The following is a 72,089-nucleotide window of genomic DNA, read 5'->3' on the forward strand; positions in this document are numbered from 1 at the left end:
TAAAAAGGAAAAGTGTTGATGTTGGAATAAAACTTTTTTTCTCTAGGGTAAAATTTCAACGTGTTTTAAAAATGGTGGTGAAAACCAATTTTTTGTGCAAAAATTGTCCAAAACACACCCTCAAAATGAAAAGTGTTGATGTTCGAATAACATTTTTTTTTTCAATGGTAAATTTTGTGCAAGAAACACCCTCAAAACAAAAAGTGTTGATGCTCAAATAACACCTTTTTTTTCACGGGAAAATTTTCAACATTTCAAAATAATGTCGTAATTTTTTTTATCATGATTGCGAAAAACATTAAAATTTCAAAAGAATAATGAAAACATTAAAAAAATTAAAAATTAAAACAATGATAAAACACACAACATTTTTTTAAATAACAAAAAGTAAATTAACATATATATTAATAAGAAAACCTAATACATATATATATATATATATATATATATATATATATATACAAAAAAAAAATCAATTATAACACAAACAAACAAACAAACAAAAACCAATCATAAAAATGTAAAATAAAAACCAAAATTAACATATAAAAAGATAAGAATTAAAAAACTAAAAAAGAATTTAAGAAACATAAACAAATAAATAATAAGAAAAACATATTTAAAAAAAAATATGTAAAAAAAATAAATAAATCTTGCAAACCATAAAAAAAACATATGAAAAAAATAAAAATAAAACTATAAAATTAAGTAAAAATAAGAAAATTAAAAAAAACATTAACAAAAAACTAAAATAAAAGGAAAATTAAAAACAAACTAGATTTAATAGATTTGAGACTTTTGCGATCTGCATTTTGTGTAGTTTTATCTCCCGGATTCATCGCATTTTACTATTTTGTGTATCGATGTTTTGAACCATCCTCTGTGGTTCATTATCAGGATTAGATATGTGAAGAAGTCAGAGAATGATGTGTAATAAATAGAGGATATGGTAGGGATGGTAGTGTGAAGAGCCAAAAGGTTTGATAGAAAAATTAATTAAAACCACACCATTATCAAACCTGTCAGCTCTTCACACTACCATCCCTACCATATCCTCTATTTATTACACATCATTCTCTGACTTCTTCACATATCTAATCTTGATGATGAACCACGGAGGATGGTTCGAAACGTCGATACACAAAACAGTAAAATGCGATGAATCTGGAAGATAAAACCACACAAAACTAGATTTAATTTTTTTTTGAAAATTAACAAAAAAAAATACTAAAATTAAGATTAAAAACATTTAAAAAAAATCCTAAAAAAACAAAAATACACTCAAATTAAAAAAAAAAAAAAAAAAAGAAAAAGAAGAAGAAGAAAGAAGAGCAATTAAAATTTCATATATATATATATATATATATATATATATATATATATTCAAATTAAAAAATAAATAAATAAATAAATTTAAAACAAAATATATATTTTTTGTTTAAAAAAACAAAAACATTTCAAAACCATTTAAAAAAAATTTATTTAAAATAAAATAAACAAATTATTAATTTTTTTTTAAAGAAACTTTAAAATTAATTTTTTAACAATTTTATTTTTATTTAACAAACAAACAAAAAATCGACTCTCTTGGCCGCCCGTGGTGGTGCGGCCATGGGTGGAGGGGCTGCATGCAACCTCCTTCACCTATGGGCGTGCCACCATGGGCGCCGGGGCGACAGGCCTTGAAAAAAATTATTAATTTTTTAAATGGTTTTGAAATGTTTTTGTTTTTCTAAATAAAATTTCTAAATAGTTTTATTTTGTTTTAAACAAAACAATATATATTTTGTTTTAAATTTAAATGTTTTGTTGTTGTTGTTGTTGTTTTTTTTCTTTTGAATATATATATATATATATATATATCTATTAAATTTTCCTTTTTTTTAAATGTTTTTAATCTTAATTTTAGCCGTTTTTTTATTTTTTATTTTAATCTATTTTGTTTTTAATTTTAATTTTTAATTTTTTATTTGATTTTATTTGATTTTAATTTTTTTTCTAATTTTTGTTAATGTTATTTTAAAAATTTCTATTATTACTTATTGAATTTTATTTTTTTTTTTCCAATTTTTTTATGGTATATATATATATATAATCTTTTTTTATATATATTTTTATATTTGTTTTTCTAAATAATCAACATTTAAAAAGAGAAAAATAAAACAACTTGAAATTTTATTAAGTAATCATGGTTTCAAAAAAAAATTGGACATAATAAATTTTAAAATGTCAAAAATAAGCTCTCTAAAAAAAAATATGCTGCATCAACACGTTTCAAAATCAGCATGAAAATCAATAACATTTAAAAACAAATATTTATATTTGATACATAAGAAAATTTAACGTGTCAAAAATATGCTCTGAAAAAAAAGAAGTGTATTCTGCATCTCCACTTTTCAAAAGCAGGTTACTTTTTTGCTATCTCTACGAAATGGGTAATTGTATCGGTTATTTAAAGTGCCAAAAACTTTGCTCTAAAAAAGTATGTTTGTTCTGCATCGCCCCTTTTCAAAATCGGGTCACTTTTTTGCTATATTTATGAAATGGGTAACAGTACTAGTTCCCATTTCAAAGTTTACGTTGTTGAAACCAGTGCGGGTATTATTTGAACATCCCGATGTTGTTATTTTTTAAGCGGATTGGTGTGCTTTGTTCTGATAAGCACACCGGTTGGGTTTAAAAGCTATCTGAATTTTTTTTCATATAAAATGACATATTAATCTCAAATTATCCTTTAGGATGCATCCACATGAATTACAATAGTTCATAGTATATGTTTTCTTCTTAAAGTCGCCTTATTCCTGAAAAATGATTTGAAAACTATATTGAAATTCAAATTGTGGTTATATGGTTTTCGAGATTAATTTTAGATATGCACACAAAATTTTATTTCTGATTTTTCTCAAATGCAGGGACAAAATCTCAATAATATCAAATGGCTAATTTCTTCAAATTCCAGCTTGTTCCATACTGTTTATCAAAGTCCTTCACGGAATTCTCCCTTTCCATCTCTAGTAATCATATTTTATTTATATTTTTATTATCTAATTGATTTTATTTTTTGAATCTGTGTCAATTTGAATAAAAATGTATCCAAATTTACAGGATCCTGATTCATAATTGAGTCATTAGGGGAATATTGATGTCTAAAATGGGCCTCCTAAGAAAAATGTATAACCAGAATAAACTTTATAAGAACCAATATAATTCAAGATGATGATGTCAACCATGGGGGATGATTCAACATTTTTGGAGTAAAAATGTAAAAAGATTAAAAAATAATAAAATAATAAAACTACTTTTCCAACTTGTATTTTCAACTTATCTCCCTACATTTTTACACGAATTTCGAGTGGGAGTACTTGTTGGATGCAAAATTTAATTCCTCATCCAAGAAATACCCATGTTGCAAACAATCGATGGACACTACTACATGAAAAATGAGAATACATGAAAAAACGTGATTGCAATCATGTTTTTCATGTATTTCTCATTTTTCATGTAGCAGGATCCATCAAAATTATGCAACATGGGTACTCCTTGCATGAGGAATCAAATTCTGTATTCAATAAGTGTTGCCGCTTGAAATTTGAGAAAACCCGTAGGGAGATAAGTTGAAAATATGAGTTGAAAAATAGTTTTTTATTTTTTCCCTCTAAAAGTTGATGTTGTAATCTAATCTTATTTGATTATTTCCACAATTATTTTATAATTTCCTTAGGAATTCCATTTTAGAACTCAAAATTACCCTAATGTGAGATGCATAAAATATTCCTCCATTTCAAAAACGTTGGAAGGAACAACATATCGAAAGCAGTTGGTATATGAAAATGAACAACCTCTTCACCCTACAAATTGGAACATGACATCTTCCAGCAGAAATCCTCGATCAAAGATGGTAATAATTTTTGGTATAATTTAATTTCAATAAACCAATTGCATTGACGTGCTTACTAATATCATTGATATTGTATTAATGATGTTCAATATTTTTTGAAATTAGGATTCTAGTGATGATGAGCGACTCATCTACCATCTTCCGGTGCACCCCACTATAATGTCAACTCAAGAGAATGTTGCACTAAGAGAAAGATTGAGAGAGGAAGCATACAAAGAATGGTTGAATCAACCACCTATTCAATTCCCACTACGTCTAGATTCATCAATTAGGAATGAATACAACAATAGTAGTTCTTCATCACAAGTAGGCAACGGAGGCAATCAAATAAACATTGGTATGGATGATTACTTATAGGATACGACTGTCATGGAGGCAATGTATGCATTCTGGAATGATGAGCTAGGGGATGGTGTTCATATCATTGATACCTTATTCGAAAGCCTAAGATATGTTTCCATCAGTCTTCTCTTTGGACCTGGCGGCAAGTCAAAGTCTACTCAGTTCGGGACAATGATGTTGCCATACAACGTGAAAGCAAAGTTTGGCATGTCAAATGCATGTTTCTCGACAATATTGAAGTAATTGACTTGCATGATCGATCAAGTTCCTTATATTTTGTCACACAATCAAAATTAAAAATGGTCGATTTTATGAATGTTAGATATTGACATTGTAGAATTATATTTGCCACCAACTGTAGGATATTAAAAGATAAGGTTCTTTTGAGTGATAATGTCTTTCCATGTAGGTGTGAAGTGGTAAAGTAGTTTTTGAAAATGTTGGGTGTTGAGTACATATCATATCATGCATGTTTGAATGATTGTATTCCATATAGAGGAGAATATGTAGATAAAGAGATATGTCTGAAATGTGGGCATGACAGGTATCATAATAAAAAAAGGGTAAATCACATGCTCCTGCTCTTAAGATATCGAAGCACATGCCTATAATCCCAATGATTCAAATACTCTTTCGTTGCAAATAATTAGCTATGTTACAGGGGTGACATGCTTCACACATAATTGACTTAGGAGATATGTGAATCCCAACATATTCAATATCCATGAAGCATATAAAGGATTCATGGCTTGAAAAATTAAAAGATGAAGGAAAAAGTCTACGAATCAGCATATCCATGGATGGCGTCAACCCATATTCCCTCCAAAACACCAACTATTATGTTTGGCCTGTAGTAGTGATCAATAACAATATCCCCCCATGGTTGTTTGTGAAGAATGAACATCTTATGTTAGCTCTCATAGCCCCTGGTAGAAGACAAGTGAAGAATATGCATGTCTACTTACAACAATTATTAGATGAATTGAAGGAATTATGGGAGGGATACATGTGTACGATGTATCAAGACCCATCGCAATAAAGAGGAGTTTGTATGACATATGTTCTTACACCATACATGATTATAAAAGCTTAGGAGTTTGCTCTGGTAAATTACATTTTTATTGATTTGTTTATATACACAACAATATTGTTTCACATATTAATTTAATTCATTGCAATTTTTCATATCTTTATGGTCGCTAACGTGTTAGCTTGTATACAATAATTTCGCAAGTCTTGTAACAAAAGGGTATCATGGATGTAAATGTTGTGGACCTTCTTTGAAGGCTAGGTGGTTTGAACACCTACGAAATCCAGTGTATGATTACTCTAGGGTATTCCTCCTAGAAGAACACCCTTACAAAAGAGAAACACCCACTTTCAATGGTAAACCAAAGAGAACCCAATTAAGACTTGCAATAATGACACCAACTGAATGGCTTAGAGCATATGAGAGAGAAGGAGAGGGATTTTGTAGAACAATTCGATTCAAATGCAAAGCCTATGTTCGTTGATCTAGAATTCTTCGACACCTATGTTGAGAAATTTCCCATTGGGATGAAAAACTATCTTTTATGAGCTCCCATATTGGGAGAATCTTAAGATTACCCACTTACTAGATCCCATGCATATATTTAAGAATGTTTCATCTTCTTTATGGAGGCACATATCATCAAAATAAATTGACACATTGGTTGTTAGGAGAGATCTTATTTCTTCAAAAACTAAAAGAAACATTGGCCAAGACAAAAAACTCGAGGAGAGGTTGGTCCCTCTTGGTCTTTCAAAGAAGGTGATGTCCCATGGATTTTAAAGAAAGATGATATTTCTTTGGCAAAGGAAGTTATAATGAGTGTGAGGGTGCCTTCTTTATATGGATCTTCACTATGACACTGCTTCACTGTGGAAGGTTGTTTGTCGGGGTTTAAATCGCATGACCATTTGAACCTTCTAAGAGTACGTACGTCAAAAACATGATTTATTATTATTATTATTATTATTATTATGTAATGGGATATTTTATAATTAATTTTTGTATAATGTACTATTTACTGTGACATGTCATTATCCTTTGCTCCTGCGGGGGTGTGTGAACCCTAACTTCCTCCAAGATCTACGATGTGTTATATCTGAATTATCTGTATTTATACGTTGGATCACATCAAAGGAGATTCATATGGCTAGAATTCGATGGTGGCGTCAAGAGATAACTGAGATTGTTTGTACGTTTGAGAAGGAATTGCCAACGAGTTTCATGGACTTGCAGGTTCATCTTCTAATTCATCTAGTAGATGAGGTTGAATTAGTTAGGGTTGTTTCTTGTCATTGGATGTTCTTCTTAGAGAAGTGCATGAAGAAATTGAAATGTTTTGTTCGACAAATGGAAAAACCTAAGGGGCCTATGGCAGAGGGGTATATATCATATGAGTATTTCTATTATTCCAGTGAGTACATCAAGCAGATCAAAAACTCACTAGGTCTAAGGATTTGGAACAAGGAAAGGTATGGAGACAAAAGAGAAGGGGAGCTTCTCAAAACGAATGGAATGAGGTGCATGATAAAGAGTAAGTGCATGCTTATCATTTGTCAAATTAATACACAATAAATATTCACACTGAACTTCATATTAATGCATATTTTGATATCACACGTAATATATATATATATATATATATATATATATATATATATATATATATATATATAGATAAGTTGGTTTAATTTCATCAACGAATTTAGAATTTGAATCCATCAACAAATTCATTTTTTACAATTTGGAAGTGACACGACTGTGGGTTGCATTGTACGAAGAGAAGAGGAGGAAATGGGATAGTGACATGAAATAATTCAAATGGATGAATGGCAAAAGCATGCCTTATCCTGATAATTTAAAAGAAAATATGCCAATGACGTGCCCTAACAGTTGGGTTTTTTATCAAGTCAAAGAGAAATACAGTGCATCTGGCCATTACCTGAGTGCTGAAGAGGATGCTCTAAACATAGGGATTGGGTGCAGTAACTCAGTAATTATAATCTCTTTTTGTACAATTTTAACTTCATACTACACCTTTGAATTGTAATATATATATATATATATATATATATATATATATATATATATATATATATATATATATATATATATATATATATATATATATATATATATATATATATATATGATTTTTAATTATGTTCAGGTTATTAAACACATGACACTGTGATTTTTTCACTTTTTTATTAGTGCATTTGTTCCCATCCAAGTTTACATATGGATGTAATTTTTTCATGGAGGATGTTGATGATGGATGCATGACACAAGATTGTGGAGTGGAAGTTGAGTTCAACCAATCTGGTCGCGCTATCCGCCGTGATCAAAGCCTAATGTAGGGGATATTACATTACATTGGATAGATACAAGAGATCATTCAAGTGGACTTCTCTTCGTTCTAATGTTATATTTTTAGATGTAAGTGGTGGGTAACCTTTGATTGGAATAATGTAAAGGAAGATCACGATAGTGGGCTAATATTTGTCAACTCTAGAAATACGTGGCATGAAGCTATGGAGCCTTATGTTTTCCCAAAAGACTATAACCAAGTGTTTTTTACCCAAATGTGTTGGATATGTATCGGTGGTTCGTATTAAGACATGACCCTAGTGATGAGGCTCATCAATAGGTATATCATAAGGGTCACAATGCCATCCTCCAACTTTAAAGCATCTCTTTCTCACATTTATTTACAAATTTTGTTATATTATGCTTAGTGTGATGAGTAAAATATGTGTTGCTATGTCATGTGGCCTAATATGTCTTAAATGTAGGAATTGGAGCAATTTTGAGATAATTTGAGTGCAGGAGCTTGGAGTAGATAGCAAGGAGAGATTTTAGGAGGTTTTCCACCTCCTTAACTCCTCCAATCAGTCAAATATCACCACTCTATCTCTCATCATCTCGAGGTCATTGGTAACCAAGTAGGCCAAGGTCATTGGCAGCAAGCGAGTGCAGTTCAAGGAAGATATAGATCCACCTTTCTTGATTTTGGGAGACAAACATATCTATTTTCTAGGGAGTTGTTGGTAGCTACCCTTTCGTATAAATAAACATGCTAAGGAACTCATTAGGATTCAAATTTTTATTGTAGCTAAGAGGTTATTGAGCTCAAGCACTTGTGTTGCTATTTTTGATGATGTATTTGACATTTCTGGAATGATAATGAGAAGTTTCGTTTTGATCCGTCATTGTGATAGTCCAGAGGGCTGACGTTCTTAGATTTTGGCCTAACCAAGGTAGCCTAGGTCCCTCTTATGTATTTATACTTCTTTTAGCTTAGAATGTTTAATTAGTTGTTGCATTTCAGTAGAGTATAGTTCCTCAAAAAGTCTGTCACTGTGGCCTCTATCTCATCTCTCTCATGGGAGCATGATTAAAGGACTCCACCATAACAACCTAAAAACATTGTGTGATTTCCTAGCATCTCCATTAGTTTCTCTAGTGATACACATTAGTTTCCTAGCCATTGTGATGATGTTAATGTTTATCACTTTAATATATAATTAGATAAAAATTATATATTAAATTTTAGAAAAAATATGACATGAAATTGAATTTAAATTGACATGTTTTGTCTTCTTTTACCACCACCTAGTTTTTGATGATTTTGTAAATTTAAGAGTAAACATTCCAACTCCATTTATTTTTGTAAAACTTCTTTGCCAAAAAAGGGAAAAAGTGATACACATTAACATCACACAATGGCTAGGAAACACTAGCCGATTGCGACATGAGTATTGCGGACCCAATAGACCATTATAATACACCTTAATGAAACATCGCATCCACCGCATCAGAAGTTTGTATCAAAAAGTCTTAAAGATATGTCACACAAAAAAAACCGTCGATTGCGATATAATATTGCAGACCCGCTGCACCCTTATAATACGTTGTAAAAGAAATATCGCATCCATCGCATATCGCAAGCCATAAAAGGATGCTACATTCAAAATCGCCGATTGTGATAGAGTCGTGGACTCAACAGATTTATTAACAACTATTCAATATCATATCGAATCTGCTCCATCAGTAGGAGGGGATTGGAAATGTTATGTGCAGACATCCGAAGTTGCGATTGCGGGAGTTTTATGAAGTTGTGACTGCGATTTATGCAGTGATGTGGCATGTGGGACCGCCAGACATCTATTATAATATGGATTTTCGTAAATAAACAGGTTTATGATATAATTGTAATGTGCGACCCCATACACAAGTCGAGCTCTCCTCTAATGATCATGTATTTTCGGTATTGATGAGATTCAGATATATATAAAGTTAAATGCTTCACCTCGAGTATGGAATTGAATCTTAGACATCCATTACAGAGCAAAAGGACAATTCAAAACTCGTGAACGTGAAGGATCAAAAGAAAGAAAAGCCAAAGTTTGAGCGAGCAAAAGAGGAAGCTGAAGGATGAGCGAGCGTAGAAGGAAGCCAAAGGTCTAACGGAAAAAAAAGGAAGCCAAAGGTCGAGCATTCTGTTGACTGGGTTATTCATTGAAAGGATCGTACCTAGAGTGAATTTGTAGAAGTGCACCCCACGATCTATTAAAAAGACTGCATAGACAGGGTTGTTTTTAATTGAATACACAACCTGTAGCCGCAATAATCACTCTTCTAAAGGAATTAATCCTAAAGCGCCACTCCTGAAGTAGTTACCACGATAGTAAGAATAGAGGGTTGAAACAGAGAGTTGTTTTGAAAAGACATTGAGGCATAGCGCAAATATCTTGTTGATAAGAATCAACAGATCTTGAAGATCATGATGCATTGTTGAAATCATCATGAGGTAAACTTTACAGACTCTGTTGGGCAATATGAAGAACTGTGAAGACTCCTTCATATGAAGACAGGTTGTCATTGATGAAGTAGCATGGAGACTACAATGAAGTTGTAGATTGACAAGAACTTAGTGAAGAATATTTTGGGAGCCGTGAGAAGGGTTGGTGCCCTAGGGGTTGGAGCATCTAAATGTGAGGTCGGTGCCTTGAGAAGATAGTGTCAGTGCCCTAGAGGTTGGAGCCTCACAAAAAACCAAGTTGGTGCTTGGCAACGGGTTGGAGCCCGGGGAATTGAAGATCGATGTCTTCATCAAGGGTTGGTTATATATTGTACTTGATTCATTATAAAGATTATATTAATAAAAGCATTTATTCCTATTGCTTACTTTGTGTTCTAAATATAATTTGTGTAACGGGTAAAAGTAACAATTGAAAGGGAATGTTGATTTACCCCCACCTCTCAGTGTTTCCAACAATTGGTATCAGAGCTAGTACCTCCACACAAATCCTAACAACTTGAAGGTTGATCAATTAGAACAAAAATGGTGAAGCCAAGGAAGAAAGTCTCCAATCCTCCTAAAGATGTGTCTCCCTCAACCACCGAAGTTGAAAACAATCAATGTGTGAAGGCTCCATTGTTCAATTGAAACTTTGGTATATGGGAAGCAAGAATGAGGAATTTATTAAGGACTCAAGGCATTGAAGTCTAGAAATTAGTGATTGTTGATAACATGATGGATGAATAATCCAAGGAGTACAATGCAAAAGGGAGGAAGGAAATCTTGAATGGGCTACCATATTCTATAAAGGACAATTTAGAAAAGTGTTCATCAACAAAGGTTATATGGGACAAACTTCATGACCTTCACTCAAAAGGAGCATTGACCATGACCACTAGTCAAGAAGATGATGGAAAGAAAGAAGGAAATCCAGAACCCATCATGGAAGATGAAAATAAGAATGATGAAATCAAGGCTAAAGAAGACCTAGAAGATGAAGAGAATGAAAAAGATTTTGAATAAGATCTCCTCACTAAACTTATGGCTGCCATGGAAGAGATTATCAGTTTGAGAAAGGAAAATTAGGAACTTAAGAAGAAAGAACTAGATGGTGACCAAGAACAAACAAGGAAGGAAGTTGACCTTGTCAAGCTTCAAGTACAAGAAAGGGATGAAGAGCTTGCTAAGCTTCAAGAGGAATTTCATCAAAACAAAAGAAAGCATCATGAAGAATTCATATCCATGACAAATCAATTGGATGAGTCAAAGAAACGAGAAGATAGCTTGTCAAGCTACCTTGAACAAAGGCACAAAATCTTGAACAAACTTGAAATAGAGATTTGTAAATACAAGGAAGATGTCTGCTCTGTTAAATATCAACTAGAAGAAGCAATAAAGCTAGGACAAGGAGCTGAGAAGATGATAGAAGCATTGGAAATCATAGAAGGATAGGTTAATCAAACAAAAAAGGAAAAAAACACCATGATATGTCAACTAAAAGCAAAGGATGAAGAAATCTTCAAACTAAAATTTGACATCAACCTTCTCAAAGCCGAAACATGTAAAGCTGCAAGGATCAAGGAAGAAATGGAGAGAAGTCTAGCAAAAGAAAATGAATAAATCTTCAAAATGAAGTCAGATATCATCTCCCTTAAAATAGAAGCAAATGAAGCAACTTGTATCAAGGAAGAGATTGAGAAACAACTTGTTAAGAAGAATAATGATTGCGAAAGATTGGAAGAAGAGATTGTCTCCTTCAGGAAAAAGGTTGAAGGAATGGAAAAAATCTTGAAGAGATTTCAAGCCTTCGAAGACATGCTTAGCCATCAAAGATCTCCATTTGATAAATCAGTTCTTGGTTATATAGGTGAATCCTCAAGCAAGAATGATAATGCTTCAAACAACAAGAATGTGAGGAAGCCAAAAAGAAATGTTGATGCTCCCAGTTCCAACAAAGGCAAGGAGAAGAGTCAAGACAACTATGGAAGAAATATTACTCCAAGAAGACTTGCAGATGGTGTCAAGAATACAAAATACAATCAATATCATCAAAGAATCTCAAGGCAAAAAGACTTCAGAAGTACATCAAGGAAATCTCCATCTCCCAGATACCAAAGTTTATTTCTTGGTTATTGTTATGCTTGTACAAACTTTGGACACATGGCAAAAGATTGTAGGGAATATCACAAAGATAGATATTATGGTCCCCGACAATCTCCAAGAAGCAATTTTGGAGGAAGAAATCATGAATTCTTATTCATGAACAACATAGAATGCTTCAAGTGTCATAACATTGGTCATATGGCACGTGATTGTAACTTGACTTGGGTTCCTACACAAGCTAGAACCATGCCTGAGAAGAAAGTCACACAAGTATGGAGAAGAAAGAAAATACAATTTGAAAATCTCCTGAACTCTCCAGCCAACAACACATGTTGTTGACTTGATGATGATATCCTTGATATTTGAAGTGTTTGATGATGGATTCTTCCAAAAGGAGACCATGCATATAATTAGGGGGAGCTTGTGGTTTTTTATCATTATTACAGAAGCTATCCGTGAAAGGGTCCTTATGAAATCCTTGATGAGCTATATTAAAAATCATTCTTTGATAGATCATTTCTCAAGAACACTCCATTGAAGAACATGATCTCTTATCTATCCAATGGACTGTTGTTGAAGATGTTTTTCTACTTGATTACTAAGTAGAAATTGGAGCAGTAGAGAAGGCCATATAATGCTAAAAAAAGGGGGCAAAGAAATATGTTGCTATTATTATAGAAGTTGAATGTCTCGATTCAGGGATATGATGTAAGAATAGGTAAATTATGGACACAAATAGAGGCAACCTTCAAACAAACAGATACATCTAGGAAAGGGGCTTGAAGCAAGAGCAGTTGTCAATTGATAGAAAGATTTTAAAAGACAGTCACATATTGGATATCAAAATATGCTATTTGAGATAACTTGCAAGAAAACACAAAAAGGGCTCATCAAAAGGACTGTAGAAAGGAGAATGTTGTGCAGTCAAATATAACTCAGATTGATACTGGTCACTTAGAAAAATAGCAATAGTGACGCAAAACCTCTCACCATTTCATCCAAATGCAATGATGTCGAAATGTTGGATGGCAGTGACTTAAGGGGAAGCACAGAGATACAAAGGAACTTAGATCTGAAGAGAGATAGCAAGAAAGACAATTTCAGTGTCATTTTCCCTTGATTCAGACTATGAAGGTCTCTTAATTCTGATTGTGGAGACAACAAAATATGGATTGAATCATAAACACTTCGTCTTGAACATTTGGTGTGTGGCTATTTGGAATCTGCTTGGAAGAATTGAAGAGGAGCATCTTTACACAATGTTGAAGCCATGATAAAGTAGTTTTTTGAGACATGAAGAAGGGATAATGTGCTAGCTGATGATAAGGCAACAATCCTTCTATCTTGAGTAAAAATAAGAGCACTATGACAGGGGGAGTAACATACCCATGAAGATCTACTATTCATGAAGAAGAGTAGTAACTTGACAGGGGGAGTACTTGGGCACCCTATTTTCCATTGATGTCAAAGGGGGAGAGAATGTTGAAAGGGAAAGAATATTTCCATCAATGACAAAGGGGGAGATTGTTAATCAAGGTTGTCATTGATGTCAATATGGCAGTGTTTGTGATGGAAAATTCTTGTGATCATAATGTTTCCCATGAAGGACCCAAGGACTGAATACAACATATGGTATGAATATATATATATACAGACATAATAGAAGAAATAGACCCAAGGAGGAAAGCCAATGAGAAGCAAATTCGTGAAGTAAAAAGAGCAATAAGCCAAGGAGGAAAGCCATCAAAGAGTAACCATCGGAAATCAAAAAGAAGCCACAGGAAAGCCAAGCCAAGAGTAAGAGTCCATTACAATATTTTTTTATTGAAATATCGCAAGTACCAAGAGTAAGAGCCATATCAGAGATATCGCATGAAATATCAGAGTAATATCGGAGGAGTTAACATATCGGAGAAGTTAACATAATCAGAGGAGTTAACATATCAGAGGAGTCAACATATCGTAGGAGTTAAGGAACATCTGAGTATTAAACCATGGAAACTCTTTAAAGTTCACAATGCATGTAATAAAACCTTTTTAACAAAAGTCCACAGTGCATCAGAGTTAATATATCGGTGGCTTTATTATGCGTTACCACTCGAATTCCCCGATTGCAACATGAGTATTGCGGACCCACTAGACCATTATAATACACCTTAATGAAACATCGCATCCACCGCATCAAAAGTTATGTATCGCAAAGTCTTAAAGATATGTCACACAAAAAACCGCTGATTGTGATATAATATTGCGGACCCGTTGCACCATTATAATACATTCTAAAAGAAATATCGCATCCGTCAAATATCACAATCCATAAAAGGATGCTACATTAAAAACCACCAATTGCGATAGATTTGTGGACCCGACTGATTTATTAACATCTGTTCAATATCATATTGCATTTGCTCCGTCGGTTGTAGGGGATTGGCAATGTTATGTGCAGACCTCTGAAGTTGCGATTGTGGGAGTTTTATGAAGTTGCGATTTAAGCAGTGACGTGGCATGTGGGACCGCCAAACATCTATTATAATATGGATTTTTCTAAATAAACATGTTTATGATATAATTGTAATGTGCAACCCCATACACAAGTCGGCCTCTCCTCTAATGATCATGTCTTTTGGGTATTGATGAGATTCATATATATAGATTTAAAAGCTCCACCTCGAGTATGGAATTAAATCTTAGACATCCATTACATAGCAGAAGGACAATTCACAACTCATAAAGAAAGAAAAGCCAAAGTTTGAGTGAGCGAAAGAGGAAGTTGAAGGACGAGTGAGTGTAGAAGGAAACCGAAGGTCCATCGGAAGAAGAAGGAAGCCAAAGGTCGAGCATTCTGTTGACTGGGTTATTCATTGAAAGGATTAGACCTAGACTGAATCCATAGAAGCGCAACCGGTGATCTGTTAAAAATGCTGCATAGGTAGGGTCATTTTTAATTGAATACACAACCTGTAGCCACAACAGTCACTCCTCTGAAGGAATTACTCCTGAAGCAGTTAACACGACACTAAGAATAGAGAGTCGAAACAAAGAGTTGTTTTGAAAAGACATTGAGGCCTAGCACAAATATCTTGTTGATAAGCATCAACATATCTTGAAGATCATGATGAATTGTTGAAATCATCATGAGGTAAACTTTGCAGACTCTATTGGGCAATATGGAGAATTGTGAAGACTCCTTCATATGAAGACAGGTTGTCATTAATGAAGTAGCATGGAGACAGTGAAGCTGTAGATTGATAAGAACTCAGTGAAGAAGATTTTGGGAGTCGTGAATTACTATAAAACATATCTAGATGAAGTATAGTAGTAGGTTGGAGCCCAGAGGGTTGGTGCCCTGAAGGTTAGAGCCTCAAACAAACAAGGTAGTTGCGTTGAAGGATAGGGTTGGAGCCCTAGAGGATCAGTGTCCTCAAGAAACCAAGTCGGAGCCTGTACCAGAGAAGGGTTGGTACCCTAGGGGTTGGAGCCTCTAAATGCAAGGTCGATGCCTTGAGAAGATAGGGTCGGTGCCCTAGTGGATGGCGCCTCACAAAAGACCAAGTTGATGCTTGGCAACAGGTTGGAGCCCTGGGAATTGAAGATTGATGTCTTCATCAAGGGTTGGAGCCCTATTTATTGTAATTGATTCATTATAACTCTTATATTAATAAAATTATTTATTCCTATTCCTTATTTTGTGTTCTAAATATAATTGATTTAACCGGTAAAAGTAACAATTGGAAAGGAATACTGATTCACCCCCCCTCTCAGTATTTCCAGCAAAGGCTAGATGCACCATTGATCTTGAATCACTCAAGTTAGTCCTTCTCTGAGGAATCAGGGAGGACACGATATAAACCCTTAACATGCTATCTGGGGAAGACATCTATCAGATACCTTACAAAGATATCAAAACAATGTTCAAAACCCATTCTAGGGCTGCTAGGAAGAAGGGAAGGGCTAGTCAAGCTTTGGTCAGTTCCTATCCCTCCACAACATCCATCAAGAATGAAATTGGAAACATGTTGGAGGAATTTAAAAAGGATATTCTGCATACCTTTTCTCTGCAAATGGATACCATGGAGGTCAAGAGGAGACAATAGGAAGTAGAGAGGTCCTTAGCTATCTTTTTCCCTAAATGTACTAGAAGGCACCCCAGAAATGAATGTCCATTAAATGTTATAGAGGTATGCTCAGTTTGTGAGGAAAACCATGCCACACATAAGTGTCCTTCTTTGCTTGTGTTGAAAGTTATATACGAAGGGGCAGAAGGTGGGGCTAAGCAACTCCATTTTATCAATCAAAGGAGACCTCAAGGATCTCAGCCATACCAACAAGGCATGCAAGATGCATCCTACTCCTATTATCATCCCAACCAGAATGCACCCCTTCCACCTTAGTACTCTTCCACTCATCCATCATGGTCCACACCTCCTTCTTGGCCTTATGCGCCTTAGTATCCTCCCCAACCTGTTAATCAATCATTTTAGCCATATGATTCTCCACATCCTTAGTGGAATGACTCATCACAAGGGTGGAGGCATCAACTCAACCAACCTCCTACTTTCCTGCCTCCACCTCCATATTAACCATAACTCACTCATCTTGCTCCACCCAGGAAACCTCATATGTCTGCTCAACCCAATCTAAACTTGAATAAAAAGCAGGCACAATAGGACTATAGTGGAGGGACATCTTACCATTCCTATGTTGTGGAGATTCAAGAAATCAGCCTTAGGTCTGGAAGAGTGCTCCCAGATAACCAATCTCCATCTCCACATGAGGAGCTTGAAGAGGAAAAGGAAAAATCCACCTCCTTTTCCTGAGATATTGATCCATTCTAACCAACGCACACCCAAAAGAGATTGGACTTCTAGGAGAATTGGAGAATTTGTGTGTTAAAATTCACCTCCTCCAAGCTATCAAGGATTTTCCCATCTACAATAAGTTTATCAATGAGAAATGTTTCAAACAACCTTAGAGGGGAAAGAAAGACACCCCCACCATCAATATTATTGGTCAATTATCTGATTTGATGTTTGGTAGAGTGATTTGCCCAAAATATATAGACCCTGGAAGTCTTGTGGTAGATGTACACATTGATGGCATCATTGTCCCTCACAACTTGATTGATAAATTGGGGTTGTTATCAATGTCATGACTAAAGAAATCATGCTAAAGCTAAATCTCCAAGGATCTCGAAGAAAGACCACTACAATGCTGCAACTTGCAGATAGGTCCACAGTGGCTCTTGAAGGAGTTGTTGAGGATGTAATGGTCTGTATTGATTCCTGGGAGTATCTTACTGAATTCCTAGTTCTCCAACCCAAAACCAAATTCAATAGTTATCCTCTCATCCATGGAAGACCATGGCTAGCCACTGCTAATGCTTACATAAGTTGCAGGGTTGGGAACATGACCATTAAGAATGGGAATTTGTCCAAACAATTGGTATTGTACCCTCCTGCTCAGCCATTCATTGAGCATGACTTACCCCTATGGTTGGAGGAGGAGGAAGATGAAGTGTATCATACAACATCCCATCCAACCTGTACCTTAGATGCTATTATAGGAGTGGGGAAACCTGATGAAGATGAACTCATTGATAAAATCCTCCAGAACCAAGCCCCCAATACCATACCTCTTGACAAGCTTGTGAAGGAATCTAAGGGTAATCCTTGGATTGAGTTATGCCTCATTGACCCAAGTCCTTCAGATGTCAAAATTTTAGAATTTGGTCCATCTAGAGTCTTGAAGATTAACCCCTCTCTCTTAGCCAAACAATAAGAGAAGTTGTGCAAAATGTTGAGAGAGCACTTAGATGCCTTTGCTTGGAGCTATAAAGAAATGAAATGGGTGCATCCTTTGGTTTGTACTCATCACATATACATCAAGAAGGAATGCAAACCTATGTGCCAACCTTAGAGGAGAATGAACCCAACCCTCAAAGACATAACAAAGGAAGAATTGCAAAAGTTTTTGGATGCAGGGTTCATATACCCCATCTCAGATAGTGAGTGGGTGTTCCCTCTAGTTTTGGTCCCAAAGAAGAATGGAATGTGGAGGATCTGTGTGGATTACAAAGAACTGAACAAAGCCACTAAGAAATACAATTTCCCTTTACCTTTCATTGATCATGTTTGAGATGGTCTTGCAGGGAAGAAGTTATTCTCTTTCCTAGATGGATTCAGTGGTTATAATCAGATCCAGATTAGCCTTGAGGACCAAGACAAAACTACATTCACTTGACCTTGGGCTACCTTTGCTTATAGGGTCTTTCCTTTACAATTATGTAATGCCCTTGCCAATTTTCAAAGGGAAGTTTTGAGCATCTTTGTTGAGCTGGTCCACAACTCTATAGAGATCTACATGGATGATTTCACTCCCTATGGATGTGACTTCCTGTAGGCTCTCTCCAACTTGGGAAAAGTCCTGAATTAGTGCATTGGAATGAACCTCTCACTTTGTCCTGAGAAGTGTGAATTCTTAATGAATTTAGGGACTATCCTTGGCCATTCAGTATCTAAGGAGGGAATACAAGTGGACCCAAACAAAATTTCCATCATAAAAAGGGTCCATACTCCTCAAAAGCAGAGGGATGTTAGAAGTTTCTTGGGCTTAGCTAGATATTATAGGAGGTTTATCAAGGACTTCAAAAAAGTAGCCTCACCATTGTTTGGATTTCTGGCCAAGGACTCATAATTTTGCTGGACATATAGCTGCCAAGAGGCCCTAGAGATCTTGAAAGACAAATTAACCACTGCACCCATACTTAGAGGCCCAAATTGGACTCTTCCTTTCCATATCCATGCTGATGCATTCGACAAATCTGTGGGGGAAACTTTAGGCCAAATAGATGGTAAGTTACCTTATGCCATTTACTTCATTAGTAAAAATCTGTCTAAGGCTGAATTGAACTACATTGTGACTGAGAAAGAACTCCTAGTTGTTGTACACTCTTTGAACAAGTTCAGACACTACATCACTAGATACCAATTTTTTTTGCATATTGACCATGCAACTATCAAATACTTGATGAAAAAGCCTGATGTGAATGCTAGAATTATTATATGGTTTCTATTGTTACAATAGTTTGATTTAACTATCATTGATAAGCTAGGAAAAGAAAATGTAGTTGCATATTTTCTATCTAGACTTGCTTTGCCTGCAGGTGATGAAGGGATGGTTGATGATCAACTTCCAGATGAGCACTTATTTTCTATATCAATGCTCTCTCCATGGTTTGCTGACATATCCAACTACCTAGTTACTACAAAATTTCTTCCAAATCTGTCATCTAGGGAGAAGAGAAGAATTGTAAGGAAGAGCGTCCCTTTCACTTGGATTGGGGGCAATCTCTTCAAGCTGGGACCAAATCAAATCTTGAGGAGATGTGTCAGGGAAGAGGAAGTCTTTGACATCCTCTCAGCCTATCATGATGGGCCCTGTGGAGGTCACTTTTCTTCCAAGAGAACAACTTTTAGAGCTCTACAAGATGTCTACTATTGGCCCACTCTCCACCAAGATGTAAGAAGGTATACTAGCAGATGTGATCAGTGCTAGAGGATGGGGAAACACACACCCAAGGATGAAATTCCCCTCCAAATTCAGGTGGATTTGGAACCATTTGGCAAGTGGGGCATGGATTTCATTGGGCCAATTGATCCACCATCAAGGCAGAAAAAGTACATCATTATGTGCACTAATTATTTTACAAAGTGGGATGAGACAAAGGTTGTCAATGCAGCAACAAAGGAGAAAGTGGCTGATTTATTAAGGGAGAATGTTTTCTACAAATTTGGGTAACCCAAAGAGATAGTCATCGATCAGGGAGCTCAATTCACATCACATCTAATTGAGAATCTGTTAAGGCATCATCATATTAAGGACAAAAAATCAACTGCCTATCATCCTCAAGCCAATGGACAAGTAAAGGTCACAAATAGGGCATTAGAGGGCATCCTCACCAAGGTTTTTAGAAGTAGTAGGAAGGATTGGGAAAATAGATTAGTGGAGGCCACTTGGGCCTATAACACAACTTGGAAAATAACTATTGGTTTTACCCCATATGATTTGGTCTATGGAAAGAAAACTCTACTCTCTATGGAGTGTGAATACAATACTTTGAGAATGGCAGCCCAATTGGATTTAGATGTCACCAAAGCACAATAGGAGAGGCTACTCCAATTAAATGGATTAGATGAATTTAGAATGTAGGCCCTCCTACACATCGAGGTTATCCAATTGCAGACGAAGGTCTGGCATGATATGCACATCAAGGACAAAGTTTTTCAAGAAGAGGATTGGGCCTTGCTATATGAATCTAGGTTCAAGGATTTCAAAGGAAAATTGATGACAAGCTAGTTAGGCCCATACCTCATAGAGAAATTCCATGACAATGGAGTTGTTTAGATCAAGACCATTGATGAGGAAGGAATTCCCTTGCTTGTCAATGGCTACAGATTGAAGGTGTACAAAAAGTCTATGTCTAAGGAAGAATTCATCAGCACCATCAACAGAGAGGTTAATGTGATTGGAAGTGTAATAGATTCCAAGTCATAACATTCTTAGATATTGTTATTTTTGTGAAAAAAGAAAAAAACTATAAAAGGCCTGGATGAAAACCTTTATGAGGCATCTGTGGGCAACTCTTGGGTTGAAAACCTCCTTGAGGTAGTCCAGGGGTAAACAAAAATAAAAAATAAAGATCCCTAGGTGAAAACCTCCCTTGAGGCGCTCAAGGAAAGCATACAGGCTGAAAACCTCTCTTGAGGCAATTTGTGTGTCTCTCAAAAAGAAAAAAGCAAAAAAAAACAAAGGAGAATCTCAAGACATGGATCCACAACATGTATGTTAATAATTTTTGTCATTTTGTAGGTTTACGGACAATGGAGAATTCCAGAGCTACAGGGCCAACATCCTCAAGATTCCATCCACTTCTCCACCCATCTACTCCATATCCTCCATCCAAACCCATGGTCTCACCACTCTCCATCATCCCAGTGGCTCAAAAATCAAATTTCAACCCCTCTCTGGATTGCTACAAGAAGACTATAATTGCTACAAGAAGATCCTATAACACTACAGGAGGATCCCGAAAAACTACAAGGAGAGGATCTGAATGAGAAGACCACAAAGCATGACGTTTCCAAAGGTAAATGAGGTTCTCCCACCTTGATCCACCACTCATCCATCATTCATACATCCCAATTCACAAGAAAAGTCAATATCTTAAAACTAGCCCTCCACTCTGTCTCATCCTAAAAATTGCTTGAAAAACACAAGCACATTCCCTCCATTTTAAAAACCCTATGCTACTCAATCAGAGACTCCAAGCCCTCTACACCCTTTCTCATCACTCCCATGCAGTTAAAAGACCTTGGAAGAGAATAAAAGGGTTGCTATAGGACTCTTCTGTAGTAGCATGTGCAACCATTATAGAAAAGAAATAATCCTAGTTTTTTCCTTCCATCAAGTACAAGGGGTGATACCAATTCATGAGGCACTACAACATTCCAATTAGGACCCTCTATCAGCAACAACAACACCTGGGACATCAAAAAAAGGCCTACACACATAGCAACATCAATAATCAGATACCATGAGGAGCGGAGAAGATATACACAGGAACATAAAAAACACGGAAAGACAACTCCCTTGGTGATAGTACAAAGGTCCAACATTCCAACATGCACACCCCTACATCAGTCAATCACAAGGTAGGCATAAGTATGGAAACCTATCATCTCCTCCTTATGTGTAAATAATGAAAAATGTATGAATGTCGAGAAGAGGTATTTTTATAAGTTGGAGGTGGCCAATTAACTTGGCCACCCTCAGTCAATGAACAAAAAGTGATTTATGAGCCCTCATGCAACGTAGAGGTATCACATTAGTCAAGATTAGATCACAGAGAGTGGGTGGTGATTACGAGGGACATGAGAATGATTACTCTAGGGGGGGTAATGGTCCAAAAGAGGAAACCTCGTGCCTCTACCAAGGCATCACAACGCTTTGAGCCCAAGCCAAAAATAATATATAATGTAATGAGGCTCGAATTCTCTTGCATCCACACTCATTTCAAAAATAGTTAAGGTAAGGGCGAGTCTGGGCAGCCATCAAGGAGAGTCGAACCCTATTCTTCCATTTCTATAGAAGGAAGCTACAGGAAGCCTGCAAATGATACATGAAGCCCGGGAAATTTCTACAGGAAGCCTCAAAGGGTGAAAGAAAGTTGCCAAGTGTTGATTTGGTCTCCAATTATCCTTATCTCAGGCCATGTGGTAAAATTAAGTGCACCCTCTCATTCAACTATCCATAACTTGTATGCTGGTGCACCATAAAGTCCATAGGAAATATCAGTTAAATTGTGGATTGCAATAATGTTTATGGCTATAGATTAGAGGGAATATATAAAATTGTCATCAACTAAATATTCCAACCCTCTACTTCCACCAAATTATATATTAGAGCTATTATAGGAAGAAAACCTCCTTCAACTAGTTGAAAATAGAGGAAAGAGACGGGAGGGGGATTCAATAGAAGGGATTCTACATACACTAAAAGAATTCATCTTCACCCTCCTGTATTAGACATTTTTCAAAAACATCAGTGACTAGGATTCTTTGGAATACTGAAGGGATATGATGATGACATTACATATGAATTTTCCATGGCCCTAAATTCTCAGACAGGAGTTAGTGCCACCACTATGGTGAGGGGATTAGCTATTTCAATTAGTCTGGAGCTAATTAGCAAGGTGAAAACCCTTCCCCCTAGGGATCCAATGGAGAAGAGAAGACAAGACCAGTAGTGCGATTGCCAAAAAGAACTTCATCACTGCTGATGAAAAACATATTGAAGACAAAAATGGAGTTAGAAGGGAAATCCTACCCTATCCTTGGGATGAAGGGGCCTACCATATCCTAAAATATATCTCCCGTGAAGGAAGGTTGAGTGTAGTCTATGTCTACCATTTTAGATTACTCCATGAAGTAATGTTTCAAGAAGAATTGCCCCAAGCCCAAAGACTCAGTGTACCATATTTCCTCCTACAATCCATTAGGGACATGAGCCAAAAGGTAAGAGAGGGCAAGCATCAACACCTAGGCCACCATGGCCTCATCAAACTAATAGTGGTAGATTCTTTGAATAAACTAAGTATCCTATTCCTTTGGTCCAAATTCATGGATATGGACAAAGAGGCCTTCATTGACACTCAAACCCTCACACCAAGGGATACCCCTACCTCTAGTGTTGGAGGAAGAGAAGGGAAAGAAGAAGAAGAAGAAGAGGCAAAGGAAGAAGAGGAAAGAGAAGAAGAGGTAGAGGCAGAGGAGGAAAGAGAGATAAAAGTAGAGAAAACATAGGAAGACCCAGAAAATATGAAGAAGTAGAGAAACAACAAGATCAAGAAGAAGAGGAGGACTAATAGGAAGAACCAAGCCCTGAGAAAACTACTGCATCTAGAGAAGATGGGGTATCCCCAGTAAACAAGTTTGTCCCCAAGACCTAGTGAAAAAGTGGTAGCTGCCACCTGTGGCTACCTTGAGCACACCAGTCAAACCCCAAAAGAAAAGACAAAGTCAAACTCCCCTGTACTTTAAAACTAGGAAAAGCACCAAGATTAAGAAAGGAAGGCCTCAAACTCCCACAAAGGCCCCTATCACAATTGAAGAGTCCCCAAGTAAAAAAGAGGAGGTAGAGTCCATTGAAAGGAAAGTTAAGGAGGTAACCTCTCCAGAAATCATATCAAAGACTCCTATATCATATGTAAGGAGGCCCACCACTAGATCAACCCCTTTAAACAACCCAAGACACCTACAACACTCTAACAAAAAGGAAAAGGGAAGCTACATGAAAAATAGAGCATGCTACATGAAAAACAAAGTGTGCTACAAGAAAAATAGAGTGCACTACAGGAAGAACAAAAGGTGCTACAAGAAGAGCATATTGAACAATTGGAGGGGGAAGCTTCCCCAAAAACATTTGAGAAGTATTTCCCAGAGCTACAAGAGCCTAGTCCACAACCTAGCTTGAGCTCCTATTATAAATTCATAGAATGAGGGAGAATTATTCCACAAAAAATTGAAAACCCACTTTTCTTTGAACTTGAAGTAGAAAGAGGAAGAACCCATAGATGGATGTAGATTTCTAAATCCAAAAAGGTGGAAGATGTGGGCCTCATGGAAGAGAAGTTCCTTGAAATGGGAAAGGAATTAAGTGAGTTAAGGGAGAAAGAGTCCACAATGAGAGAAAAGTTGCAGGCAAAAAATAAATGGTTGAGGAAGAAAATGCAAGAGAAGGAAACTCAACTGGCCACAATGGAAAGCCTCTCCATGGAAGCACTACAGTGTAGATAGCCATCGAGGTCTTATGCACTCTTTCTCAAAGATCAGTGGATGCAGTTCCAAATCAAGACATTAGCACAATATGGATCCATGCCATTTCAAGACTACAAACAATTCATTGAATTGTGTGACCAAAGTAGCATAGAAGACAAAGCCAAATTGGCTGAATTCTACATGCATAACCTCATCTTGATTGATATGAACGCTTGGGATTCCAATGCAAATTTGGGGTACCTTCAACTATTGCCCCTTGCATCTTGGATGAATCATGAGGAGGCAAGAGTTGAGGAGGTATAGAAAGTAATGACAAAGGAAGAAAAGGAAGCACTCTATATCAGGCAGAGAAGATAAGCCCAATGTCTATAATTAGTACTCACATCATCATCTCCAATGATGTTTATCTATCACCTAGATACCTTGACACCTAAGAGCAAACCATCTCACATTTTTAAGACACACTAGGAAAGTTAGGAACAAAAATCCAACAAGCATGCCATAGAAGATGGAACGCCTTACCCCACACTCTTAATATCAGGGAGTATCACTCTACTAAAAGGTTGAGGAATGCATTGGAAATGAAACCCCTATACGAAAGGCTCATGCAAATATTAAAAGTCAATTGGATTGGACTCAAACTTAGTCCACCTTTACTGCTGGGTCTACAGGAAGGAAGGAATGAAGAAGAGGAAAGGAAGCAGTGGAAAAACATAGAGAAGGATGCATGCTTCTATCCTCAAGAAGGTAGACCATGTACAGAACCTTGGGATGTCAGAGAGGCCACTAGGGCCATGAAATACATGGACATAGATGACTGAGTTGCTTAGAGGATGAGCAAAAATTTTAGTAGGGGGGTGATGATGAGGCTCATTAATAGGTATATCACAAGGGTCACAATGCCATCCTCCAACTTTAAAATCATCTCTTTCTCACATTTATTTACAAATTTTGTTATATTATGGTTAGTGTGAAGAGTAAAAGATGTGTTTCTATGTCATGTGGCCTAATATGTCTTAAATGTAGGAATTGAAGCAATTTTGAGATAATTTGAGTGTAGGATCTTGGAGTAGACAGAAAGGAGATATTCTAGGAGTTTTTCCACCTCCTTAACTCCTCCAATTAGTCAAAGATCACCATTCTATCTCTCATTAACTCGAGGTCATTAGCAGCCAAGTAGGCCGAGGTCATTGGCATCCAAGCCAGTGCAGTTCAAGGAAGATCTAGATCTACCTTTCTTGAGTTTGGGAGATAAACATCTCTATTTTCTAGGGAGATGTTGGTGGCTACCCTTTTGTATAAATAAACATGCTAAGGAACTCATTAGAATTCAATTTTTTGTTGTAGCTAAGAGGATATTGAGCTTAAGCACTTGTGACTACTATTTTTAATGATGTATTTGACATTTCTGGAATCATAATGAGAAGTTTCATTTTGATCCATCACTGAGTTATTCCAGAGGGTTGAAGCTCTTGGGTTTGGGCCCAACCCTAGTAGCTTAGGTCCATCTGATGTATTTATACTTCTTTTATCTTAGAACATTTGAGTAGTTGCTGCATTTTAGTAGAGTATAGTTCCTGAAAGAGTCTGTGAGTGTGGCCTCTATCTCATCTCTCTCATGGGAGCATTATTAGAGGAATCCACCATCACAACCCAAAAACATTATGTGATTTCTTATTTATGATTTCTAGGAAGGTATACATTTGTTATCTTGCTTTACATATGATTGTTGTAGCTTAGAAGTTAATTCATTGCATAGATCAAGTTCTTAGCATCAGTTAGATAGTTTCCAAATTTAAATCATCTTTTCCACCATTGATTGTAATAGTTTGAAAATGAAAAGAAGAAAAGGTTCTTGTGATGTTGCAGGATTGTTGGATCTACAGGCAAGGTATCTTTTGACCACCTCCATCCAGGACTTCTCCACTCTCTTTTGATGAATCCCAACCAATGATCTTGATATTTATTTTTAGGTCATCGTGAGTAGCCCTCTTAGCCCAAAGTTAGCCTTACTGAAGTATTGTGTTTCACTAGGGGTGTTGGTCACCTTCCATACATTTCCCACAACCTTCATCCATCTTTCCATCACTTCATCCCATCATCCTTACCCTCTAAACCCTCTCCGGAAACTTCCTGTAGCATTTCAAGACTTCCTCTAGCAATACAAGAATCCTATGGCAACTTCCTGTAGCACATTGTAGCAGCCTCTTTTGCCCCTATTTTGACCCGCAATTCCAGTGTAGCTTAGTATAGGAGTAGGTTAACCCCCCATCTTGGGCTCCATGATCAGAGGTACCACTTAGGCCATTCCCTCCCTTCCTTTCCCCTTACTGCAAGAGAAAATAACATTAGTTCCTTCATCACAGATTTGGAAATTAGGTAATTACTTAATTTGCAAGTGTGAAATAGATGAATGATGCACGAATTCTTGAGATATGAATTGGTAGAATAATATTCTATTTTCAAGTGAATTTGATAGCTAGATGGTCGATTGAAATTAGTGTAGCTTTTCTTTCTGCAGTTAGCATAATTCTTGTGTTTTCTAATGGATTGGTTTAGTAGCATTTACAAGTTATTTTTGAACAAAATTTATTTTTTTTGCACTAGGACTAGCTTTTGAATCATGCTTTTAGTAGTTAATCTCCCCTAGTACAGTAGAAGAATGGTCTTGGATCCTTAATGATCAAATAACCTAGTTGAGGGTGGCATGAGTAGAATTCCATACACTGTGTATATAGCACTGTCACCTCGAAGTTTGTACGAACCCCGAGTTGATAAATAGAGTTGAGGAGCCTCTAGGAGTTGCAGTACTCTTGGTGCAATACCAAGGCTCACCACCTAGATCAAAACATATTTTTAAGAGCAACAATGTTATCATGCCAAGTGAGTAAGATAATCAGGGTGATGACAATGGAGAGTGATATGTACTTGTGTTATTTCATCATTTATACAATTTAGTCTTGATTCATATACTTATTGGTTTAGTCACATGTTTTTTCTTCTTATTTAGTTTAAAATCAATATAAATCATCATGTAATGATAACTCTATCAGGACTTTAACAATGAATAATGGAACAATTTTGAATTTTCTTTTCAATGGTAATTATAAATAAAAGTTGAATTAATAAATATTTTATAAATAAAAATTAAATGATAAATAATGAGATGGTGGTTAAGAGGCATTTGTTTGACTTTCAAATAAACTTGGTGATGCATTTTTTTCCTATTTAGACTATGTAAAATAAGTATCTATTTTTATGTATTTATAAGTAAATTATTTAAAGTGGACATGTTTTTATAAGTTCAGTAGTAATAAGTGATAAAGCTACATAATAAGGTGTTGCGTGTGATATATTATTAAAATCTATCCTTCCCATAATGATCATTGAAGGTCACCTGCCCAAGCATATACATCATGTCATTGAAAGTCACGAGCCTAACCATATACATCACGTCTTCGGTTTGAAGGATATCAACTATACGATACGACAGTGGCATGAAAGACACGCTTCTAAGTTTTCACAGTGTTTGGTGTGTGGCTGATAAGACCCATGAAACCCTTATCTGATATCTTTTCTCTGTACCACTGCCTTCTAATTTCACTCTTATTTTATCATTTGAACCAACGATGTTTAACAAAGTATAAACTTTTCACAGCTCCATTTATGAAATACATGGAACCATGGTGGTTTGTAGCAGGGACCTCTGAGATCCAGGTAAGACACCTGGAGTGTTTATTGTATGACAAAAATTAGGTATTCTCCCTCTCTCTTGCCTCCCATGGTCATATCATATTGTACGGGTCTGCCATTTGCTCCTGCTCCCTCTGCTAACGACTCTGCTACATGATTGACATATGAAATACATCAGCCTCATACATAAAATACAATTTTTTTATTAAATGAAAAATGTATTTATTAATATGGAAACATAACTTTCAATTAAAAAAAATCACCAACACGCCAAAAACATAGTCTTGCACCAATTCTGATGTGTTCTAAAACACCACCGCATCGAAATTGATGTGCACATACATATGATGCCTTGTTGTTGATTCACAAATTTAAATTTTCATAGTGGTGCGTCACACTTATGCACTAGTGAACACATATAACATTTTTGTATCGATACATAGCATTCAAGTAATTGAACGCACCAAGATATAACTATATTTTTAAATATCATTTTTGCAGTGTGTTGGTAAATATGATTGCACCGGAGCCCACGGGGCTTTGGATTGACGGTGAATGGGTGCGCTGTTAAGGCACTCCTTGCGATAGGTCACTGGTTCAATTCCCCGTGGGTACTTAGTTTAGTCTTAACCTAGAAAAAAAAAATATGATTGCACCAGTGCGAGAGTAACATATCAAGCGCACCCATTTGTGATGGTGATTAAGAGGAATTTTTTTGACTTTCAAATAAACTTGGTGATGAATTTTTCTTTCCTATATATATATATATATATATATATATATATATATATATATTATTTAAAGTAGACATGTATTTTTTTTTTAAAGGAAACAAGTAGCATTTTATATGTCAAAGCTGGAAATGGGCCAGGTCCCTTACATTCAAAATTTTCTTTGATTCAACGATTTGCATAGAAAAATCTTGGGAGTATCTAATACTAGCCCTATTATTTATAACTATTATACTTACAACATTTATACTATAGCTTCTTAAAAAAACCCCACACAATTTGACAACATGACAAAACATATAAACTATAAAGTGACTGACTATCCAGTGCGTTCCATCTTCTCCAATGGATTTTCCTCCTGGGATGCTTTAACATTTTGACCATGAATAAGTATTTGACCATGAATCAGTATCAGATTAGACCTGCGACGCTCTTGTTCTGTCTACCCTTCAGCTCGAGTATTGGAAGTGAGCATTTCTCCCATCCTGAAGACCTCTTTGAGCACTCCAACAATAGTTGTTTCCACTTTTACCTCCATATTATCCACCTTAAAATTCAAGTTAATCTTTCCAGTGTTCAGATGCTCCACTTTTTTATGAAGCAACTCTAGATCGTTTGTCAATCATGACAAGATGAGTCAAAACCACCGTGATTTGATCCTGCACTTCCTAAATTACTTTCTATCCTGCCTTTTATACCATGACCGCCATATTTTCATTGCTCGAATTTCCTTGCTCCTTTGCATTATTGCCACTTTCGTTAAGACTTGTAGAGGCCATTTTGTGACCTATCCTTCACTGCACACAGATTATCCTGTGGTTTGTCTGCATCAACTAGTTCCTTGATATAATTCACTCTCTCTTGTTGATCGATGCACACATCCTATCACATTCAATATCATTCTTAGTCCACAGATCAAACACGACATGATCAACCATCCTCGCCACCACAATATTGCATTCGAATTGATATGCATCCTCTTAAAGCAGTTGGAGAAATGTAGTGAAGTTGCCTTCCCCTTCCTTTGCATTTAATAACATTTAGAAGGTTTTCCACTTGGCCTTCAGCATGGTATGTAGATTCAAGATCCTACAAATCTAGTTAATACCACCCCACTGCCTACTCTGCATCCCAAGAAATTCTTGCCCGTAACCGAGACATAAATTGATCATGTTTGTTTTATTCTCTTTAATACTTGCATTATTCTAACTATCTCCCAATGACATTTTATTTATTCGTTCATATATGGGCGTGGCATATTTGATGACTGAATTGATTAATGATCAAGACTCATTCTAATGTAGCGCCAATATTGGCTTGAAAATATGTCTCGCAGTTATTCTCACGTTTTACATAGTATAATTTGAAATCATCTAATTTTCTTAGAAGGATAATAATCTTTATAAACATAGGAGAAATTTCAGAGTCAATGAGGTGCCTATTCCTGAAGGAACTTGAACTCCTTTGGATGACAACCATTTATTCACCAACAATATTCAGATGCCTTATACCTTTAGAGATAGCAATCTTCAGACCTTGCCATAGCGGTAAGGCTTCAACTTGATTGTTCATTGCTTTCCCCGGTCCTCAGGTGAACCTTGTTTCTATTGTTCCATCGAGGTTATATAACACCCCTTCCACTCCTGCCTCCCCCAAAGTAGACATGTCTTTATCATTATGAACATAATGTAATATTAGCTAGGAGAAATGTGAAAACATAAATTTTAGTTAGTATCTCGTGATAAGTATGTGGAAAAAATAACATTTTTTGAGTTGTTCATTAAGAAATATTCAAATATATTATTTGTCAAAATTTTAAATCTAATATAATATCAATTTTGTATTATTTAACTCATATTTATTTTTAAAAATAATTAAATTTAAACCAGCACAATAGAAAATAAAGAACCAAAATAGCCCAAAAATGTTATTCCTTTATTACTAGAAAAAAGTCCACTTGTCTCTTTAAGGGAGAACTTTCAATAGAGCAAATCCCCAACTTCGAGTAACTTCCCAAGCCTTATTTTACATTTCTGGATAATCATCTTTAGAGAGAGAAATTTCTAATTTAAATTGGTAAGAGTTGCTACAATATTAAATTTAAATTGCTTGAAATTTCATAACTTTAGTGATAAATTAAATTTTATAAAAATAGTTTTTTTTTTGTTCTATTTTTTTTAAGTTATATTAAATCTAAATTAATTGCGTTGAGAGGCACTCTACAACCCACTATGGGAGAGATGTTTTCATGTAACATTACATTTAAAAATAGTAAAATAATAATTTAAATTAACAAATTAAAAATAGTAACAATAAAAGAAATTAATGTTGGCCATAATTACAATACTTCAATTTACACCTTGATCTTATATAACTTTATATAGAGATATAAAGTAACCGAAAGTAAAAAAAATAACTTTTATTATGATGAAGAAATTTAATGAGTAAAAAAATATAATTTACTTTTTACTACAAGGAAGAAATGTAATTTTTTGACATGACAAGAAATAATATTACTGATATTACATTATGTTTAATTCATTCTATGTTCCATTTACATGTGACATTTAAAAAAAAATATTTTAGTGTCAACCATAAGTAAAATATTTCAATGTCCTTATTAAATAACATAATTTTATAGATACTTTATATAGAGAAAAATTAAGGTAATTTAAATTAAAAATTTTCTTATATTTTCACTCTAGTGAAAAAGATTGAGAGAATTCTTATTCCATCAAAAAAATAAGTAAAAAATATCTGAAGTGAAAGGGAAGGTTGCCCTCCCATGTCTTACCGCATGCGATCTATATAAAGCCATGCAAAATTGTCACAAAAAATGGTAGACCATCTAATGAAACGTGGCACCTAAATCAAATAATCAACATAATACAAAAGAGGGAAACTAACACACTGCCCATCACTACTAGAGTGTGTAATGGTGGTGACTAATAACGAGAGTAATCTAACCTCCTTTATAGTAAAAGAAGAAATTTGTCGCTGTTCACCATGAACCTGAAATTCTGATGGACAGATTACATGAGGCTTGACATATATCCGAGTGTAGGCAAGCTGAGTCTCAGCTGCAACCCCATGGGAGACATCAGGGAACTGGGGAAAATCCTCCCCTCTCCTAGATAGGCAAGTGATAAATTATATGTCCTCCTTAGTGGGCCTATACCATGCCCTAGGACCAACATGGGAAGCCTACTCTTGGGCATTCCATCGATGGATCAGATGCGCCAATAAGACCGAGTGTGCCTTTAGGGATGTAGTCTCCTCATAGTACTTGATGAGGCCTACATTCATTAAGAGCACTCGGGTCACTGTAGTAATAAGGTGAGGATATAAATCTCTCTCCCTCTCTCTCGCCTCCCATGGTCAGACCATATTGTATGGGTCGCCTGTTGCTCCTACTCCTGCTATTGCTCTCTCTGTTGACGCCTTTGCTACATGATTGACATATAGAATAGATCAACCTCATACATAAAATACATTTATTTATTTTTTAAATGAAACATGTATTTATTAATATGGAAACATAACTTTCAGTTTAAAAAAAATCATTGGTGCACTCAAAACGCAGTCATGCACTGGCTCCGGTGCACTTTCAACTATAACTGCACCGATATCGATGCGCACATAAGTATGACACACTGTTCTTGGTTCAAAAATTTTAATTTCCATATCGGTGCATCACACTTGTGCTCTGATGCGTACATATAACCTTTTCGCACTGGTACATAACGTTCAGGTTATCGAACACACCGAGCTATAGCTATATTTTTAAATATTATTTTGTAATGCATTTGGTAAATATAAATGCACTAGGAGTGATGCACCGATGAAAAATTTATCTATTTCCCGTTGCATTTTCATTTACAAAATGCTCTGCAACAACCATGGTGCATTATGTTCATGCACCAAAATGTTGTGCACCCTATAAATTTACATGGCACAATGCTATCATTGCAAGGCAAACATATCGAGCACACCACGCAAGGATTTTTTGTTTTTTTCTTTCAAAAAGTGTAAAATCTAACCTAGTTTGCACTTCTAATTAGTCAAAAAGTTAAACTATATAGAAACATAGACATTACTTGAACATTTGGTCATTAGGGAGGCATTGTGGACACATAATGGAGAAAAACAAATTTTAACACAATTTGAAAAAATTGGAAAGTCAAACAGTGAGCACGGTATGGAAGGATGGTTAACAAGAGAAGCATTGATGTTAGGGTGCTTGCATGAGGCGATAATGGCACCGGTGCTTCAGATCTCTCCAACAATGTAGATAGTAAAAATGAAATTTACTGTTGAGAGTTTTTATTTTATTTTTTATTTAACCCTCCTCTGGAACGTTTCACTAACTGCACAAGTGCAGAATAGATGAGCACCATGTTTTTTTTAATTAAAAAATCTATCATGGTTCTTTTATTGAGATGTACCGAGGTGTTCTAATACAGGTACCACAACGTTTCTTTGTTTGACTATTGTACCACTCTATTTTAGAAGAAGTCTCAGGGCGTTTTAGTACATTTTTTGTATCGATGTGCTATTGGAAAATAACATTGCATTTTTCTGAAATTTAAAACTATAAAGATGCTCCTTAGTGGTATGCACTACATTGTTTTACTACATGAAGGGCACCAATGCTATCAACTATTCAAGCATCGATGCATTGTGTTAGTTAGTGTACCATATTTTTTTATTTATAAAAATAAATTGCACGGTGCACCATATGGATAGTAAAGCACCGATGCGTTTGTATATTTTAGATACACTATCCAAAAATCATTCGCTAAAACATCTACCCACCTACCTCCACTAGTGAACTCCACTGCAAAAGGATTTTTGGGCTATTTTATAGGGGCTTAAGCAAAAACCTCTGCTAGAAGGTCTTTTCCTTGTAGTGAGCATATTCTCCATGTGTCATGCACTATGCCCAAGACTAACAACCGTAAGACTAGTGAAGGAACTGGTAGGGAGAATGGAGGATTGGATAAGCATCTAGGACTGATATTCCTTGAGGATTGAGAATCCAATACAGGAGTATTCCCGAGGACCTATTCCCTTTGAGGATAGGGTAGGGTATCCAATATAAGAGTAGTCCTAAGGATGAGAGATATTCTTTGAGGATTCGGAATCCAAGGTAAGAATAGTCCTATAAGGACATACTTGGTGAACATCAAGATGGGGTATGTGCCTTAAGAGATAGTGGTTGTTTCCAAATGTATGCCTCCCAGCGTTGTGCTCTGATCTAGTTGAGAGTTAGAGCTTGTCAGTACGACCTTGCCATTTTGGAATTGACATTGTTGGTTCTGATGATGATGCTTATCAATTTGAACTCTTCTTATGAGAATATTTCAATTCGAGAGTATCCTTGTATTCAAGTGTGTAATTATGAAGACCGCCATAGTTAAGAGGGAGTGTTGAAAAAGTAACTAGGTTCAGTCTTCATAATTATCTTCGTGCTTGTATCAATATGTATTTCATGTAAAAGAAAAACAAGAAAAATAGTTTATTATTATTGTTATTATTAAGTCAATATGATGGGGGGAAGGTGAATATGTGGTTGGTTATTTACCATTAAAAAATTGAAAATTAAAGCTAACATACCACTAAGTGGGGAAGGGAACAATGAAGATAATAGAAGTTTGATATCTTATAAAAGAATAGTTGAGTATATTTTGGATAGTGTATTATGGTTTATTATATTCCACTAATTATTTAGTGTCTATTGATGTTTTACAAACATTTTGGAGGCCAAATATTTAATAGTTTTCTAACTTAATGAATTTTCTAACTTTAATGCTTCTTTTTAGCTCTAGTTATTAGTAGAGTAGAGGAAGAGACAATACAAGAGAACCATTAAGCTTTAAGTAGCCCCATGTATGTGAAACTTGCAACCTTACAACAAAGTCACGATTACAAATTTAAGTGTCAATTTTTAAGATGTTATTGGTTCTTCCTTCTACTATCATGTATAAAATAATGTTTGAAACATAAAAGAAGAGACATTATTGGCCCCTCCCTATCATAACTACTTTGCATGCTGGGGTGTGTGATATTGAATCCAAACTAACTTTGGATACAACATATGGCAACATGCAAAGAATTTAAAACTCTATAGTAGGGTTTTTATTACTCACTAGTCAATAACCTAATATGCCTAGTGACACACACATTTTTCTTGCCATCTAGACAAATTATTTTTTCAATTGAAAAAAAGATAATTAGGTTTAAGTATATTATATTGAAATAATACCTGATAGCAGCTTTGAAGTGGATTCCTTAGAAATTTTTCTTTAAATCAACTTAGATGTAAAGAATTCATCATAATTTCAACTCATAGAAATCCTCAAATCTACCAAAAACCACAATTCTTGTTTGAGAAATGATATGTATAGTCTTTTGTGAAAGTGTATTTTGGGAGACTCCATAAGTATCATGTCTTTTTGAACAGTATCACTATAGGGAGTACTTTTACTTGGGAATACCTTACATCTCGAGACATTAGTTTTTCATTAGATTTGGATAGCCTACAAATAGTTGGATATGGACTCTTTCTTTCTAAGCACACATTGCATTTATCGGTTAACTTATTCTTCTCAAAGATCATTGGCATTTGCATGAGATATGTGCATTAAGTGATCACTCTACCAACAAGCCATATGCTTCCTTCAAGCATTAATTTGTCTTAAATAACCACAAAATTAAGGATCCCCACTCATATATCATATTATTTTAAGCATGCAAAAGTATACCACATGGTCATTTATATGTGAATGAATGAAACAATATAATCTGCAGTTGCATGATTCTATCATTTTTAACTAATCTCCAATGAACGAGATAGAAAATGAACCTTTAATAAATTAGATAGAAAAAAGGAAAGAAAAAACAAAATGAAGAAACTAAAAAATGATAATCATGTTGAAAAAATAAAAGTACCCATTATTATTTTTATTTAATTTAATTTGCAACTTCTTAAATTAGTAAAAAAATATCATATAATATAGTTTGAATTTATATGATTTATATTATTTTTAACTTATATCTAATAATGCCTTCTATGGGCAGGTTCATCCTACAAAGACATGTGGGAATCCTGGTAGAATTCTGCAAATCCCAACAAATTAAGAAATCTCCCCCTTATCATAAATTGGGGAATCTGGCTCATGAGGAATTGTGTGATTTTACAAGATAAATAAATATGTCTAGACAGGGTTGTCGCTCAGGTAATGGCTATAGATGAACTTATTCATGCAGATGAAACCAATCATAGGGTGAGTTTTATTGTTGAAGAACAGGTAAATAGATCATGCCCATGGGTTTATTTTGATGGCTCCTCCCAAGCTGGAGGGATTTATGGGGGCAGTGAAATCTTATTCATGAAATAAAATCACTCTTTCAAACTCAAAAGAAAATTGTGTTGGAAATACAAAGAGGGGGTGGATCATTATTTCCCTTTCTTTTTACAATTAGCTAGATTAATTCATTTATTCAAAGCATTAATCAAACATAAAACATCATCATCACGTCACATAGAAAGTAAACAATATATTTGTCGTTGAATAAGTGCTTTGGTTATGTATGATGTACATACAAAGTTTACTACTTGAACTCGAACACTAGTACAAAATGAGAGATTAGTGACTACGTGACTAAAAAAATTAGTCACCACAATTATTTCAAGTGAATTACTACTAAATTTGACCAATTTTAAGTGGCCCAACTAGAAACGACTAATTTAGTCTAGGGATAAAATATATGACTAGATATTAAGTGACTCAACTAAAAACGACTAACTTCAATGACTAATTTAGTCTAGGAATAAAATATATGATTAGATAATAAGTGACAAAATTAAAAATGATTAATATGAATTAACAATGATTAACGCTTTACTTGTAAGGACACGATATCATATTTTTACGTGTTCATGTTGGATTTGACATATCTAGGTAACATATATATGGCATAGTAAACACTCTTAAGCTTCACATGAGTATATGAATGCATGAAGCACCTTGATATTTAAGCTCTTTAATTATAATTGAAAAGGTTTTACAAATTTGCATCATGGTCAAATTTTGTTATTGATACATTTATTTCTTACATTTTTTGAACACATTTGACATTTCAACCACACCCTTATGCAAATCAATGCATGAGAATGTGAAATGACTTGGTTCATAAGCCTAATAATTCACTATTTTTAAGATTCTCTTAACGGTTTACTTGCTTGCCTTTTTGTAGATGTATGATCACTTTCTAATTTGAAATGCCACATCCTATCACACATAACGAGATAGTGATCGATGCCCAATAGTGCCACTATTGGTGTACCCTGCACACAATTAACAATCCACACAATTCTTAAATATTTGATGTTGACATATGGAATTTCTTGTTGTTTAGGGGTGTTTTAAAACTTACATTGATCTCTAGTCTTAATGGAAATTTGATCTAAATACACAGTTGTTAATGTTCTCACACACTAATTGTATTGCTCATGGTTCATTAGTTGCAATTACACACTTTGAAATGTTACAAATACATCGTTTGGGTCGCAATTCTACAGTTACAAACTACCCAACTATAAATGGTAATAAATTGATGATAAATGGATGACATTTGAATGTTACAAATTTGTAAGTGGTCCACATTCAACTTTGTTGTCTTCATTTTTCTTAGTAACAATGACAAGTTTGATCCTTTATTTATCATTGCAAACACATAAACTCTTTGTCATTCCAAACATAGTTAATACTATTGGTGTATGATCTCTTAATTGTGGAATGGTCTCTTGATGATGATAACAAACTCTCAATCTCTAATGCTCATGAATACAATGAATGAATGATCTAATGCCTTACTTGTATGGACACAATTTATGATTCATTTTCTATTTTTACTATGCGATTGTATATATGCTTCACTAACATCTCATGCTATATGGTTAATTGAACAAGTTTTATCTTTCATTTTTCAAGTATAATTTCATTGCATGAATAAGCATAGATGTATAATTAAAATCATTCATTTTTTTTCATAATTCATGGTTTGTTTGACTATTCGCACACTTATCCCTTGCTTTTTACTTTGAGAGTGAGTAGTGTCAAATCACTAGTCTTCGTTAACGAACTTCCCTTCATTACTCAATGACCTAGCTTAGCTCGATCTTTAAGGATTCCCCCCTTGACAACGATATCTTTCAATGTAGTCTAAAGAGTGAGAGGTGGTCACCAAGGTGACATTGGGTGGCTTGCTTCACAGTTTACTTTTAGGCATTTTAGTTGGGGTTAAGACTTTTTTTTTCCAATGGAAGTGTTTGAGTGACGACACAATTTAGAAAATTCTCATAAGAAACTTAGTTTCCCTTATTGCCATCACCTAAACTACCTCCAATAAAATCATGTGTTTTTAAGAACATCTAATTTTGATAAATATTTAATTCAATAAATTAAAAAAATAAGATTATTATTATTATTGTTATTTTTTGTATATGGCAGAATCGAAAACTATAGCGAGCTTGTACTTACGTGACAACGAATCATTCTATCTACTACTAAATTCACCTCAAGTGTACCCACATTGCCTCATAAGTGGCACACTAAACTAATTGTAGTTTAAGCCAATAACATCATAAGAAATACCTTAACAACCCATTTTATCATCAACTGATCTACACCATGGAGCAAATTAAAACTAATTTTTAATATTAAAAATTATAGCCATTCTATTTTATTTGAAAATCAATTTTAATTAAGTATTAAGGGTTTTACGAGTGTATTATATAGATATAAATTTTAATATTTAATTTGAAAAAATCCATAAAATAAAATTTAATATGAAAAGTGTTAAGCAAAATAAAATTTAGATTTATTATAATCCAATTTAATGTGAAAAGTGTTAAACAAAATAAAATTTAGTAGGTGAAATATTATGAAAATAGTTTATTATAATCCACCCATCCTAACATTAAAGGTAAACTATTTACGGTAGTGATGTGTAAAAGTACCCTCAAATAAAATTCTTTTGCAAGTAAGAAGATTATAAATATGTACAGTGATGTGTGGTTTGACGGTAAGTCTACTTGGGTGAAGCTCGGGAGACCGTAGTTCAAATCTCATTGAGTACATTGGCCTGTTGTGGTGTATGCTTGAGAAGGAGATTCCCCACCCTTGCCTTGGCAGAGTCTAGCGTTACTAAAAACATAGGATCTTAGTATATCGACTTGCAAGTGGTTGGATGTACTCTTGGTGTTATAGTGGCAGCTACGAAAAACATAGGATCTTAGTATATCTATCGACTTGCAGGTGGTTGGATGTACTCTTGGTGTTATAGTGGCGAAAAACATAGGATCTTAATATATCGACTTGCAGGTGGTTGGATGTACTCTTGGTGTTATAGTGGCAGCTACGAAGATTGATCTAAGTCTCCCATAAATTAACACAGGTGGTTGGATGTACTCTTGGTGTTATAGTGACAGCTAAAAAGATTGATGTGGGTCTCCCATAAATTAACACGTGATTTTAAAAAAGAAGAAAAATAAATATATATTTCACTAAAATGCGAACCTACTTCTTGTTATAAATAGATACTAAAATGCGAATCCACTTTTTATTATAACACGCTTAAAAACGCTTTTCCCGAACCGTGGGAGAGAGGAAACGTGAGAAAGAGGAAACGGAATGCTAAAGCAGGCCAAAAGCAGTGAGTAGGCGCAATCTGAGGGTAAGGTTTGAATCACAATTTTCCTGTAAGAAAGCAGCTTAAAACCCTTGCTTGATCAGGAAGAAAGAATTTAAAGTCCTATTGTATATGTCCTAGCGAATTTGATATGTGCACCTTAAAACCTTTGCTTGATCAGGAAGAAAGAATTTAAAGTTCTATTGTACATGTCCCTAGCGAGTTTGATCTAGGCAGCCATGGACGAGGTGCCATCCAAGAATGAGCGGCGCAGCGCCACAAGGCGTTCCTGGAGCTGCAATCCCATTATTCGGCCGTGGTAAACTTCAGTGTCCACTAGAAGGAGTTCGCAGACCACTTCAACGACTTGGAGAAGCGCTTGGTAGAGCTCGGAGAAAAAGAGGGAAAATGAAAAGAGCTCGGAGAAAAAGAGAAAGAAGATGAAAAGGAGAAATTTGCGGCGGAAAAGAGCACTGAAAACCGTAATTAAATCCAGGAGGAAAAATCCACTGTAGAAAAGAGTACTGGAAACCCTAACAAGACAACGGACTAAAAATCCGCCGCAGGAAAGAACAACGGAAACGCTAATAAGAGCTCGGAGAAAAAATCTGCCGGAGAAAAGAGCGTTCGAAAAGACCTCGGAGAAAAATTCTGCTGCAGAAAAGAGCCCTAAAAGCTCTAACAAGACCTTGCATGAATTAAAAGAGGAGCTGAAGCCGCGCCCTGAGCTGAAATCTCTATGCAAGAATACGGACGCTGAGGGCCTCAAGGAATTCTTGGTCAATTCCCTTTGTGAGCTCACGGCGATCCGTAGAAGCCCCCTCGGCGCTGAGGACCCGGCCAAGCTGGTTCTGCAGACCTGAAGGGCTTTTATCCGGATGGTAAACAGACTACGAACATTGATGCGCGGAGACATGCCTGTGTTTGGCTCTTGGAGTCCCTTCTTTTTTGTCGCCAGACGAGGTCTCGGCGGAGGTGAAAAAAGACGCTCAGAAAATTGCTGCTAAATGGAAATTTAGGGTCGCTAGAATGATAAGCTCTGGATCCCCGATCATGACCTATAAAATGACTACCGTCCTTAATTTAGCAGTCTGTTCGGAATCAAAGAAGCTATAGAGCATTATGGGGCTTGCGATCTTTTATTAGTGTAGCGTTTGTCGGGCATTTGGGCGACATGGAATTAACTGCCATTTCCAATTCCAATTCCAATACTGTATCGTCGATCTGGACTTGGAATTAGCTGCCATTTCCAATACTGTGTCGTCGGTCTGAACATTTGGCTGTTTGTAAGTATCCCCTATACTCCTTTTTTTATTACTTTCTTTCCTGGAACTATTTCGTTTTTTATTACTTTCTTTCCTGGAACTATTTCGTAGTTCATGATTTCACTTTTTTCTCTTTACTCGGGACCTTTCATATTTCATAATTTCACTCACCTTCCATGCTTTATATCTTGTTATTTGACACAAGTTATGTGGGGAACCTACAGAGTACAGATGTTTTAGGTTTTTTTAATTAAAAAAAAACTAAAAAAAAATTGGCCCTGAACAAACTTGATGAGAATATTAACGTGTGCAATGTTTATTTTGTAAATTTCACTGTAAATTGCATTATTGAAAAAAATTAAAGATATCCCTCTCATATAAGAAATATTAAAAGTTTGGTTAGTTTATTATATCGTACTTGCATTAGATGGCGCAAATCTCACAACCTACTATTATAACCTCTAGGATGAACTGCGCAGAAGAATAGTTAAATATTTTATTTTAATATAGATTTTTTATAATTGTTTTTATTTTAATAATATTAATTAATTTACTTTTATATTTAACCTCTAGGATGAACTGCGCAGAAGAATAGTTAAATATTTTATTTTAATATAGATTTTTTATAATTGTTTTTATTTTAATAATATTAATTAATTAATTTTTATATTTCTTTAACTTATAAAGAAAAATAAATTAAATTTGTTTTTTAATAGTATTTTAATTATTTTTATTTTATTTAAAAATTATTGTTGATTTTTTGAATTATTTAAAATCATGAAATATGTGGATCAATATTATTCATAATATTTTAGGAATTGTTCAACATTTTATTTTATTATAGAACTTTTAATAATAGTTCTCATTTTGACAATATTAATTTTCATTTTTTTATTAAATTAAATTAAAAAGAAAAATAGATTAGATTTGTTCATATTATTATAGTATTTTAATTTTTTTTTTTTTAAATTCACTGTTTCCTAAATTTAAATAAATAATATCCTTAATATTATTATCTAATATATATAGTATCAATATCTTTTTCATGTCTCATGTATCTTCATGTCAAAATATGCTCTCGACGTTTGATCTCTCGAGGTATGCTCTACTTACCTCTTCAGGCAATGGCCAAGGATCCATGAGTAGTTTTTTTATTGGCTTGTTTGTTGAACAACAATTTCGATGTGAATGTGTCAATAATGGGTGCATTTATAGGTGACTGTTTGTGATTTTCTTAGATTAGTTGTCCAAATGCGTAGAAATATGTTTTCAAACTATGCATCTAATTCCTGAGATCAAATGAATGTTAATGTACTCCTTGTCAAGCGCAAGGCTGAGTTTACTTGCAACAATTTTTGTACTTGTTCAATTGCTTACAAGTTAATGTGTATTTTTATGTATAAATATTGTTTGGTTGATGATTTCATCCTTCAGACAGATAATTATTATGTTTAGTATGCCTTCAATAGAAAGCTTTGTTTACTAGTTGGCTAATGATTTCATTCTTGAGACATAGATGATTATTATGCTTAATATGCCTTCGACAGAAAGGTCTCTTGAAATCGCTGACTCTTGTGCTCTAAATTATTTTGAAATTGCTTACAAAGTTGTAGTTTATACAAGTTTTTTTCAAGATTTTATGGGCTTCTAATTGGTTGATTGTGGTCCTGCATAACATGTTTGGTCTTGTTTCTTGCAGATGTTGTGGAAAAATTGTGCAATCAAAGGTAAATGGGTTCTTTACAATTTGTCTTTGCATTTGAACTTGTAGAAAAATTTCCACCTATGCTTGTGTTGAAGGCATATCTTGAGCATCAAAGGAAAGCATAAGAAGAAATAGCAAAAAAAGGAAGAGATCATTTTGGGTCACTGGTATGTTTATTCTTATTGGTGTGGTTCATGCTCCCTTGTGAGTATAAACTATCAAAATATTAACTTGTCATTAGACATATTCTCTAAACACTTCCATGTCTTATTGCAGAATTCAGTAGCCTCAAAAGAAATTCATTCATTGAACAATGTAATAAAGTTCATTGAAGTGCACAAACGTGATTCACAGATGCCTACCAAAGATCTTGAAAAATGTGTGGCTCAGTTACAGAAAGACATGGAAGAGAGGAAAACATTTGCAGAAGGCATTAGGACTTAGAATAAATGGGACCATCTTAACAGTGATAATGGTGGTGGTGGTGTTGGTCATGCTAGTACCATTGTTGGTTCGTTGTTCCCTAAACCCTCCCCTCCGAGTGCCTTTTCCCTTCCCAATTCTTCTTCCCTGCTCCCTAAAACTATCCATCCTAGTACGTTTTCCCTTTCCAATTCTTATTCGTTTCTCCCTACTAAACCTTCCCGTCCCAGTTCCTTTGCCCCTTTCCCTGCTCCCTAAAACTACCGCTCCTAGTACCTTTTCCGTTTCCAATTCTTATTCGTTTCTCCCTACTAAACCTTCTTGTCCCAGTTCCTTTGCCCCTTCCAATTTTTTTGACTTACAACATCCTGCTCCACTGGCCAGTATCCCATCTTACAATTTACTTAGTTAGGGTGTATATGACAGGGGAAGCCAAGACATATCTAGTATCTTGTCTTACAATTTACCTGGTCAGGGTGTATATGGCAGGGGAAGCCAAGACATATATCGATCGACCTATGACATTGAAAGTAACCCATCATCTTTTTTTGAATCTCATTTATATCCATCAGAAAGTCTACAATCGTCTTTGTATGGGGTTGGCTCTTATCATGGATCAACCAGTTATGGAAGTTATAATATTGGTAGTGGTGTGCTTCCCTTAACTTTTTACCAATCTTCATATTTACGGTAGGTCTGCTTTATTTGGTATTTTGGAAACCATGTCTTGAGTTACTGATGCAAATTGAACTTCCTGCTAAATGAACTTCGAAGTAATCACTTTTCAGTTACAGGTCTAGGAAGCATAACGTTTTCAACAAATCCAAATGTAATTTTTTTTTATTTTGGTCATGGGATCATCCAAATAGTTTTTCTAATTTTTTTGCAAGTTACTCTTCTTAGCTTTATTTGGATGCAACAATTTTCCCTTGAAAAAGTACCTGCCTGATTTGTCCTAGTGGACTATGTAATTGCTAAATATGTTTTGAATTTCTTTTAAAATATTTCACTAAATAGTCATAACACGTCGGATGCTACGGTTAAATATCGACATTTCGATTATGGAATGCAATGAACATGGGGCTCATATGAAACAAACAAAGGCTTCACATTGGCTTGATTGCAACACATGCATGTGAGATCAATAAGTGTCTCCCATTTACAAAATTCTACCACCCATCGTTCAACCATCTTCCCACGATTGCCTGGATCTTCTATTTTTACACTTTAAATTGTTTGGATTCGAAGGTATTTTTCACTCTCCTTGTTTTTCTCTTTTTCACAATTCAATTTTCTTGCTTTATTTTTTAGCTCTTCCTCTACTTTTATTTTCTCATCGAAATTTCATCTCTCATTGAGAAAGTTTTGTCACCATGGTATAACTATGTGGACTGGATTGGATCGATTACCAAGGAAAAAAATGATTAAATTGTAGAGGTAGTAAATTTGGGGTTTTGGGTGCTTTGGTGGTAAACCCTACGGGTTACAGATCGTAGATCCTTCCTTGATAATTGGCATTGTTTTACAACTTGGCACTGTATTCGCGATGGTAGCACCGATCTAGATCTATATGGTGGGGTTGGATTTTCGAACGTGCCCCTGAAATCACGACATCTAAACCACTTAAGTGATTTCATATTCTATCGGTGCTTATAATGGAAATTGAACTAACGATTTTATTATTCTTGATCATACGATTTTCTTATTCATCTCATAGTGGTTCTTGTCATGCATTTCAGAGTCGAAGACACTGTATCTTTCATATTTATGTGTGGGAATAATTTATCCCACCCTACATGTATCATTGGGTTCCCGTTACATAAATATGAACTTTACCATTTCAGAGTGGAAACAATTCATTTGTTACATGGCCTATTTCCTGCGTCCCATTACAAAAAAGGATGCAATCAAAACATAAAATCCACACTATGGGTAATGTGGAGCTTTCTTCTTCCCCACCCACTATCTTTTCTTTTTAAAGTCATATTACGACACTTCTCCTTTGCACATTAGTCTACACATATCTTCATTTTTCTTTCTTCATTAGTTTACTTTACTTTTTCATCATCCACTGCTTTATTATTAGTTTCAAAAACAATGTTTCTTATTTCGTGGATAAAATTAAATTTCATAGAAAAAAGAATAGGATACTGTGTGTTTTCCATTAACGATTTTCATATTCTTGATGATTTTCTTGTACCAATGACAGGGTTTCCCTTTCTTTAGCGAAGATCTGGAACTTCCCCAAATAAATTTGATTAGAAACATCTAGAACTCATGACACGTGGCTGGATAGAGGGATTGAGGGACAAATGTTCCAGTAGCCCAGAGAGTTGGTGGGATCGGGGCTTTCCCTTTTAAAGATATTTCGTTTCACTGCTAGATTGCTATGGCCTTGGGGAGATCGCTTCTTGTTGGGACATTAGAGATAAAGTTTCATTTGGATGGATGGAATATGGGATGTATAGAATGGATGGAGGGACGTATATGACAATAAAGAAGAATGAAATGAGGTGCTCTCAGTGAGCCACTTTCCTAATGACAAATGCAAAACAGATACCCTTTGAGGAATTCATACTCAAACCATGCCAACGATGCCTTTGATAGCTCTCAAAGCACATTTAAGGTGCTTTTCCTAATTATACTTCCAACCAACATGGTCTCGATTGCTTGACCAAACAAGAGAGTGGGGCATGCAATATTTGGAATTATCCTTCCCACACTATTACAATGTACTTTGTTTCTTTACATAAAGTAACAAGTGAATAGATCAAGGCAAGCTTTGGAATTGTACACTATCTAATGTGTAAAGGTCTTTTCATGGAAGAGGATATTACACAAATGTTACGTTATGGTTAGTGTGTTGGTTTATAGGAAGTAATTGTGAGTGACTTAGTGAGGAATTTTTTTTTAATATGAAGTTTGAAATATTAAAGCGATTGATCCATGTTTGAGATTTTATATATGTATAAGGTTTTAGGTTAAAAATAATGCATTTATGTAAAGTTTTTAAATTTCAATTTGTAATATTTGTACTTATTTTCTATCTTTAAATTTTTTAAATTTTAAAACATGTGGTATAAATTACATATTTACTTATTTTTTATCTTTAAATTTTAAATTATGTTGTATAAATTACATACTTCACATTGATTACATATTCAATTTTTTATGCATTCTTTATAAATTGTATCTTTCAATTAGATTATAGTTTCCATTTAAAGCCATAATATACATGCCCTCATTTGAGGCTAATGAGAAATGGTTGTAATTGACAATTTTGAAGGTTATGATTTTAATTTTAAAATTGGGTCATTATATAAGGATAATTATTTTTGTGATGTAAGATGTCAGGCTAGTCATATTGATTTAAGTTGATGATATTAGGATCTTAAATTGGAAATTTATCATTCAAACATGGTAATATATTTATTTAATTGTGGGATATGGTGAGAAATTCCTTAAAATGCATTATGTAATATGGACCTTAATATTTGACTATAGGAGTTATGGTTAAATTTTGATCTCCATTTGACTTTATGACATCAAGTTGTCTATGATGACCCATGCAAGAAACAGGTACCAAGAATGAGAGTGAGAAATCCCATGTACCAAGAACATTATTCCAGGAAAACAATGTTATCCAAGAATGTGAAATCCCAATGTCATTGCCAAAGAGCCCTGAAACAAATCAATTTCTCAAATCTCTAGGCAAACAATGTTAGCCAAGAACGAGAAATCCCAATGTCATTGCCATGCTCACTGGTTTGACCATGAATATGAACCTGCATGCATGCCTGTAGAAGCTTGATTCTCACTGCCCTTGAGCTCTAGGATTGAGGGTCATGTATATTAATAGGGGAGCAAATATGCCGGATTTCATGGAATAAGGAAATGCATGTACCAATGAGGATCATATCTTGATACATAACATCCTTCCGACTGTTGTAGCCAAATAAAATTTCGTGGCAGGAAACAATGTTCCATTATTCTTTTTTATTATCTCCTATTTCTGAGTTAGCATGCTTCTATTGTACTAATTCATTATGCTTATGCCATGTACAGATCGAGTTGAGTGGGTTTTACATTTGATTTCCACTATAGCAAGCAAATGAATATATTTGTTTTCCCTGTGTATGTTGGATGATGGGACGACACACTTAGAAATAGGGGCAATGTAAAAACAACACTCCCACGAGCAAGAGGCTGAAAATAACATTTGATTATTTAATTCAATGGATGGAGCTATAGGTAACTTTGTTAATCGTTTTTTTGAATGCATGTTGAAAGAGTTTGTGGGAAATAAGTATTGAAATCTTCAAAAGACTCTTAAATCATACTTAGGTTTGTATTTTGTCCTCCTTTAAGTTATTAAAAACAATCTGCTTATTGGTAACGTATTGTCTATTCAATGGTATCAATGTCTATATGCATTTCAATCTTAATTTTTCAGTCTGTTTGTTGAAATTGTATCTAATTTTCCATTTAAAGTGTGTAATATGTTGTTGAAGTTTACCAGAGATAAGTTCCATATAGCAGATAGTCTTGAAAGAAGTATAAAACTTACTATAATCTCTGATACAAACACTGAGAGAGTTTGTGACACCAAGGTTTTTTTTGTAAGTTCTTTGAGATCAGTGCTATATCTTGTTTCAATTAATTCTTAAGGCAATTGAAAATGATTTGAGCATAGGTTGTCAATCGATGTTTTTAATGTAGTGATTCTTTCACCTCATGGTTATTTTGAGAAAGAAAATGTTTTAGTAATGTCTGACAAGACATCGATGGACATATAAACAATTTTTTTATAATTGCATTGTTCATTCCATGATATACTGTCTTTATTGTTTGATTGTATTTTGAACGTTTCTTTTTATTTTGCTTTGTATTTTGTAGAAATACTGATTGTAGATTGACTTGATAATGCAATATAATTAAAGCAAAATACTTTAATCTACTTCTACAATCAAACTTGCGGAAGCTTAATAGATTTGAGAAAGATCAAGCAGAACACATAACGAAAAGAAGAATAAATGCACATGAAACACAGAAGAATACTCAGGGGAAAGCCTCAGCTAAAAACCCCACTATTTGTATTATCATACAAGTGGAAATATATCAGGATTACACAAAGCTTTAGCTCTCACAGCTAGCCAGCTCTTAGTACAATCCCTCACAGATGCTCACAGAAAACATAGATTGCTCATAAGCCTTCTCCTCTACCCTCCAAGCTCCTATTTCCTTGCGCTGTTTCTCCTGGGTGATCCTACTGTTACCAAGTGTAACACTGATCACTCACACTGATCTCACACCCTGTAAAACTATGCAGTACTCAAGGAATGAATTCCTTCTGCATGCATGAGTTTTATTTATAGGAAAAATCATGCAACTGATAATACATTGTCCCTGTCTTTAATCTTAGCTGGGTCTTTCTCTGAATAGACATGCATGAGTTACTGATGAGAGAATCTTCAGTTATCTGGAGTACACTAGTTGGATGCATGCATGCATTAACTGACTGAACTCACAATTAGTTCCTCAAACAATTTGGAACTAATTTAACTGGAATTAACTCAGTAAACTGAGCTAACTAATTACAACTCAAATATAACTCAATCATATCTCCTTAATTAAGGGATGATATCTTTAATTTAAGGGATAACTGTTGCAGGACTTCAAAAAGACTTCTAGCTTGAATTTCTCCAACTAATTAACTCAAGATGAATTAATTAATTTTTTTCAAGTCGCTGGTGAGACTAAATTTGAATTTTAATTCTCAATTTTAATTCAAGGAAAAATTAAATTTGGAATATTCTTGTTCCCACATTTCAACACTCCCTCTCAACAAGAAAGGGATTATCTTCCACCCCGATCATGTCTCTATGGAACTCGAATTTACACTTTGACAATGCCTTTGTCAAAATGTCAGCATCTTGCTCCTCGGTCAAAATATATTGCAACAACATGATTCTCTTTGATACAAAGTCTCTAAGGTGATGATACCGGATGTCAATGTGCTTGGACCTATCATGAAATACTGGATTCTCAGAGAGTTTGATACAACTCTGATTATCATAATAGATCACAGTTGGATCCATCCTCTGATCAAACAAACCAACTAGAATTTTCCGCATCCACAGGGCCTCACATACTGCCTGACTAGCAGCCATGTATTCAGCCTCTGCCAAGCTGAGTGAAACCGACCTTTGTTTCTTGCTGTACCAAGAAACTGCAGTTGACCCAAGGTTGAAAATTCTTCCTAATGTGCTCTTCTGATCTGATGGATTCCCTGCCCAATATGCATCAGTGAAGCACTATAGCTTCACTCCCTCTGTATGTTTGTATCATAATCCATATTGAGATGCGCCTCTGAGGTATCTCAATACATGCTTTGTCGCCTTCCAAAACATCTTGGTAGGCTGAACCATCGCTTGACTCATCTTGTTCACCGCATATCACAAATATGGTCATGTGTTCACTAAGTACATTAGTGAACCCACAAGTTGCCTGTACTGTTGGAAATAATACTGAGAGGGGGGGGGGGTGAATCAGTATTATATAGATCTTCTTTGTTTGTTCTTTGAATTATTTTTGCATGTCAGTACCATAAAATAATGAGCATGAACAAAAGAAAACAGATAGTCACACCAAAGAACACAAGATGTAAGGTGGAAACCCAATGTGGGTGAAAACCACCTGCTGCAATATGTCTCTATCTTCTTTCAAATTAGAAACTCCTTTTACAATGGTTTTGTACTGGTGCAGTCCTTTACCAGTACGCAGGCTGCAACCTGCAGAGAGCTACAACTCTCTCTCGTTTTCCAGTCTCTCCTGGAAGGGAGCTACAACCCCCTACTTCTTTTCATAAAGCATCAAATGATCATCAAGTACATAAAGGTTACAGTCCACTACAGTTATCAGATCAGCAATAACAGAACTAACCCAGAACACCTTATCAACAGAAAAATTCAATCAACAGAACATTTTAAGACAGGGACGCAGTTTTCCCTTCTGTGGCCTGCGTGCCCACGCACTGTTCCTTCAACCGCACTGCGTACTATTACTGCAGGGACGCACCCAAAAATACTATCGCGCCGCGTACTTTTACTATGCGGACGCACCTGAACCTTAGTCGCTCTGCGTACCGACGCAGCTCTCCTTCTTCTGCTCTGCGTACCGACGCAGGTCTCCTGTGTCTGCTCTGCGTACCGACGCAGATCTCCTGTTTCTGCACTGCGTACCCCCGGGCATAGATGATTTCAAGACTTCAGAAGTAACCCAGACAGTCAGATCTACAGATCTGAACATGCGCCGAAGAGATCTCGGTCCATCAGTAGATTCGCCTTGTTTAGATCTAGACCAGATCTAGCCCTCATGAGATATTCAACCCAAAAACATGCTCAAGCCAAATGATCTCCTTTGCTTTATATAGGCAAGCTCCTCCTAAAATCATGGAACAATACCACGAGCCGACACCATAGTAACCCAATACCGTCAGCTAAATACCAAGAGTAACACATAAGAAAACCCCACATGTGAATTTCTTTGCCTTGAAATGTGTGCACTGGGGGGGACGCACCTCCTGAACGGCTGGCCTGCGTGCCTGGACGCGGTCCCTGCATGGTGTACCTGCGGGTACGCACCTTCTGAACTGATTACCTGCGTACTTCTTAATTTTCAAAAAATTGAGAGCCTTGCCACGGGAGTTGCCATCAAGTACAACATCTGTAACATATAGCCATACCAGAAAACATAATGCCAACAATCTCCCCCTTTGGACTTGATGGCAACCTCACAAACTTCAGCTTCATTCTCCCCCTTTGACATCAAGGGCAAAGGGGTATGCTCCCCCTAAGATCATGCTCCCCCTGAAAATGAACCAGATCTGCAACAAAGAACCATAATCCACCATGAAAGAGATAGAGACATATTGCAGCTATTTCCAAGATCTCCTTCTGACCATCCTCCATAATGCCAACAATGCATTATATGCTCCCCCTGAACCTCTACCATCAATCAGAAAAGGTTCAACAATAAGATGATGCATCAACAACCCCCATCTTTTGCCTGAGGCATTCAAAAGTGTCCCTGGGCAATGGTTTGGTGAAAATATCAGCAACTTGTTCCTTAGAAGGAACATACTCCAACTTGACCTTCTGTTCAAGTACTTGTTCCCGGAGAAAATGGTACTTGATTAGTATGTGCTTGGTTTTTTAATGCATAACCGGATTCTTTGAGATGCTGATTGCACTTGTGTTATCACATAAGATGGGGATAGGTGGTGTACAAGTGATTTGAAAATCTTGCAAAGTCTGCATCATCCAAAGGAGTTGAGTGCAACAAGATGCAGCAACAACATATTCCGCTTCAGCTGTAGACAAGGCAATCGAACTCTGTTTCTTGCTGAACCAAGATACCAGTCTGGAACCCATAAAGAACGCACCACCACTTGTGCTTTTCCTGTCATCCACGCTTCCGGCCCAATCTGCATCTGTATAAGCATGAAGTGTAAGATCTGTATCTCTAGGATACCATAAGCCATAATTTTGAGTCCCTTGAAGATATTTGAAAATTCTCTTCACTGCCTGAAGATGAGTCTCCTTCGGATTTGCCTGAAATCTTCCAACTATTCCAACTGCATGCATGATGTCCGGTCGGGTACCTGTCAAATAAAGTAAACTTCCAATCATAGATCTGTAGGTTGGTTGATGTACTGCTGCAGATTCATCATTTGCACTGAGGCTACATCCTGTGACCATGGGTGTACATACTAGTTTTGCATCTTCCATACCATATTTCTTCAAAATCTGTTTGAGATATTTGGTTTGAGATAAAAAGATTCCTCCTTCTTTTTGTTGGATTTGCAAACCAAGGAAATATGTCAGTTCTCCTAGCAAAGACATTTCAAATTCTTTCTGCATGACCGAGGCAAAGCTTTGACTCATAGCTTCTTCATTGCTCCCAAAAATAATGTCATCTACATACACAACAAGTATTAGCAATTTGTCATTTTCTACTTTTATATAAAGATTGCTATCTGCTGATCCTTTTGAGAAACCCTATTGATGAAGATATTTGTCCAAACGGTAGTACCAAGCCCTTGGAGCTTGTTTGAGACCATAGAGAGCCTTTTTCAATCTGCATACAAGATTTGATCATTTCCAAGAATGAACCCATCTAGCTGTTCAATGTATACTTCTTCTTCCAAGTCTCCATTCAGAAAGGCTGATTTCACGTCCATTTGAAATACTTTGAAGTTTTGAAAACTTGAGAGAGCAAGGAACATTCGGATGGCCTCAAGTCTTGCAACAGGAGCAAAGGTTTCTTCAAAGTCTATTCCTTCTTGCTGCGCATACCCTTTACAAACAAGTCTGGCTTTGTTTCTAATTACTTCTCCATTTTCATTCAATTTGTTTTTGAAGACCCATTTTGTTCCGATAACATTCTTATCCTTTGGTCTAGGAACCAGCTCCCAAGTGTTGTTCTTTTCGATTTGCTCAAGTTCTTCATCCATTGCTTTCACCCAACATTCATCTTTGCATGCCTCTTTCACATTTTGTGGTTCAGTGGAGGAGAGTAATGCCAAATAGCTTGAGGCTTCTGCAACTGTTCTTCTTGTTTGTACACCTGCTTCTTTCTGCCCCACAATCTGAGATTCTGGATGATTCTTCTGAACATATCTGGATGGGGTTTTCTATTCTATTCTTGTCTGCTCCTCTGGTTCTTCTTGAGGTTCTTCTTGAGGTTCTTCTTCTTCATCATTCTGTCTTTGAGGGTAGCCTTCATCTTCTTCGATGTCTTCATGATGTACTTGCCTAGGAATGTATCCCTTCTCATCAACCACTACATCAATGCTGTCAACAATTCTGCCAAGTCTTTTATTGTAGCATTTGTATGCTTTTCTATGTGGAGAGTAACCAAGAAGAATGCCTTCATCTGCTCTAGGTTCAAGTTTGCCAAGCTGCTCATCAGTATTCTTGATATAGCATTTGCTCCCAAAGATTTTGAAGTGCTTTACCGAAGGAGTCTTACCATTCCAGAGTTCATGAGGAGTTTGAGTGTTGTTCACCCGGACATTTGTTTTGTTGAGAATAACAACCGCAGCATGTGCAGCTTCACCCCAGAAGGTTGTGGGAGTTCCTGATTCATCAAGCATAGCACGAGCCATTTGTTGGACTGTTCTGTTCATTCTTTCCACAACTCCATTTTGCTGAGGAGTTCTAGCTGTAGAGAATTCTCTTCTTATCCCATGTTCTTCACAGAAATCAAAAAATTCATTTGAAGTAAACTCCCCACCTCTGTCGGATCTGAGGCACTTAATTTTGTGACCTGATTCATTTTCAACCAAGGCTTTGAAGGATTTGAATTTTTCGAATGCTTCATCTTTGTGCTTCATAAGTTCTAGCCAGAAAAACCTGGAGAAATCGTCAATGAATAATATCAAGTATTCTTCTCCTCTAGGTGTTCTTTTCCTGAATGGACCGCATGTATCTGTATGTACTAGCTCAAGAGGCATGCTAGCTGATCCTTCCTTCTCTGGAAAGTTAGTTCTGGTTTGTTTTCCAAACTGACATGATTTGCATATGGTGTTGTCGGGAATTTTGATATCTGGAAGATCGCGAACTGCCTGATATTTGCATGCTTTCCTTATTTGTGAAAAGCTTAGATGCCCCAGCCTCCGATGCCATAACCAGTGCTCATCATCCTTGCTCAGATAGCATTGTTGTTGTCCTTCTTCAAATATGTACAGATTATTTGGAGTTCTTTTGCCTTTGATCACTGTTTTACCTGTATCAAGATCACGAACAAGACATCCATTTGATCTGAATATAACCTCGGTTCTTTGATCACACATCTGGCTGACACTTAGAAGATTATGCTTCAATCCATCAACATACAAAACATTTCCAGCCTTGACCTTTTCTTTTAACTGAGCAATGCCTTTTCCTTTTATAGTTGCAGGAGTATCATTTCCAAAAGAGACTTTCTTTCCCTTTTCTAGAGCAGAATAAGACTCAAGTTTTTCTTTATCACCTGTCATATGCTTCGAACATCCACTGTCAATGTACCATAGATTTTCCTGTCCCTCTGCATAGAATGCTATCCCACATCTTTCTGTTTGAGGTTCCTTTATTCTCCATGTTTTGGTGCCTGAGGCTTGTTCCTTTTTCTGCTGAAACCTGCTCCTGCATTCAGAGTCTTCATGACCAAAGTTATTGCAAATAGAGCATTCAACTTCATTTTCAAGAACCGAAAAGTTGTTATAGGTCCTTTTTGTAATCCCTGTCATACTTCTTTGTTTTTGAGCTTCCCTAGTCATGATCGTTTTATATGCAACACATTGAGCTGCTTTGTGACCAAAGTTATGGCAAGAAAAGCATTGTCCATTGAAAAAACTTATGCGGTTATTGAATCTACCAGCCAACTGATTGTAATTTTCATCTATTCTTGAACCAAATTGAGAAGATTTTACCTGTAGTTGGTTGTAGCTTTTGTTCACCCTTAAGATGGATTGCCCTTGATAGTTTCTGTTTGTAATTCGTCCCTGCTTTACCTGTTGATCTTCATTGTTCTTTTGCTCATTTCTTCTTGCTGCATCAAGATAACTTTTTGAGGTGGATGCTTGAGAAGTTTCTCCATTATAGCCCAGACCTGTCTTGTTTAGTGGAGACCGCTGCACATTGATAATCTCATCCAAAGTTTCAGATCCTTTGACAAACTTGAGATTAATAGCTTTTGTTTTCTCAATCTCTTTTCTAAGACCAACAATTTCACCTTCTAGTTTTTCAAGATGTTTTTCCTTTTCATCAATTTGAAATTGTAGAGTATCAATGATCATGTTCTTTTCTTCTATACATCTCTTGAGTATAGTAATTTCATCATACAGGTTATCCACATCTACAGCATCCATATAATCATCATCTTCAAATGCCATTAATAACCTATATTCATTACCTTGTTCATCTTCATCACTGTTTGATAGACCATCACTATCTTCATGAGTGTAGTAGCTTTTCTTATTTGCGTTCTGTTTCTTGTTCCATCTAGCAGGTTCCTTTCCTTTATCCTTATGAGGACATTTTGCAGCATAATGACCTACTCTTCCACAAGCAAATCATTTAAAAGGTAACTTACCTCTGAATCTTCCAGAACCCCTTTGAAGATTTCTGACAAAATTTGATTCTTCTTCCTCTTCTTCTGGGATGTGGCTTGCTTCATAATAATCTCCTTTGCCTGATGCCTTGAAAGCAGCTTCTCTTCTGTCTAATGGACCTCCCTTTCTCATTTCATAAGCAGTTAGAATTCCATGTAGCTGAGACATAGTAAGAATTCGTAGATTTTCCTTTTCTTCTATTGCAGATACTTTAGATTCAAACTTGGGGGACAATGATCTTAGGATCTTTTCAACCACAATAGCCTCTTTTATTTCTTCACCCAAATTTTGCATACAATTAACAACCTCATCTACCCGAAGAAAATAGTTAGCCACACTTTCATCATTATACATTTTGAGAGTCTCATACTGAATTTTGAGAGTTTGAAGTTTAGCACGCTTTACCTGTTCGTCTCCTTCATAGCTCGTGACAATTTTGTCCCATATCTCTTTTGCGGATTTATAGTGCATTACCTTCATGAATTCTGATTGAGATATACATCCTAATAGAGTACTGACTGCTTTCGCATTTGTTTCATACTTCTTTTTCTCGGCTGCATCTGTAGGAGTAGCTGAAGGAAAAGCATAGCCTGTCTCTACAATGTCCCAAACTTCTGTACCAAGAGATTGAAGATAGGCAGTAACTCTTACCTTCCAATAGTTGAAGTTTGTCCCATCAAAAACCGGTGGCCTGATTGATGCTTCTCTCTCGTAGTTGCTCATGATGAACGATCTACCTTCAAGCGATCAAGCTTCTCTGAAGGACGTGCTCTGATACCAATTGTTGGAAATAATACTGAGAGGGGGGGGTGAATCAGTATTATACAGATCTTCTTTGTTTGTTCTTTGAATTATTTTTGCATGTCAGTACCATAAAATAATGAGCATGAACAAAAGAAAACAGATAGTCACACCAAAGAACACAAGATGTAAGGTGGAAACCCAATGTGGGAGAAAACCACCTCCTGCAATATGTCTCTATCTTCTTTCAAATTAGAAACTCCTTTTACAATGGTTTTGTACTGGTGCAGTCCTTTACCAGTACGCAGGCTGCAACCTGCAGAGAGCTACAACTCTCTCTCGTTTTCCAGTCTCTCCTGGAAGGGAGCTACAACCCCCTACTTCTTTTCATAAAGCATCAAATGATCATCAAGTACATAAAGGTTACAGTCCACTACAGTTATCAGATCAGCAATAACAGAACTAACCCAGAACACCTTATCAACAGAAAAATTCAATCAACAGAACATTTTAAGACAGGGACGCAGTTTTCCCTTCTGTGGCCTGCGTGCCCACGCACTGTTCCTTCAACCGCACTGCGTACTATTACTGCAGGGACGCACCCAAAAATACTATCGCGCCGCGTACTTTTACTATGCGGACGCACCTGAACCTTAGTCGCTCTGCGTACCGACGCAGCTCTCCTTCTTCTGCTCTGCGTACCGACGCAGGTCTCCTGTGTCTGCTCTACGTACCAACGCAGATCTCCTGTTTCTGCACTGCGTACCCCCGGGCATAGATGATTTCTAGACTTCAGAAGTAACCCAGACAGTCAGATCTACAGATCTAAACATGCGCCGAAGAGATCTCGGTCCATCAGTAGATTCGCCTTGTTTAGATCTAGACCAGATCTAGCCCTCATGAGATATTCAACCCAAAAACATGCTCAAGCCAAATGATCTCCTTTGCTTTATATAGGCAAGCTCCTCCTAAAATCATGGAACAATACCACGAGCCGACACCATAGTAACCCAATACTGTCGGCTAAATACCAAGAGTAACACATAAGAAAACCCCACATGTGAATTTCTTTGCCTTGAAATGTGTGCACTGGGGGGGATGCACCTCCTGAACGGCTGGCCTGTGTGCCTGGACGCGGTCCCTGCATGGTGTACCTGCGGGTACACACCTTCTGAACTGATTACCTGCATACTTCTTAATTTTCAACAAATTGAGAGCCTTGCCACGGGAGTTGCCATCAAGTACAACATCTGTAACATATAGCCATACCAGAAAACATAATGCCAACATGTACACAGTAGCCTCTACTACTTCTCCTGAAGTAGCATTCTCCTTCCTCCAGTTACCTGCTAGAGGAGTCTGCATGGGTTTTCACTTCTCCATGTGGAATCTCCTGAGTATCTCGTTTGCATACTTGCTCTAAGACACAAACAACTCCCCATCCTTCTGCCATACTTCCATGCCAAGAAAGTAATGCATGAGACCCATGTCTTTCATCTCGAATTCACTTGCAAGGTCCTCTTTGCAAGACATGATCAAATGATCATCACTTGTTAATATGAGATCATCAACATAAAGTACAATGATCAATTGCTTACCTTTCACCTTGGTGTGGTACAGGTTCACATCCGCTTCACTCTTTGTGAAGCCCAACCCAGTGAAGTAGTTGTCTATCCTGGTGTACCAAGCACAAGGTGCTTGCTTCAGCCCATACAAAGCTCTCTTGAGTCGACACACATGCGACTCACAATCGAAGGTCTCAAAACCTTCCAACTGCTCTATGTACACCTCTTCCTTAATCTTGCCATTGAGGAATGCAGTCTTCACATCCATTTGATGGATCTTCCAACCCATCTGTGCTAATAGTGCCAACATCGATCTGATAGATGAGTACCTTGAGACAAGAGCAAAATTCTCATCATAGTCAATCCCCTCGACTTGTGAGAAACCACGGGCAACAAATCTTACCTTATGTTTCTTCACACTACCAACAACAACTTGCTCTACCTTGTAAATCCAACGGGAACTCACAAATGACTTGTTCTCAGGTCTTGGAACCACGTCCCAAACACTATTACGAACTATGGAGTCATACTCCTCCACCATATCATCAACCCAAATCGGCTGCTGAACTGCTTCCTCAAAGGAAGATGGCTTGGTCTCAACACATTCCCCAACAAGGGCCATGTATCCAGTGTACCTCTTAGGTGACCTCCTCTGTCCGCGCTGAGAAGATAGCTCTCCCGCATTCTCTCTCGCATCCGACAAAAATCTATCAGCTTCTCTTGTGCACTTCCGTCCATCTCTGGAAGACTCTGCTTGAGTGGATGTCTCCACTCTTGGATCCTTTGCATGCGACTGCTCTGCATCAATCTAAGGCTCCTCCTCCTTAGGAACCAAAATTTCCTCCACAGCCTCTCAAGGGAAACTTGCATGGCCTTCTACTCATTAAACTTGAGATCTCTGCGAACCACTGCCTTCTGACTAGTAGGCAGATACACCAGATAGTTGTGGGGTGTATCAGTGTACCCCACAAGTATCCTCAACTCTGCTGTCAGCTCAAGCTTCTTCCATGCATCCTTTGTCACATGGCAATATACTGATGAGCCAAAGATCCTGAAGTGACCCACATCTAGTCTCTTACCGGAGAAAGCTTCCTCTGGTGTCTTCATCCCAAGTATGTGATGCAGGCTTCTATTCTGCAAATAGACCATTGTGTTGCATGCCTCAGCCCACAAATGAAGTGGTAGGCCTTGGTCATGCAGAATTTCCCAAGCTGCCCCTACAATCGTTGTGTTCTTCCTTTCGGCCACCCCATTCTACTGTGGGTTATGAGGTGTCGTCAACTCTTGTTAATTCCTTCCACTACACAGAAGTCCTTAAACTCTTGAGAGACATATTCTCCATCGTTGTCACTTCGCAAGGCCTTGATCTTCTTCCCTGACTCTTTCTCGACCAAAGCTTTGAACTCACAAAACTTTGAGAAGGTTTGGTCCTTCTTTTGCATGAAATAAACCCAGCATTTACGAGAATAATCATCAATGAAAATCACATAATACCTTTGCTTCGCTATGGATTTTGTTGAGAATGGTCCACATAAATCAGTATGAACTCGCTCTAAGATCGCTTCTGCTTGACTGTCTCGATCATGAAAGGAAGAATTGGCGTACTTTCCAAAGGTACAACCTTTGCATGTGTCAACTTGCTCAAGTTTACCTTTGGGAAGTCCTATAGATATCTGCTGCATTATCTTCAAGGCCCCATGATGCAAATGGCCCAACCTCCTGTGCCATAACTCGCCAATGTCTTGGTTTTGCACCAATTCTGCTTTCAAACTCAATGCTACATAATCATCTACCTCTAGTTTATAGAGATTATTCACTCGAATCCCGAACCTCTTGGTTTGACCCATGGCTATGTGTCTTAGGAACACCTTTCCTTTACTGAAGACAACATCGTAGCCTTTTCCCTCCAACATCATGACCGATACCAAGTTCTTCTTCAGTCCAAGCACATACTTCACATCTGTCAAGGTGAGAGGAGCTCCATGCTCCCTCTGAAAAGCAACTGTGCCCACTCCTAAAACACTGTACTTTCTGTCATCACCCATCTCTATCAGCATCTTGAGGTCTTTCTCCTCCAAGGTACTGAATAAACTTTTATTGCCGGTCATGTGGAATGAGGCTTCATTGTCAGGATACCAAACACAATCCACCATCTATGACACCATGCATGCGATGAGGGTAAATTCCATTTCGAACTGAGAGGCTAATGCCTCGCCTTCCGATCCTTTTGAGGATCCCTTCTTGGACTTCTTTGATGGGAAATTAGTTGCATATTTTCCCATCTCGTGATAATTAAAGCATCTCACTTTAGACTTGTCACCCTTCTTCCCTCCATGAAAAGAATTTGATTTGGAATAGGAAGCCTTCCCTTTCCCTTTCCTTTCCTTACTTGTTAAGGCCAGATTTTCTTCATCATCATTCTTTGATGAAGAACCATCTCGTGTGCTCCTCCTGATCTCCTCCTGCATCATACCCGATCACAGTCGTTCCCAATCCGACAGTTTCTCCCTTCCCTTCACAAAGTCCTGGTAGCTATTCCAACTCTTTGGAAGGCCGAGGAGAGCGAGGCTCACCATATCATCATCGGCAGTAGTTATTCCCACACTGCTAAGCTCATCTCTGCAGGTGGTGAGCTTGTTTAAATATGTGGAAATAGTATCGCCCTTCTCCATCTTGATTCTTCGAAGCTTATCCTTGAGCACCAATTTCCTCTAGTCACTATTGTTCTGGTAGAGGTACTTCAATGTTTTCCACATTGAAAATGGAGTATCCTTCCCATGGAGACTCAAGAAAATATGGTCTCGAACTCCCTCAAGGATGATCTGTCTCACCTTTGCCCCACACTTCTTCCACTCAGCCAACTCTTGTGCATTAGTTGAAGTTGGCTTTTGGATTTCTTGATCAATTAATTCCTTCAAGCCATTCTCTTCTAATATAGCCTCCATGTGATCTTTCCATGCTATGTAATTCGAGCTACCATCCAAGGCATACTCAAGTCTCAAGACATAGGGTCCCATTGGCCAACCTTGAAGTATGATAAGAATTCGATTTTGCACCTGCAACCCTGAACTTCAAACTTTGAATTCTCTTCTCAGTGTACTGTTCACAACTCTAATAACCTTTGCTCTGATACCATGTAGAAATTCTGACTGTAGATTAACCTGATAATGCAATATAATTAAAGAAAATTACTTTAATCTACTTCTACAATCAAACTTGCAGAAGCTTAATAGATTTGAGCAAGATCAAGCAGAACACATATAACCAGATGAATAATCAATGCACATGAAACACAGAAGAATACTTAGGGGAAAGCCTAAGCTAAAAACCCCACTATCTATATTATCATACAAGTGGAAATATATTAGGATTACACAAAGCTTTAGCTCTCACAGCTAGCCAACTCTCAGTATAATCCCTCACAGATTCTCACAGACAAAATAGACTGCTCAAAAGCCTTCTCCTCCGCCCTCCAAGATCCTATTTCCTTGTGTTGTTTCTCCTGGGTGATCCTACTGTTACCAAGTGTAACACTGATCACTCACACTGATCTCACACCATGTGAAACTGCGCAATATTCAAGGAATGAATTCCTTTTGCACGCATGACTTTTGTTTATAGGAAAACTCATGCAACTGATAGTACACTGTCCCTGTCTTTGATCTGAAAATTGGGCTCTTAGGCTTCTTGTCTAGCTTACAATAACCTCTCCCACTTCCAAAGCTTGAATTTTCCTAAATCTATTTGATTAACCAATGAAGAATTAAGAAATGCTTGAAAATATTGGTGTATGCTTGTATTTATTTTCAACTGATTACTTGCTTTAAAATCTGTTGTTTGTGTTGATATGTGAATGTGCTTACATTGATATCTAAATGCATATAATAGTGAATAATGTAGCAGTACAAACAAACACATAAGACAACAAATTAATTAGGAGTTCACCCACAACTCTTGGGCTACATCTCCGTGAGCTCTAGTTAATTCAACTAGGCTCTCTGGGATTATGGTATTAGTTTTTTTTACAAGCTCTTAGCCCAACTCATGTTGTTCTCACACAAAAACAGTGGGTTCAGACACCATTTAATCCCCTTGGCTCCTGAAGCTCTGGCTTTTGGCTCTTAGCTCTTGGCTCTGGCTCTTGGGCTCTTGGTTCTAGCTGTTGGCTGTTGGCTGTGGCTCTTGGGCTCTTGGTTCTGGCTCTTGTCTCTGACTCTAGCTCATTGGCTCTAGTTCAGGCTCTTGGCTTTGACTCTAGCTCTTGGCTTTGGCTCTGGCTCTCTGGCTCTCCGCTCTAGCTTCTTTTTGCCTTCTGCAACCTTCAACTCTCTGTCTTTTCACTTGAACTTCAAGTGACCCTAAAGGCTCCCTCAACTGCTCTTTTACTTCTGCGCTGCTGTCTTAGCACTGCCTGCTTGTGCTCGGCTTCAACAACAAACAACAACTCAGCCACCCTCAATAACTCAGCAGTGCCACAGTATTTGACATTCATGGCTTAAAAGCCAAATCGCACTGCCTGTTGGTTTTCCCTTTCGGGCTTTTTATCTTCCTGCCACAATCTGCTCAAATCCCTTCTTTGGCATTCAATAATCATGGCATAACGCACTCAGGGGAGGCAACCACCTGTTTCTGCAATGGATGAGGGAAATCGGCACTTGGAATCCTTAGTAATAGTTGCTCTGTGTTTACATAGAGAACGCTGCAATACACGGAAAAATCTGCAGAACACTATTCATCCCGGAATTGAAACATTCATAACTTTGCTTTACAGTGCCATTGGGTCCGCTTGGGAATTTCTATCGCATATCACAATTGGCCTACTCCATGGTTTCCCCTTTGTATTTTAAAATACATTAAAACGGTGAAATTAACGCAAACATGGCTTTGGGAAGATTTGTAATTATATATATTTCCATTCCGGAACCCTTTCGGATCCGGTTTACATCGCATTGCGCTTCCCCTTTGTATTTCGCTTAATAAGCGAGATATACGAAAATGCATTAAAAACACTTTTCAACGGACTTCAAAATATATCAAATGTTGTTTACCGCCCTGTCGGGTCCGACCATCGCATCGGTCATATATATATATATATATATATATATATATCTATATATATATATATATATATATATATATATATATATATATATATATCAGCCTCGCTCCACTGTAATGTGCCGATGCAATATTGCGATGCGACTTTTCGTAATCACATATCACATAAGTCCACGGCCTTCCCATATACATGGTTCATGCCAACGCTGATTGCGATTGTTGATCTGCCTATCACCGCTGATGCGATATGCCGATTGGATCTGGACCGTTGATCGGCCAGATTCGACGACCCCTGTGCAATCATTGTTTAAGCCTATGATAGCCTTGCTTTTATGGTTTTCTTCATGTTTTTAAGGCCCAATAGTGTTATCTGCCTTCTCCATAAATTCTCCTTTTTTGGTGATCTTTCCCTTTTGGGAGATTTGGAAGACTTAGAGGGTTTTTAGACCCATTATTCAAGGGATTTTTCCTATTTTTCCTTTGAAAAAGGGCAGCTTTATTTTATGATAGCTTTCCCATCTGAAGTCCATTTTTTCCCATTTAAGTTGCGTTGGATTTAGAATGGAGGGATCCTTACAATAAGACTATTTCTAAGAGCAGACTGCAACTTTCATTTTCCTCTAATTTACAAAGGATTTGTGCCATTTGGCACCTTTTACCTCTTGCATGAAGTCCTTTAGACTTAGAAGTTTATCAAGGATCCATTTTTTGATCAGTCTTTAATCTCAACTAGGTCTTTCTCTGAATAGACATGCATGAGTTACTGATGAGAGAATCTTCAGTTATCTGGAGTACAATAGTTGGATGAATGCATGCATTAACTGACTGAACTCACAATTAGTTCCTCAAACAGTTTGGAACTAATTTAATTGGACTTAACTCAGTAAACTGAGCTAACTAATTACATCTCAAATATAACTCAGTCTTATCTCCCTAATTAAGGGATAATCTCCTTAATTTAAGGGATAACTGTTGCATGACTTCAGAAAGACTTCTAGCTTGAATTTCTCCAACTAAGTAACTCAATATGAATTAATTAATTATTTTTCAAGTAGTTGGTGAGACTAAATTCGAATTTTAATTCAAGGACAATTTAAAATTGGAATATTCTTGTTGCCACATTTCAACATATTTTAACTATGAAATTGAAAAGACTTGGTATCATGTCCATTTAAGCAACAACCAAAGCTTGAAGATGAAATTAGTATTACACGATATTTATTGAAATCCTTTTAACTTTTTTTGTGTTGAAATATTTTTATGGCTATTAGAAAAGTTTACTTTCATGTTGTTATTTGAGAACATGTTGTTTATATATGACCAAGTTCATGCATTAAAGAATGAAATGTTGTTGTGAATAAAATGATAAGGATTAAACATCACACCTTAGATTATTTGTTTTCACAAGTTATTTACAACTTGAGATTTTTAGCTTGTAACTTAGATGACATGATTGTGCCTATGCTTTTCGTTAAGGTTGAATACTAAGTTACTAAGGTGTTTTTTCTATGGTTACATTTTATTTGCTCTGTTTATATAGGTCACTTCGCCACATAGTGGCCACTATCGCTCAACTGAAGAAAACTTGTTCAAGTTTGTTGATTTTATGGGGGAAAACGGACTTAAGATTGTTCATGTTGAGGTATATGTCATAGAAATCCTTTGTAGTATACTTTAGTTTATATTCTAGTGTTCATCGTCTTTCATGTCTTACACTCTGCAAATTTTTTTATTTTTATTTTTTTTTGTTTTTGTTTGTTTTGTTTTGTTTTTGTTTTTTGTTTTTTGTTTTGTTTTGTTTTGTTTTGTTTTTGTTTTTGTTTTTGTTTTTGTTTTTTTGTTTTTGTTTTTTTTGTTTTTTTGCTTTTGTTTTTGTTTTTGTTTTGTTTTTTTGTTTTGTTTTGTTTTTGTTTTTTTTGTTTTGTTTTTTTTTTGTTTTTTTTTGTTTTTTTTTTTTCCGGAAAAGGAACTGAGTATTGATGGTAAGCAGTATTGTTGGCGAGGTAAATCCCCTCTACGGACAGAGGCGATCCCTACCAGCCCAGAGGGTCTAGCAACAATCAAACAATGCTATCACGCAAGTTCCTAATTGCAAATTAAAGGTGGATGATGAGAGCCTACTTAGATTCCAACGCTAATATTCGTAGAAGAGTCGCCTCTCTCGTTCCTTTGCTCTGGCCGGTCACGATCCCCACGATATCCGTGAATGGACACCTGCACATGCAAAGAACAACACAAATACAAGCATAAAATCCAATAGATGCAATTATATATCGGGCAGAAAAGATATAACTCAAACATTATTACAATGAATAACAAGAGTGGAACCATAATGATAGTCATCTATTATTGATAAACAACAAAGAAGAATACAACCAAAGTTCTGACGTCAAATCCTCCTTTGGCTGAGTGATCAGCTACATATGCCTTGCAAAGCATGTCGGGATGGGGAACAAGCCTCTCTCTCCTTGGTTACAAGAATCTCCTCACTTAGATTTGGCCTTATGGGTGCAAAGAAGGCTCTTGCATCAATTCCTTGGACTTCTGAAAGTATAATTCTCCCTATGCTCGAACTAGCTTGTCAAATGCAACAGAACAAGCTTTTATAGATGGAGGAGGAGGAGATAAGATCAATCACACCATCTATGGGATTGGGTTTATCCTCAAAAAGCTATTATGGATAGAGGAAAGGGAGATAAGATTAATCACGACATCCATGGGATTGGCATTATCCTTAAAAAGCTTCATGAGTCGAAAGGAAAAAACCTTCGGGCATGCGTTTGTTAAAAAGCTTTCCCAAACTCGGTTGGCGCGTGTATAGCTCTGAGACAGAGTGCCAACTAGCGCGCCCTCTTTGGAGGATTTCCCCCATTGGCGCGAGTAATACACTGTGGATCCGTGCTAATGGAAAAAGGGAACTTTTTAAGGATATTCTGCAGGAGATGTCTTCAGGGCATATGAAGTCCATACTTAGAGGAATATAATGCAAGTGTTTTCAAGTTATGTCACTTCTCACAGGTCCCGAAATGAGTCCTCCAAAGTGTGGGAGAGGGTGATAGGGACGGTGACAAACGGTGAAAAATTACTGTGTAACAGATGTCCCCTAAAGCATGAGGCTCGAGAGAGAGAGGGGTGAAATGCTTTACAAGAACACATGCAACTGAAAATGTTACCGCTGGAGAATCTGCATAGAGAGGTAAAATTGATATCTCAAATACATGATATATGTGGTATGGGCGCAGCCATCCATAACAAAGTACATAATAATCTAGATCCAAGGTATGGGCACAGCCATCCGGTGAGGATCGATGAATAGACTCAGGCATGGTCGCAACCATCCAGTGAATGAGTCATGTAATAATCACAATAATCCATAAAATTGCAGCCTGGATTCCAACATACAAAATCCAGGGTCTTGCGCTCCATCTCGACCCGAACAAAAGTACAAGTTCAAGCATGCAAATACATGAGTTGAAGTCGAACATGCATGAATATCGTCTGATTACCAGTCAATAATGAAAACTGTTAACAGATGCGAGAGGTACCACCAATAATGACAATGGCCCTCAAGGTACTAAAGGTACAATCTACGACGTGCGAATTAGTGAGCTGGCGTCGAACACCCGTAGAATCATTCGATCGGAGGCCAATGATGAAAACCTCACGTCGAACACGAAGAACCTACCATTGAGGCATGCAAGCTCCAAGGCACTGAAAGGGAGTCTCTAGATCAGCTTCCTGGATAATGAGTTGAAGTCGACAGGAAGTGACCTTGATCGAAGGTGGGCCATAGTGTTTCCCACATCATCGACACGAGACAGAGCAAGAATGTTATGATGAATCAGAATTATGCAAGCTATCAGAGGGAGGTTGTTATTCTGGAAAGGTCAACTTCTCTTGAACATATCGGCGGCATGATAGTGGACTTGGCAGTATTTGACATCAATGGATCAAAGGTCATGGTGACGAGGCAATGAGAAAATGAGAGGTCAAACAGGATCACCCAAATCCACGGAGGCAAGTGAAAAACGAGATGAGATGTCCCCACCCAGACACGAAAGCAGACAAGTGCCATGTTCAAGAGCGACATACTGCCGACACGACAATAATTATGGTTCCATTTTCCCTCACCATTTCTGGCGAGTACCCCAGTTATTTTATTAACAAGCTTGACGGGGATAGCATATGCTTGTAAAGCGTCATCTCGACGGACTCCAATGTCATCAGGTTTAACGAGTCTGACAAAGGAAGAACTCGGCGTCTTTTCATGTTTAGAGAGTTTGAAAAGACAGCAGAAAAGAAAACTCCAAGGGTGTCCTTTTTCGTAAAGTTGTGTCTCTCGAGCCCGAAAAAGTATATAACAATGTTCGAAAGAACTGCCCGACCATTACGATCGAGGAGTACTTTTCATGTTTAGTGACTTCGACCTGAAAAAGTAGAAAAGCGACCGAAATCACGTCGTTTCATAACCATTAACGAGCCTGAAATGACAAGGGCCCGACAATATTTTCATTTTTACACGGTCGGAAAAGAGTTTAAAGACGACCACCCCTTATTTACGTTTAGCAAGTCAAGAGGAATAACTTGAAAATCTTTTCGTCTTTAAATGGTCGGAAAAGAGCTGAAAGCAGACCTTCATTTTTATTCTCTTTAACGAGTCAAAAAGGGAAAAATACTCAGCAATCTTTTCATTTTTTACGAGTCAGAAAAGAGCTTAAAAGGAGACTCGTCTTGGAGGAACAAGTGGTATAAAGGGTAGCAACTGGTTCCGGTAATGGTGGAACTACTCAAAACATGTAATGGTCAAGAGGTTGGCTAATAAAACCACTCATCACTGTGGTTCCTCAGGAAAGGATAAGCAACCAAGTGAAAGCATATGATCAGCCAAAAGAGATGGTGGCGATGGAATGAAACAACCAAGGCTCATCTAACAGAATTTAGCAGATAAAAGGCAATCACAAGATGTAAATCAGGTATGGGTTCATTTTTACACAAGCTTGAACCATGGAGAACTCTGCTTAGATTCGGTTTCATGTTTACACAAGCCTTAAATGAAAAACTATGCTTGTTATCAGTTCGCATGCCCCCAGCATAATAACGCAAAATGAGCTACATGCCCCCAAGCTTCATTACATTCAACAAAGTGGATGGAATGAAGGTTCACTCTCTAGATCTATGAAAGACTCGACTTGTATTTTACGAGATCTTAATCAAAGACTCGATTTGGAAAGGAAGAGATGTTTCATTTTTTAATGAGGTTGACCTAGGAAAAGAACTATCCTCATAACCCTTATTTCATTTTTTAATGAGCTTGACACAAGATCAGGAACTATGCTCAGCCAGACCTAGTTTCATTTTTTAAGGAGCTTGACATAGGAAAACGAACTATGCTCCGCCCGAACTTCATTAGAATGAACAGGAAGTCGGGGCTTCCAAGAGTGCCACTCCGGGTGGAAGGGTAATATCTCGGAAGTCAGGACCCAATGCCCCCAGGACACTATGCACGATGGCGGCATCACTGGATCCAGGCATGGGATAAGTGGCCACGTAGTTGATCTGTGGTGGGGCAGATGCAACTGGTGGATGAAAACCAGGAGGGGATGACGACTACGCAGGAGGCACCCAGGGACGAACGAACGATAATTGATCTATAGTCACTATCCTTCCATCGTGTGGAAAGCAAACCACACGGAAAAGTGAAGAGACCAGGGCCCCCATGGCATAAACATAGTCACGACCAAGGAGAAGACTGAAATCTAAAGCACCTTGGGTAACCGATACGTCTATATAGACGGTTTTGCCTCCCAAAGTAATAGGGAACTTTGGAAGGATCCCTAATGGTTGACTAGTTCCTCCGTCAAAAGCCGTCAGATTCGGCGCGACTGGCACAAGCTGTGGGGAACCCAAAGCTTGCCAAGTAGTGGCAGGCATAAGACTGACAGATGCACCCTCATCCAAAATAGTGCCAAGTATTGCCCTATTATAGGCGTGTACCGTGACCCAGAAAGGCACATGGGATGGAAGGCGGGAGGTGGTCAAACGACTCCAGTCGAAGGAAATGACTGAACTACTTGGTGGGAGAATCGTATGATTGCTCCCTGCTCTAAAAGAACCGAAGCAGGACTCTCGGGAGCAGCTGGGATAGGAGAGTCATTTCCGGACTCAGGAGAATCTGAGGAGACGAGAAGAACATGGGAATGATGCTCTTCCGAAACAGAGTGGTCGACGGGTGGTGAACTCGAGTCGACACTCTTTCCGACCAATGGTTGATCTAGAATAGGCTGGGCATAGGCAGGTTTGGGAAGAGGGACCTGGACAAGAGAAGAATGTGAATCAATCTCTTGGTCAGCAGGGGGATGATCTGCGGCTGCAGAGAGACATTGATAACCAACGGGAAGTTGGGGTGAGGGAGCTGTAAGACTTTCCATGACAACAGAGGCATTATCCATGAGTGGACAAAGGTGAAGGGGATGATTGCCTTCACAAAGTCTACAAGGGATTCGAATCTTCCCTTTTCCCTTACCATTTCCAACTGATAGGGTAGCATCGCCATGAACTTCAGAGGATGATGAGGGGCAGGCCGGATCGCGAGACCATAGTTCTAAGACCCTGGGAATGCCAGGACAATCGCGAAGAAGGTGGTCATCCTTGCACAATCTACAAGGAAATTTGACCTTCCGCGGAGGAGCGGAAGGTGGCCCGATGGGAGGTGTACTCGAGGCAGTATCTGCACTTTTAGCCTCTCCCTTAGGAGACTTCTTCTTCTTCGGCTTCTTCTTCTTCTTCTTAGTCACCTGGTTACTCGAATCGAGACTTTCACTAGGCGAAGTAGAAGATGAGGACGTAGAAGCAGGCGAAGAAGGGGAGAGGTCCACCTTATAATCAACATGATGTTGTTCAGGTGGAGGGATAGATTGACCAGAAGTTGAGACGGCAGGGACCAAAGAGGTTGGGAACAACCAAACAGGCAACCCAACAGTTAACCCTGGGAGGGACAACGTTGCCATGTAAGGAGCACCAACATTCCCAAAAGGAGCGAAATGACTAGGGTTTCCATCAGAGGGGATCCCTGGGTTGGTGAACCCCGGAAAAGTTGCCATCGAAAAAGAAGCCTACTCAAGCTAACGCAAACAAGATCTAACCAGGTAAATGTGAATCGTGGCCGAATAAATTTTAAGACAAAGGAACCGAACTTGACCTTTTCACTTTTTAAGATTCGAGAAAAGGACAAAAAGATGACTCTAGTCTCCTTCGAATTTTTAATGAGCCCGAAGTGAGAAAATGCTCAGATTAGCCTTTTCTTTTAGGGAGTCTGAAAAGGATCAAAAGTGACTACTTTGGAGAACTAGGTAAAGGGTTTACCAAACAAATCTGTAAAACTGCATATACATCTTGGCAATCATATGAAAACCAAGGACTTTCTGTACGGCAGTCAATCTTCCTGAATGCTGTGTTCAGTGTGTTATGGCTTGTAAGGCGGCAGACACGGCTTCCTGTGGATAAAGGATGATAACCTAGTGGGGTCTCCCCATATACTCGACGGTACGTGGGAGCACAAATCCGTGCTAGAACACTATTGAGTCACAAAAGGAAGAATCACCCAACCTTAATGTGAAACAACAATGACTAGGTTTAACGACGTTGGAATACGTCTCTAGCCTAGACCTCTAGATGTATGCGTTAAGTTCCAATGCATTGTTAAGTTTATTCAGTTCATTTTACGGTTGCTCTTTGATTAGGTTTCAATTTCCAGGTCTTACCGTATGTAATTTCTCACAATTTCCTAAATGCAAGCTATATGCCAAAATATATCATTTCATTCGATGAACGCTAGCTACGAGAGAGTTGAGATCTTTCAATCAAACAAAATGATCATAAAACAATCAACAATAACTCTAATGCAGTTAATGGCAATAAACAAAACTTTTCTTTAAAGTCACTAATCACTAACAACAACGAAAAGCTCTAATTTCCATTAACTAATTCAAAGCAAAAGAGATTGTTCGTTTTCTTTTCAATGGCAAAGTGCACTAAACAAATTTTGAGAGATAATAACAAAGAGTAAAAGAGACAAATTTCACTCAATGAAAACACAATCAAGTCCCTGAAACACCAAGACAAGCTTTCAAACCAAGAAAAATCACAAAGACCTCAATGAGCTATGTGATCTAGGCCCAAAAAGAAGCCAAGCGGAATCCAAGTGAAAAAGAAGTGAATCACTCGAATAACGCAATAAAAATCTTAACAATCACTGCAAAAGTGCAAGAGAGTAACCAAAAAGTTGACTGGACCAACAGAAAACCAAAACTCCTAAGGAAGGCTCGATTGCACAAAGCCACTAGATGCCCTAGGGCTAAAATGTGAAATCGGTAGAAAAAAGCAAACACCCAAAGGGTAAAGGCCAAAAACCTATCAAACAAGACTCTAACACATTCAAGTGATTGAAAGATAGTATATAGACACAAAAACCAAGCTTGGAAGGCTCAAAACAAGCAAACTCTAAAAGTTTCCCTGGGCTGGCGCGACTTTCAGGCTAAAAGTAGCGCCAATTGAGGATTGGCGCGGGCTATACATTGACAAGTGGCACCAATTGGCATGACTGTCATGCAAAAAAGAGCGCCAATCAAGTTTGCTATGCTAAAATATAAAAAAAAGCAATCCAAGACTAGGCCAGCAGTATCCAGACAGACCAAGCAGCAAGAGACAGCTAAAAATTCAACCCAGAAAGCTTATCTAAGCAAGCAAAACAAGAGAAAACCAAACCAAACCGGAGATTGACTGAAGTGGCATTGATCTACTTCGCTAATTCAGAGCAATAGCGTTTTGAAGGCTATCTGGCCGTACTTCATGCTCCGTCCAAAGTTTACAAATCAAACAACAAATAGTATCCCCAGTGGAGTCGCCAAATTGTTGACGAGGTAAATCCCCTCTGCAGACAGAGGTGATCCCTACTAGCCCAGATCGGGTCTAGCAACAATCAAACAATGATATCACGCAAGTTCCTAATTGCAAATTAAAGGTGGATGATGAGAACCTACTTGGATTCCAACACTAATATTCGTAGAAGAGTCGCCACTCTCGTTCCTTTGCTCCGTCCGGTCACGATCCCCACGATCTCTGTGAATGGACACCTGCACATGCAAAGAAAAACACAAATACAAGCATAAAATCCAATAGATGCAATTATATATCGGTCAGAAAAGATATAACTCAAACATTATTACAATGAATAACAAGAGTGGAACCATAATGATAGTCATCTATTATTGATAAACAACAAAGAAGAATACAACCAAAGTTCTGACGTCAAATCCTCCTTTGGCTGGGTGATCAGCTACATATGCCTTGCAAAGCTTGTCGGGATGGGGAACAAGCCTCTCTCTCCTTGGTTACAAGAATCTCCTCACTGAGATTTGGCCTTATGGGTGCAAAGAAGGCTCTTGCATCAATTCCTTGGACTTCTGAAAGTATAATTCTCCCTATGCTCAAACTAGCTTGTCAAATGCAACAGAACAAGCTTTTATAGATGGAGGAGGAGGAGATAAGA

The 72,089-nt window shown here is 37.0% G+C and overlaps 2 pseudogenes; both read left to right on the forward strand.

The window, feature by feature from the left end:
- Window positions 1-39,840: 39,840 nt before the first annotated feature.
- On the forward strand, window positions 39,841-40,747 carry LOC149144580 (uncharacterized; annotated as a pseudogene).
- Window positions 40,748-42,095: 1,348 nt separating this feature from the next.
- LOC149144581 (uncharacterized) lies at window positions 42,096-43,718 on the forward strand (annotated as a pseudogene).
- The last annotated feature ends 28,371 nt before the right edge of the window (window positions 43,719-72,089 follow it).

Source organism: Pinus tabuliformis, chromosome X (assembly GCF_031772625.1).
Source record: "Pinus tabuliformis cultivar Carrire ecotype Pingquan chromosome X, CPIR1, whole genome shotgun sequence".
NCBI classification, from domain to species: domain Eukaryota; kingdom Viridiplantae; phylum Streptophyta; class Pinopsida; order Pinales; family Pinaceae; genus Pinus; species Pinus tabuliformis.